We start from the raw sequence: 72,089 nt of genomic DNA on the forward strand, positions 1-72,089 counted from the left end.
AGTGGTGGTGTCTATTGAAACAGCTCTAAGTCTACTAAATTCATTCATTCCTTTACTCATTCATTCACGTGTTCATTCATGGGTGATTTAAAGGGCTGTCATGAAAGGACATTAGCCACACTCCTTTTGTCACCATCATTTCCTACAACAAATACAATTTCAATTCAAGCTCTCTAATCTCCAGTCCCAACCAGATAATCACCCCTAACCCATTTCTATACTAAAATTCTAGAGATACCACTGCATTCATCTTTCATAAACATTTCTTTTTCAGGCTCTGGGCTTGACACTGGGAATATGGCTAAGATCAAGCTCTGGCCATGTCTTTATTTTCAGGATTGTAGAGTTGAGGGAGTATCTACTTTGACCAAAGTGGGGATAAGATGGAGTTAGGAAGAGAATTCTGATTTGTCAAGATTCTTAAACTGTGAAAGATCTAGTAAAGAATCCAGAGTATAGACATCCCTGCATATTCTCTATTTAGCAAAACTAGAACTTATAACTGTACCAGATACAGTGTGCCTTTCAGAAATGATAGTTAACAATTATTGAGCATTTAAAAATATAATGGTTCCTGATTTACATGCATCTAATACTGATTCTGTGAAACACTCTGCAAACAGATGGAAACTTTTGCAGTCAAGACAATTGCAACTTTACAGAGAGGTGGAATAACTTGCTCCAGATCACATTGCTAGTAACTGGGGAAGACAGGGTTCCGACCCTGCCTCTCTCTGGCCCTAGGCCCTATACCCATAACCACCATTTTGCATGAGCTGTTGATGCCACTAGTTTCACTTATCTTCACATTTGGGTACTCTTTACAATGTAATAGTAATTACTCTGGAGGAGTCCTCTGTGATATAAGGAAAATAGTTTTTGACTGAAAATTCTGTTCTTGTCTCAGCACTGCTAATTAGCCCTGTGAACAAAGACAAGTGTCTTCATATCACCACCTCTCAGTTCTCTCATCTAAAGTAATGCTGACATGGAACTTAAGGGTCTCAAAAGTCCCCTTCATTCCTAAAATTTGAAGCTTTAAGAAAAATATATTCTAAATTAAGGATTATATATTTTAAATTAAGGAGTATGTTATAATTTAAATTATAAGTCTTAGTCTACAATGACATGTTCCAACTTGAGTATGCCTTAAGGGAAACCCCATAGAATTTTTGTTTCATAGAAGGCTTTAAAACGTTGATTTTTTAAAAATATAATCTCAACTTTAAAATGATCTCATTTCATTCACCCTTTTCAAGAGAATTAATTCAGCTTTGGCAATGCCTTGGACTCATAAAGCTCCTCTCTTGAGGCTGAGTAGAGATAGGTACTTTCTGAGAGGCATCTGGACACCTCCCTTGACATTTACGACATGTAGGTAGTGATGATGGCCAGTGTTGATAGGAAATAGAGTAGCAGAATGCAGGAAGGTAGGAGCGAGACAGGTGGTGGCAGAAAAGAAGGTGGGACCTGCCTGACAGAATGATACCTCCAGCTGCCCAAGCTCATTATCAGTGTTGACTTTGCATAAGAGAAACAAACTTCACACATATTAGTCAGTAAGTGGCTCCTGATTTATACACAACTGGTACTAACTCACTTAGCCCTTTTTCTGGCCTTAATGTCCCTCTTTCTCCCTCTTCTCTTGCTCCAACTCTTGCCTGCACCTTCTTGAATCCATGCCTAAATAGTAGCTTAGAGTTGGGGGATCCCTACTTGGGCAGGAGTGGAGACTGAACAAAGTTACAAAGAGAGCTCTGATTTCTTGAGTCTCTTAATCTTGGAAAGACCAAGAAAAAGTATCCAAGATGATGATATCTGTAAATATTCTCAGTGTGTAAAGATGGACCCAGAATCTGTATTAGATACTTCTAGTGTTAATAGCTAACATTTATTGAAAGCTTACTAAGTGCCAACCACTATTCTAAAGAACTTATATGTACTAACCCACTGTTTCTCTGAAATTTCTATGAAATATGAACTATTATCCTATATTATAGGTGAAGAATCTAGGCACTAAAAAGTTACATAAGAATTGGATTACAAACTCAGGCAGTCTGGTTCCAAAGTCAGTGCCCCTAACTGCCACCCTACACTGCCTTGGTGTAGAAATTGTTCCCTGGAAACCCAGAATCCATCTTTTAGATAAGGAAACCAAGGCCATCAATGTTCAGAGTCTTGCCCACATCCACACAGATAGTTAAAAAAAAATAGCCAAGAAAACCCTAACATCCAACTTCTAGAACAGTATTTCTCTTATCTTTTGCTCACTCTGACAGGGTTGGGAGTTGGGGACATCAGAGGGTAATGTTTTGAGTATCTTGTTTGTACTTCCTGTAGAACCTGTTTCATGTCCTTGCCAGTTCTGCTGCTCTTCTCTGGGAAGTTCTAGCTTTCCTGAGATATGGCACCCAAAACATACTCTGGCTAAACATCTCCATCAGCAGGGCCCAGGCAGAGGCCCATTGTCCTTTCTAAGACAGTTTGCTCACTTTTTAAAAGAACCCAAAAAACCATTTGTCCTCAAAGATAAGACCAACTGCCACCCTGAGCAGAACTTGCCCCAACTTGACGAGCATTTCTTTTTCAAAATTTCCTTCTCTCCCTCCTTCTCCATCCCCACCCCACTCCACACATACACACACAGACCACAGTGCAGGTGCTTGAACCAGACTGAGAAGGCCCTAATCCCAGCTCTACCACTTACCACCAGGTGGGCTAAGCAAAGTTACTTAATATTTCTGTACCTCAGTTTCTTCCTCTGAAAAATGAAGATGATAAACCTTACAGGGTCATTGTGAGGACCTAATGTGAGTTAATACCTATCAAGCACTTAATGTTAGCTATTGTCATAGGCAACATTAGTTCTCCAAAGTTAATCCACCTTGAGAGGTGATTTACAACCCATGGTCTTGCTGAGAAAACTTTTAAAAATTTTTTCAAGTTCAATAAATACATAACAATTATACATCTGTGATAGTCCAGGAGAGCCCAGCATCAGCTTCAGTATTCCAAGATTTGGGCCTCCCTGGACTTTCTATCCATGTGACCTGAAGATGTGTCTTTCATTTTACTAGCATTCTGAAGGTGAGTATTAAATGAAGTATGCACATACACGCAATACTTGCTAAGGAAAAACAATAATTCTCAAAGGTAGTATATTTATGGTAAGGTATATTAAGAGAACAAATTATTCCTCTCTATATAGGATTATCAGCACAGAGACCCAGATCCACAGTGGAGGTGGCATGGCACATTACTATTTAGCAATGCCTGCTAGCTTCTGTCGGTTGAGCTAGTTCCAAGCTTCTAGACTCACCTAGCTCATTATCCTACATACAAGCCAGGCCCAAACTCTAAAATTATAGCCTTTTTTAAATTTTTCTTTTTAAGCAAGATTAGATTCTTCAGCAAGGCATCTCTCACCCCTATGTTAATTTCTGCAAAGGACCAATTGTAAATAAAGGCTTGCATAACTCCCTATTGCTGTACCCAGTCCCCAGTGAGTCAGTCAATGGAGGTGAAAGATATATTTTCCAAGTTATGTTAATTTTGACATTTCATGTGACATTTTCTTTAGAAAAATTACAGCATGCTTTGTTTTAATCAAATAAAACATTTGTGTACATGTACTTTTTTGTGTGTTTTCTTTAACTTATTAACATATCATAAAATATACCAAACAAAATCATAATAAACTTACTTAGAGGTGTTTAGCCCTCTCAATAAATTCATATCTATTTGTTTCAAACGCTTTATTTTTCTGATTAGACAGCAAAATGTCAAAATCAATAACCACTTGAAATATATAGTGTTGGCCTTTTAAAAATGAAACTATATCTGTTTAAAGCTAAGAACCATATATATTTAAGTCAAATAAGAGACAGGAAGCTGCAACCAAACTTCTTACATTCCATCTTCCTGGGTAGTAATTTAAATTTAAATAAATTTTATTTAAATCAATTCCATCCTAAATTATGTGCATCACTGCACTCATTATGAATAGCAGATGAAACAGATTCAGATAAATAACACTCAAAGATTAGTAGGATGAATAAAAGAATTGTCATCTTGTTCTGATTAGTCAAAGAAAACAGCAGGGAATAAGTAACCATTTGGAGAAGTCTGTGATGTGAAAAGTGACTTTGCGGTCTCAGAGAAAGGACATAACAGGAAGAAACTCTTCAAACTAATTTTTGTTAAATCAATCCAATCAGATTTTCTAGACTTTATATCAATTCATTTTACTTGGTGACAATCAACTTAAAATTTTAAAATGAGGGTATATAAGAAGAAATCCAAATATAAATGTCTAAGAAGTTAAATGAATTATTAATCAGCATTATGAAATTTCAGCTTGTTTCCACCTCATCAGCCTATTCTTCAAATTCATATTTATCTTATAGTATGCTTCAGGTTTTTATTCTAAGATACCATCGCATTAAAATCAATAATAAATCTATATGAAATAGTCATATGAAGTTCTGACTTATAGAAAGCATTCAGAGAGAAATTATTTTGGCATAAGGATGCCACTCATTTGAGGCAATAGAAATTCAGACTTCTATTCTGCCACAGTTACAGACTGAATATGGATATTTATAAAATAAAATTAATATAATGGCATTTTTCTTTATCATCAGCACCAGAATCTTATTTCATTGAATTTACTTCCATTCTTTTGCCTGTCTTTGACCTTATGTGACCTGATGGCAGAGACAGACCATCTTTTATTTGTTCTGGGTGTGGTCTCATCCATGTTGGGTAGAACAGCAGAGCAAAGCAGGATGCACGTGTATGATCTAAACAGAGGAATGTCAGCAATTTTATGGATTTTATACTCAGTCATGCTTCATATTAATTTCCTGCGATTTATGTCTTAATCCTTAATTGTTCTTTTTGCAATCAGCCACCAGTTGCAGATAATGCAGGTCACAGTCAGCTTAGTCTCCCATTCCTAAGCCGTTCTGCACATTTGCCAATGACATTCAGAACAGCAGCCACCAAAGATCACAATAGGCACATAGTTGGGTAAAGAAAGTTGTTTTAGAGCTGTGGTTCTTAAAGTGTGAACCGTGTACTAGAGGCATCAGCATTACTTGGGAATTCGTTAGAAATGCAAAATCTTAAGCCCCACCTTAGACTTAGTGAATCAGAAAGTAGCGTCCAGCAACCTGAGTTTTAACAAGAACCAATTGATTCTGATACACTTAAGTTTGAGAACTATTATTAGCGATTCCCAAACATCGCAATTCTTTTAAAATGTATGATATGTTGATTTTATCACAAAGCTTAAAAGAACCCAAGATAATGTTCATATTACATTGTCTGGTATGCAGCTATGAAACATTAGGAAAAATGAATGTTAGATATTTACGGGTATTTTAAAGAGCATAATATTTTAAGACACAACCAACTTTATATTTATGGGCTTGGAGTTTGGATGGAGAAAGGACATAAATTCCTTTTCCAAGACCTACAACCCACTGAGGCAAAGGCTCCTGGGGAAACAATTTCTCAGAGTCCCCAGAGATAAGGCTACCATCTCCTGGCAAGAGAAGCTTGGGGACAAGGGCAGGAGCTCAGGCCCTGGGACATTTGGATCATCATCATAGTGGGGTACCTATAACACTGACCCATTCTTTCATTCATTCATTCATTCACAAAATATTTAATTGAAAACCTGAACTCATTCATGTCTGGTAAAAATCTCTGGTCTTATAGAGTTTTTACATCATTGCTGAACCAGGCCAGGAAGAATCAGAACTGACCTATCGAGATGGGTTAAATATGCATGCATTTTTAGTGGAGGTAAGACACCCACTACCCTCCTCACTCTTGTCCTTTTCCTCACTCCTATCCTTTCCTACAATCTCTCAAAAAGGGTGTAGACGCCAGCCTCCAACATGGAGTCTGCCTTTCCTAATGTTTACTAGTGCATTTAGAGAATCAAAGAATTTATCTAATATTTAATTGCTATGAATGAATTCAAGAATATGTTGATTTTATCACAAAGCTTCAAAAAACTCAGGATAATGTTCATATTACACTGTCTTGTATACAGCTATGAAAAATTAGGAAAAATGAATGTTGGATATTTATGGGTATTTTAAATGAAAATGGGTATTAATAAATGAAAAAAACAAATAATGAGTACTTTTACTCTTTATCAGATTTTTTTTTTAATTTTTGTTCCTTGCCTGAGTATAGCCTGCGTTGTTGTTAGGGTTTTTTTTGTTGTGCTGTTGTTGTTGTTGTTTTATTTTTTTTTAAACACAGTATTGTTTTTATGGAAGTATTTTATAGTAATATTAATTCATAGCCCTACTTTTTCTAAAAATAAAGTTAGGCCATATAGTAGCTTCCAATAAGAGACACATGTGTAACACATTTACTGGGATAGAAATATATTTCCAAAGTCATAAAAAGGAAGAGGAAGCATATACTCTAGTCTCAAAGGCTAACATGGTAACTGCATGATTATTAATTTGGTTTCTGCCACCAGAAAGATAAGACTAATTCAATGAGTTGCTCTTAGAATGGGAAATAAGGAAACTAGTTATTCAGAAGGGATTTTTCCCCCTAGTACTAAACCCCAAAATAAAATAAACCCATCATATGATGCCTTATGAAGGAAACACTATAGGATATTTAGTCAATAACTTTAACAGTTTTATAACAAATCTGGTCTTTGTGCTCTCTAAAAGATAAACTCAGTAATGAGGATTCTGGAGAGGACTAAATTAATGTTGCATAAATATACAGCTTTTTAGTGATCTAATATGATACAAGGATAGCTCTTAAATGTCACTAAAAAGTAGAAGGATAATATGCCCCTTAAGCAATCCTGACTAAATGTCACTTTTCTCTGCTTAGCTTTTGAAAAGAATGAAATAATTGACAATCTAAGGTTATTCTCCAATTAGAATGCAGTGTTAGGATTTTGTGTTGCTGATAGAAGACACATAAGCCAGTTGAAAACCCTGCCCCAAACTCTCTGCTTTTGAGGGAAGGCAGACTGCAGAATACCTGAGCCAAAGTCAGAATTTTCCCTCAAGAAACATCTTTTCCTCTATTCTAGTAACCAGTTGAGGTCCCTGAAGAAACATACAAATCTGCAGAATTGTATGGGATTCATTTTCCCAGTAGCAGTGCTTGGGCAGAGCCTGGTGTACATAAGCTTGACCTGGAAAATTTTCAGAGCAGGTATCATCAATTTTGCCACTCAGCCATAGAAAAAGTCCAGTAATATTCCTGTGGAACATTTGATTCTGAACAGCATAATTTCCTGACATGCCTGCCAGAGTGAATTAGCTAAGCACTGTACAGCCAAGCACCTGCATAACTTGACCTGCTGCATGGAGCTATCGGAATTCTAATGAATGACCACAGAAGGCAGCAGCTGACATTTGAGCCATTCTTTCTGGCAGAAGATAGTAGGAACAATTGCTTATAGAGAACACCCATAATACATGCTGTTAAAACTATATCATAAGCATATAGAGGCATATCTGTATGATTTGCAATGGTAAAGGGGCTTGTGTTCTAGTAGTGAAAAAGTGATATCCTTGAGATTATTGTTATTATATATAATATAATATAAATTGTTGAAAAGGCAGCAAAAGAAGGGTAGAGTCTTTAATAATTAGGGATATTAAGAAGATCAACTATGAAGATCAACAGTAAGGATTGTCTAATGAGTAAACAGGTTTGAACTGGTTTGTAGGGCAATAAGATTTCCCCCCTTTTTAGCTACCCTCAAACAAAATTTCCCACTAGAGTGGTGACTCCCAACCAAGGTCTCCAGGTTCTGGGTAGCTATCACCTATGTTCAGACTGCTTTGTGCCAAAGCACATTTATCCTGAGACACACAAGACACTCTCATGCTTGCCACATGAAACAAGAGCACGAGGAATGTCATTGTCCTTCTGCTGGGTTCAGCCACATCCCGGCCCAAATGTCCCTTTCTGCAAACACTGAGAGACTGGGATCCTGGTGCATGTGCTATCCTGCCCAGGAGTGGTGCATCCTGGTCTTTACCCCAAACCCACTGTAAGACTAGGACTATGAGCCATCAAATAAAACTTATTAGATCTCAGAGAATGTTGTAACAATTTCTTGGAGAAAACACCAAAAGAATTCCCCCTTCCCCCCATAGCTATAGGCTGGAAGGGGATAAATCTCCATAATTTATCTCTGACACATTTTCCTATAGATTATTGATCCATAAGTTATTTCCCCCCTTCCCCACTCTTTTTTGGGGAACGGGAATTTGTTTTGTTGTTCCTATAGTTGATGTTTATAAAAATTTGGTGTCAGTTATATTTTAAATACTTGCTTGATTTGAGTCCATTTTGTCTATTTATTTATTTACATTAACTTTTGAACAGGCATAAAATTCAAGAGGTATAAAACAATGTGCCTATTCTCCCAAATACCCAGTTCAGATCTCTAGAAATATCCATTGTTATCAGGTTCCTTATGTATTCTTAAGATTTTCTATACATGTATGTTCTTTAAAAAACAATAAAAATAGCAGAGTATAAAAATTTTTGCATTTTGATTCTTTTTATTCAACAATATATCTTGACAATCACTTCATATCAGTACAATCAAATTTGCTTCATTCATTTTAAAAGTTACATAGCACTCATGGTTGGATTATAACTTAATCAGTCCCTATTGGTGGACACTTAGGTTGTTTCCTTTGTGGTTATAAATCAAAGGTGAAGTTAATATCCTTATATATTTGTTTTTCCCTGCATATGTGAGTATATCCGTAAGGTAAATTCTTAGAAGTAGAATCTCTAGTGATAGGGTAAACATGTTTAACTTTAATAACTATTGCCAGATTATCTCCCAGAGAGGGCTGTAGTCATTTAGTGTCCCACTACCAATGTTTCTGAGTGCCTGTTTTTCCACACTATGGCCAACCAAGTGCATATCAAACTTTTTTATCTTTGCTAATTTGATAAGTGAAATTTTTTTTATCTTTATACTTTTAATGAAAATTTTACTCCTCTTTTCTTATTTGTATACCTCAAATTTCTTTACTTGTGTTGCATTAGCTACTACCTCCAGAACAACATTAAATAATCATGGTGAGCATGAATATCCCTGACTTGTCCCAGGGTTTCATGGGAAGGGGCTTGATGCTTCCCATTTAGCATGGTTTTAACTTGTGGGCTGAGATATACATATTTTGCTATGTTAAGGTGTTGCAGAAAAATCAGATGGTGAGAAATCACTACTCAGAGAGTTGGAGAACTCAAGTTTATTATAACAGCAATTCCAGAAGAGCTAGCGCTCTGAAGACCCGGGCCCCAAGCTCAGAGGTAATCTTACTTTTATAGGGCTTATCCGCGAACAAGCAAAGGGGTTACATTTGTTATCTAGACGGAACAAACAAAGGGGATACATATGTTATCTAGACAGAACAAGCAAAGGGGATACATCTGTTATCTAGACAGAACAAGCAAAGGGGAGGTTGAGTCTTCAGTTGATCTTGAGGTCACCCTGCCCTTCAGCCTATGAGGCAAGCACGTTTACAAAAACAGAACAAATTGCTGATTACAAGGTTAGCCATTTGAGTGGAAAATTCCTCTTCAAGGAGGTATCCATCTACTTAAGATGTTTATTATTTATATATTTTATCAAGAATGGTGCTTGAATTGTTTCAAATGCTTTTCGCCATCCAATTTCATTCTTTTTAACCCTTCTTACCAACTCAGCAGCATATCCTATCATTTCCGGATTTAGTATTTCTCTTGTCCTTGGGCATTCAATCAACAATTGCCTCTACCCTCATACACAGTGTGGTGAATATTTCAGAGCTCCACCCAGATCCCTTCACTCACCTTGCGGGTGCTAAAGGCTCACGCCGGCATCACTCCCTGGAAGTTTCTCTAGGTCATAGTTACTGCTTAGCCCTCGACCAAGGTTGTATCCTGACTGGTACATGGGTGCAAAGGGGTCCCATGGCCTCAATTGGGGACAACTCTGAAGGGTCATCCGAATTCCAGAGCTCTTCATAGAATAGGCTGAAGCCTTGGGTTGCAACTGCATTGTGAGTCAGCTCCTCGTGTGTCCTAGTCCTGCCTTTCTCGCTTCCTTACAAGTGTATCTTTTATTAGGAGTATTTCTTAATAAACCCGCATATGACTATCTGTCTCAGAGTCTGTTTCCAAGGACCCCAATCTATAACACATAGAAGCCTGTGAATTCCTTTGCGATAGATATTTTCCACTTGTTCCTCCACATCTTCACTCTTTCCCACCTGGCTTGCTGCTCCATGAGGCACACTTGTTGTGAATTACATTAACAGGGCTCCTGTGCCCTCTGGCTTTCTGTTGGATTTAGTCAGTGGAGTGTCACAAAAGAAGATCCAAGGGAAGGAGGTGACTAAGGTTGAGTATTCTCTCACCCAGTTTTGTTGGGTCATTTGATCGATTGAAGGTCAATAATTAGCTGAACTGTTTTCAGCTTTCAAATTGCTCTATGTGACTCTGTTCTTCTATGTTCTGGCAACATTTGTCTCCTTTTATCCCCTTGAACCCAGAGATGGTGAAAACTCTGTTGCTACTATCACTTGTGGTTCTACACTAGCCACGTTTTTTAAAACCAGTCTCCATTGTAAATAAATCCACAAATTGTACAGGTTTTACTGTACCTTCTATTTCCTTTTAGGACCAAGATTAATATACACCCATAATGTGTAAGGAGCAAGCTGGATTCCCTCATTGCTTCTTGCCTATACCAGCAAAGTTTTAGCACAGAACATAGGAAGAGGGTGAAAGAAAATATTAATAATAGTAGCTACTATTACTGAGTGCTTACTATATGCCAGGCACTGCCAAATAAAAAATAAATCCAGACTTCCTAGGTAAGGAGAAAGTTCATTTGAAAGGATTGTTATAAGAACGGGAGATGGGGGAAGAAGGAACTAAGGGGAGAGGTCTAGTGCAATGGGGAGAATTCTTTGACAATGAGATCTGCAAGTGTCTTATGTGTTATGCAAACAAACAAACAAACAAACAAACAAAACAAAAAAACAAAAAAAAGTTAACAGAGATGGGTAAACAGGCTAGGAAGAATCCAAAGTGGGAAAATAGGATGAAAGGGTGAGAAGGCTGATGTGTAGTAGATCGGAGAATGACCCTGAGGTCAACCTATTTTCCAAGGAGGTTGCTAAGGAGGGGCTGTACTAGCTCAGGCTGAGAATAGGTCAAAGTTTAGGGGTCTAAGAGAAGAGAATCCTAACCAAAGCTTGGTTAACAAGCATTTGATTACTGGGGGCAAAACAGTTCAGCCAATTATTTATGAGGCAAAGAATGTGAATTTGCAGGGTCTGTGGCCTTTATTGTAGGTAAACGAGGGAACACCCATGGATCTTATGCAAGTCCTATAAGATAAGGATGGTTCTTTGCAGTAAACCATCTTTCAGAACACAGTGGGTTGGGGATTTCTTTAACCATTGCTATTTTTCAGGATCATAGGGCTAGGGTAAAATTCAACACTGTCAGCACTAATCTAAGAGTTTTACATGCATTATCGTATTTAATCCTCTCAATATCTCCAGCAACCTGGTTTCAAAGGTACCAATAAGACAAACTTGGGCAGTTACTTAACTTCAGTTTCCTCTCTATAAAAAGGGATTAATACAGCTCCAACCCCATGGGGTTGCTGTGAGGGTTAAACAAATTAATACACACAAAGTGTTTATAAACAGCTCCTAGTGTATAGTGAGTATTCAATAAACGTTAACCATTATTACCATTCTTATTCCCATTTGTGAATAAAGGGAGGGTAAGTAATTTACCCAGGTTGATAAAGATTAAAACCTACCCAGATTGCATGCTTTTATCCTCTCTCTATTGCATCCCCAACTGGGAGAAAAAAGGATAAAGTGGAAGAAATGTTAGACAAAGCCAAGATAGATTTTCCAGAGTTACTGCTTACAATTCAAGAAAAAGAGGAAGGAACTGAATCACTTTATTTTTCTCTAACCTGAGGGCTTTTTGAGGCAGTAGCACAAAGAAAACATTTTTACCTCCTGGAATTATTGTTTTGCTGCCAGCAGTCTGCAGTCACCCTCAGCTGGCACTGGGGCAGCAGCCAAAAGTCCCTACCTCCCTTCCAATTTATCAAGCCCTCCAGAATCTCCCCATTCTGTTCTGGGTAGCCCTTTATTTCTAGATGGAACAAGGCCATAAAATTCTGCAAAACTGTTGTGATTTATTTTCTGACAGACCAATTAGCAAGAGCTCTCTAAATACATTATTATTGTTTTGTTGTTATTGTTATTAACATATTACTAAGCTTTAGTAATCTTGTTTCTTCTGTTGCTCTACTATTTTCTAGGGAGAATAAGATAGTGGAAATATCTAAGACTCTTCTCCCTCCTCCTCAATTTGACCAAGTTCTGCAAAATCTAGAGCCTAAAAAGTGCCACTTGGTTGTCTTAACCTAAAAATAAAAGGCCAAAGTGAGAGGCAACAAGCATCTATTTGAGACAAAAAAGGAATAGCTATTCAAGAACCACCAGTTCAAGAAGAAACCCAAATAGTGTTCCATTAAGAGGCAAAGGCAAGGGGTATTTATGAGAAAGGGAAGGGGAACAATTACATTAATAAAAGAAAGGAATTTCTATAGTGTAGATAAGTAGCATAATGACACTATTTCTAAAGAATGTTTCCAATTTTCAGTTTTTAATATTCAGATCAATAGTCATCAGTCCTGTAGTCATAATATCTGCTTTCTTGTTATCTTTGCAGTTATTTGGGGCACATGTTGCTTTAGGCCCAGTCCAAAGGTTATTTTGCCCTGTTTTAACATTCCAAAGGTTTGAGGCATAAGACGTGCATGGCAGTTTCTCTGGGATGGCATTCTATTTATTCATGCATTCATTCATTCATCCATTCATCATTTATTTATTTATTTATTTATTTATTTATTTATTTATTTTAATTTATTGGGGTAACATTGGTTAATAAAATTATATAGGTTTCAAGTGTACGATTATAACACATATCTGTATATCACATTGTGTGTTCTCCACCCAAAGTTAAGTTTCCTTTTGTCACCATATATTTGACCCCCTTAACCCTTATCTACCTCCCTCCCAACCCCAGTTTCCCTCCGGTAACCACCAAGCTGTTGTCTGTGTCTATGAGCTCTTGTTTATCTTGTTTGTTCGTTTGTTGCTTTCAGTTTTGTATCCCACATATTAGTGAAATCATATTGTTCTCAACTTTATCTTTTCTTATGGCTGAGAAGTATTTCTTGCATATATGTATCATATCTTTCTTTATCCAATCATCAAGGGACACATTGCAGCATGAATAACATCGCAGTGAACAAAGGGGTACATATATGTTTATGAATAAATGTTTTCAAATTTTTCAGCCTACTCCATTTTAAAGTGGTTTCATTTATATTGTTTTTCATGGTTGGATATTAATAAAAATAGGAAATTATTGTTAATATTTTAGGCGTGACCAGTGCTATATCTATTTTGTTACCTGAAGCCAACCATTTTTAAACTCCTAATTCTCTATACAGCAAAATTATTTTCAGTAATAATCATGAAACCAAATTAATAATAATGACTAGAATTTTATTTTATTGAACTTTGTATGTATAAAATGTGCCAGTAAAATAAATAAGAAAAATTACATATAAAAAAGAAAAAATGTAATGAATTTATTCTATTATATTAATTTTAAGGGAAAATATTAGACCTACATCCTGGTCTTTTAATGTTATGAATAATAACATTAGTGTTTAATTGTAATTAAACAAGAAGAATCTCAACTAAAATAAAGATATTCAAGTTAACTGATATATTTCATTTTATTTTATTTTTTTAGGCGAGGCAACCCTTGGTTGACTTCACAGATTCAAGGGCTTTGTCAGTTTACAATCCTTTATTTTTTATGCCTACAGCACCTGGTCTTCCTAGGTGGTCACCCATCCAAGTACAAACCAGGCCCGACCCTGCTTAGCTTCCAAGATAGGACAGCATGAGGCTTGTTCAGGGTAGCATGGCCGTAGACAAGATATTTCATGTATGAACAAAAACTTGTTAGCCTCCTGCTCAGATATTCCATCCTGCTCCAAGTCATGCATTTCAGTGTTTTCCCCAAAACTTTGATGAGATCAAGTCTATATAAAACCAGGCCTGGCCCATATCTGAATTCTCTCCACAAAACTAAAAGCTGTTTAGATATCAGAAAACGTTGAATAACTACTAAACAAACATATTTCACCTTGCAGTTCTAACTCAAATTAACGACTCTGACTGGTCATATATAAATAGAACTGAAGTTACTCAAGTTCTCTTTATCTTTAAAATCACTATGCCATGTTGTTCATTTCAAATCTATTGTTTAAATGCAGGAATGTTAGTACCACAAGGGTTTCAGACACAAACTGTCTTTCCCTTACCCTCAACCCACCCAATCTAACTCAAGGATTCGAAGCCATTAAGAATTTATTTTCAAAATACTTGTAGTTCAGTCCCAACATGCCAGGTGCCAATTGTGTAACTGGGAATTCTTTAACTGCCATTAGAATTGTTAATGTAAGAACGTTCAAAGCTGTAGAGAATTATTACGAGTTTATTTGAACCTGATGACATTGCCAGGAAGCAAGATCTCAAATTCTCCAGCGAATGACAGTTTGCAGTTTCTTCTATATGTTTAGAATTAAGGAGGGAACGTAAGGAAGATTATATGGGAGAAGGCAAGGCAGAGAAATCTCTATGATTGGATTACAGGATAGTAATGATATCATGTGCTCTCTTTAGGGTTGTTATTCCAGGGGTCTGAAAAAGAGGCATTTCAAAGACGTGTTAACTTAGATGCACAAAAACAATGGACAAGACTTGCTTAAGGTGAAAATAAACCTTTTACAGGCCTGAGACGTGACTACCCACCATGATCTGCCCAGTTAGAAATTTACGATCAGATCGCCCTGTGAGGTTACTTTCCGTTAGAGTTATTACAGAGCCTCCTTTTTTGTCCACAGAATCCAATATATATTTAAATATAAGTAGTAAAAAGTGCTAATTTGAATCTTATTTATATTATTCAACAGTATACAGCATTTGTCTACAGCTAAACAAAAAAATTTTTAGGCATAATTATTTTATCACTGACATTATTTAGAATTGCCAGCTCATGGTCAGATTGTATTATGTTTTTTTAATTCTTTACAGGTAATGCGCCTTATTATTGCCTGTGACCAGGGAGGGTCACTTCTGCTGCCTTACTCTTAGCGTTTGTATATGATTAAGTACATATGATTCAGATACTGGAATATGAATGCCCTTACTCTTGGGTACTACATGCTGAACTATTTAAAGATGAAGTTTCACAATGTCTACAATTTAATTTCAAATGGCTAAGATACACACACACACACGCACACAGCACAAATATATAGAGAATGATAATGAAAACATAGTGAAATGTTAACAATTATTAATATAGGTAGTGATCATTGTACTATTCTTTAAATTATTTTGATAATTTTTTACAACAAAAAATTGTAAAAAGTACTACCTTTACCTACTGGTGAACTCAATGAAAGAAAAAAAAATATATATATATATATATATACACACACACACACATAACATTTACACTTTCAGTTATGTTGATGTCAGTTTTTTCTCATTAATTTTCTAACATAAATATTTTAAATCAAATAATAAGAAGTTTGAATTCTTAACAAAGAATTGTCATTTTCTAATTTTCTGAAATTACCCAGTTAATGTAGAGATAATCTATAGTTTTTGATATAATGCTTGATTGTGTTAAATCAACATTGTGTTTAAAATTACAACGATGCAATTTTCTCAATTCGAACAGGGTTCCAGTTTGTTGAGTAGGGTATTGTCTATAGTTTCAAACCTTAAAAAAGACTTTCTTTATATAGCTAATTTGCCTAAGTAACAAATTTTAAAAACTCAGTTCATAAGTTTTCCATTTCATTATAGCCTTTTTATATTGCAGTACAAAATTAGTTTGTTGTATTAATTTGAAAATCAATGAACTTATTTTTTTTTCTAGTTCTAGTTTTGCCTTTCTAGTTCTAGTTTTGCTTTAAAAAAATTAAAACACTTTACTTTTTAGAACAGTTAAAGTTTACAGCAAAATTACACTGAAAGTACAGAGAGATCCCACATACACCTTCCACTGGACAGTCTCCTCCACCATCAATATCCTGCACCAGTATGGTACATTTGTTATAATCCATGAGTCAACATTGCACATCATTATCAACTAAAGTCCATAGGAGACACTAGGGTTCACTCTTGGTGTTGTGTGTTAAATGTATAATGACATATAGTCACCATTTAGTACAAAATTGTTTTGAACTTAATTTTTTAAAAATTAAAATGTTTCCAAGGTATTTTTTAGGAAGAATTAAGTTCTAGAATTTAAAATGTTAGTATATACTTTATACTATTAACAGAACTTCTAATTCTGTCAGTAAATTTTACTATAATGGACTTCCATTACACTACTTATTTTTGGTGTATATTAATATTACCACCATAAGCAAATCTTTGAAACTTCTCACTCTTATATACTTAGAAGTTTTCACTAAAATGTTATCTATTTCCACTTAATTCACTGCTTTTGAATATCAAATAAACAACAAATCCAGGTTTAGGTAAGGAGAGACTTTATTTGAAAGGATTAATGCAAGGAGCTGGGGTTGGGGTAGAGGCAAGGGACTATTGCAATAGGAAGAACAGTAGATCTGCAATTGTCCCAAAGATTAGGCAAAAAGGGTTTTCTTTTCATAGGGAGGAGTAAACAACAAGTGGGATGAAAATGGTGGGATATCATGACTGGATAGTACATCAAAGAGTGTTTTGCCCTGAGGTTAACCTACTTTCGGTGGGGCCCTTATGGTGAGGGTATGCTGCTTCAGACTGAGTGTGGGTAAAATTTAGGAGCCTGGAAGAAAGAGAGAAACTTAACCTAAGTTTGATTAACAAGTACCTTCTTTCCAATTTCATAGGCACATGCAGATCAGCTAGTCATTATGAAACAGAGAATGGAAACTTGGTGGGTCTGTGTCTGGCGTTACAATAGATAAGTAAAGGGGCATCTGTCAGTTTTATTTAAGTCATATGGGAAAGAGTACTTCTTTGCAACAAGTTGATTTCTGGAACATAAAGAATATAAAGAAGATTTCTTAACCTTAACCTGTTTTCCAGAATCATTGGGTTTAGATAATACTAAACATTGTCAGTCCCCCATTTTATTCAAGAAGAATCATACCATTTGCAACTGAACAATTCAAAGGGATCATAAATCTCTTGATCAGGTAAAGCAGAGTTTAAGAAATAGTGTCCTTAAGACTCTTGGCTTTGTTCTTGCAAAATTAGTCGAACCATCTATTAAGAGGTGGTGGCAAAGGTCAGTTGTTTTGGGGTCAGGCATATTAAAGAGACACCTATGATGAAAAAGAGAAGTAGTAATATAAAATGTTGTGTCAAAGTCTAATGGGTCGGTGGATGAAAATCTTTCAATTATGCAGCCCTTCGCTTCCTCAAAGAGAAGATACAGATGCTCCTGGCAATGCTGTCCACAGTCAGTTACCACCCATATAAGGGCATGCAAGACTTGAGCATTTTTTTCAGACTTCCTTAGTGGCCCAGACAGTGGCTTATCTAGAGAGAAATCCAGCTCATGCACAGAATGCTGCAGTGATGAGTCCTTTAAGTACATATCAAGTCATTAATTCTCAGTGCTTCTTGAGATCCTGGGTGAAAGGTTCAGCTATAAGGCAACTTAGAGTTTGAATAAGGATCTGAGCAGTAAGGTTTTAATTCTCATTAACACTAAGTAATAAGGAGGGAGAAAAATTGGAAATGTCAGTTTGGAGGATTGTGGCCAGATGCTGAAGAACAATTGAAGAATTGAAAATTTGATAAGAGTTGGCAATGAATGAAAGATGGCCAGATCCAGTCCACCTTACAGGTGGGCAGCGTGCTTTGGCTATATTTTTTCATTTCCATTAGTTACCTACAATTAACAAAAAGGTACAATATTGCTCAAAGACTAGGATAAGACTAGAACCTGATAACCCACAAAACTCTCAATAGCTACCCACTCCCATCAAAGATAATCCCTAAAAAAGATTCTTTTTTTAAACCACAAAATAGGGCTAGTTTCATTAGATTTGGCTTATTTACAAAGGTATAACAAGAATGAGAATTTACCATAATAGACTTTTTTTTTTTTTTTTAGGTGAGGCAACCCTTGATTCATCTCACAAATTCAAGAACCTTATTTTTTTATTTTTCATGCCTACAGCATCTGGTCTTCCTAGGTGTCTCATCCAAGTTCTAACCAGGCCTGACTCTGCTTAGCTTCTGAAATCAGACGGGATTGGGCTTGTTCAGGGTAACATAGCCATAGACATAACAGACTTTTTAAAGTTTGCTTTGCTGAAAGTTTTCATATGGAATCTCAGAGTAAACTTTTAAAAGCTTCTTAAGGCTAGGGAGCCATGCCAAGAATTCACCATTAGATTTAACCTATAGTATCTCTAGATTTGGGTGAATTCTTCTCTTTTCAAGGTCCCCAAAATATCACAAGATTCTCATGCTTGCCAGACGTGACCTTTCTTATTTCCCTATAAAACTGGAATTCCGTAAGCCAAGTACTAGGCTGAGTTTTCTGAAGAGGGCTTTGTAGGTACTAGCTCCATAAAATTAACCTTAGCTCCTATAAATGTAAGGTCATATCTGATACTATGACCATCATTCTCAAATATGACACTCCAGTTAAGCCTTAGATATACAACCCATATTTCTAATTATGTACTGCTAACAAATGAAACAACTTCTTAATCTATGCGAATAATTATGATGCATGAAAATAAGAATACTTGATAAGAAATTCTAAATTCTGGGGAGATCAGAAAAAGAGAAAAAGATAAATAATTTATCTCTGTTTACAAAAGCTTAATCTACTAAATTGTCATGAGTTGCTGATAGTGTAAAAAAAATGAGAAAGGGGCATCCACAACATTCCAAAATCCCGTAATCATTCTTCCTCAGTTCTGGGTAATTCTTATTTTGCTCTGTCTTAGGTTAGCAGTTTCATGAACCTATCAGCTTCTCTACCAGAAATCTAGAAATCCTAACTTAGTCCAGTGGTATGGTCTCAAAGTTATTTAAGCAATGCCATCAGAAGTCTGTACCCCAAAGTACCTGGAAAGGTCCTTTTATGGGTCTCTGTGACAGTCCCTTTTTGTTGAAGATGAGTGGGTACTCTTGTGAATTTTCTCTTATTTCTCATTTTTAACTTGACCCTTTTCTAGGCTCCAAATAAAAAATTGTTGGCAAATGTTTTTGGTAAAGCCTCAGTTTTCTCTTCTATGATTCTTCCCTGTGTGTCTCCTTTACAACTCACACAGAACACTTCAGTCTGACACCTTTAGTCACCAAATGTGCGTGGGGTTTTCCCCACACTAAGCAATTAATTCTCTGCAGCACCAGCTGGATGTCCCACAATTTAACTCAATTTTGACACTATCTACCTGGAGATAATGTCCCACAAGTTAAAGGCTCAGTCCTACAAGACTGCTCCCCATCCCGCTTCAGATGCCAATCACAGTAGGTTCCTAGGTTACCTACAACTTCTGTCCAATCTGGTTACAAATTGAAAGTTCCCACAACCCCCTCCTCAGGTTCTATCAATTTGCTAGAGTGGCTCACAGAAATCAGAGGAAAACTTCACGATCGCCAGTATATTAAAGGATATGATAAAGGATATAAATGAATACCCAGATGAAGACATACATAGGGCAAGGTCTGGCAGGGTCCCGAGCAAGAAGCTTCAGTCTTTGTGGGGTCAGGGTGTGTCACCCTCCCAGTGGATGTGTTCACCAACCTGGAAGCTCTCTGAACTCTGTACTATTGGGATTTTATGGAGGCTTCCTTAAATAGGCGCATCGAATTATTAACTCCATTTTTAATCCCTGTCCCCTCTCTGGAGGATGACAAATGGGGCTGGAAATTCCAAGCTTCTAATCATGCCTTGGTCTTTCTGATGAACAGCCCCCATCTAACAGACAGCCAGAAGCCCACCTAGAGTAGCCTCAATAGGACAAAGGATGGTCCTAGTGCCCTTATCACTTAGGAATTTATAAGAATTTCAGGAGCTCTGTACCAAGAACAGAGGATAGGGGCTGGGTGGAGGGAGACCAATATATATATACATTTTCTATTATCTCATAGCAAGCAACATCAATGCAGATTCTAAATGGAAGAGGAGAAATCATGAAGATATAAGCATGAAAAGTATTAAAATATAACCTTTCTGTTAAGAATTGAGTCCTTGGTGTTAGGAGAGGTGGGCTTTTCTTTAGTTATATTATAAGTTAACTTTTCTAATATGATAGATTTGGAAACAAAAGTCTATTGTTTTTCCTTCAAAAATTTTAATACTAAAAAATTCCAAACTGTCTACAGCCATGCCACCCTGAACAAGCCCAATCCTGTCTGATCTTAGAAGCTAAGCAGGGTTGGGCCTGCTTAGTACTTGGATGGGAGACCACCTAGGAACACCAGGTGCTGTAGGCGTAAAAAATAAAAAATAAGAGATTGTAAACTGACAAGGTCCTTATAATCTGTGAGGTCAACCAAAGGTTGCCTCGCTTAAAAATAAAATAAAATAAAAAATTCCAAACTGCTAAGATTCAGTTTTGTGCTATTAATGTTTAAATGTCTCAAACTGGAGTTTTCTGATCAACTTTTTAAGATTCAAATACAAGGCAAAAAGTAAGGAGAAAAGAATACATGTAAATAAAGAAGAGTAGTTTTCAGGAAGTTGAGAGCTGTAGTCATTTGGGGATCTTGGTTCAGCATTTATGTTCAATCAAACCACAGAAACAGGCCTATATGAAACCTAAACAAATTGAATCTAACTCAGTGGGAAGCTAAGTGATAAAATCTTGCAACTTTGTTCAGAGTTAAAACAAAGGGAAAGAGAATTTCCTGGCATCATGCCACAAAAACTTAATTCAGTATTTAAAAAATTCATCCCCACATCCCTATTATTTCTATCGACTATAAAGTATGTTTTTTTAAAAGAACATTATTTTTGTTCAAGATATTTTCCTAACAGATTTTAGCGCTCAAAAAAAGTTAGTGTTAGTATGCCATCTGTGTTCATCCCCCAATATCAGAATAGAGGCTGGCTACATATAGAGGTTCCTGGTACCAACAAACAAACATACATCTCAGTTATCATTGTTGAAAGATTTGATTTTAATAAAGCTGAAATTAAATCTTATAACAGGATTTTTTTTTTTTTATTGGTCAGTTAATAAAAGACCAAGCTCGGTTTGGTATACCAAATTTTCAAAACAATACTAATAAAGAAAAACATATCTAAAGTATTGTTCACCAAAGTGAGGACTGGCAAAAATAATTCTACAAAACACTCACCCAAAGAGTCCCAGGATCATTTCTAATCATAGGATTAAAGAATCCTGAATATTCTATATTCTTACTAGAGCTTCACAATGTACTTCACATATTAAAGGCTTTAAGAGGTCCTAAAATATAGAAACATCTTTCATTTTGTTTAGCACACTGTTTTCCAAATGTATTTTTTTCTTTTCTTTTGTCATAACAATAATTATCCTGCTCAACCAAATTTTGAAAAACATTGCTTTGGGAAGCACTAATCCAGAGAGTGACCAGGATGCTGAAATGTCTGGGAAATGAAAGAACTGGGAATGGAGGAAGAGAAGGTGGAGCTTGGACTCACATAGACCTGCTTCGAATCCCAGCTCAGCCACATAGAACCTGCACGACCTTTCTCATCTGTAAAATATTTATGAAAATACTGATCTCATAAAGTTTTTGTAAAGATTAGCAACAGGGTGCACAAAACATTTAGAGCAGTGTGTGGTTCATAGCGGGCAATAAAATGTTAGCATATTTCTTTCTTGTTATTGTTAAGCACTTCACCAGGATAAAAGACAGAAAAAAGAAGAAGGATAATAGTTGGAGAGCTTTCACATAGAAGAGGGAATTGCCTACTACAAGCCCGTCCAGATGGCAGAAAAAAGATCAACAGGCAGAAGCTGTACAAAAGCATATCTCTGCCCCAGGAAAAAGTGCTCTATGACTGAGCATGTGAAATGGAAAAGTTGCTTACTAAAACATTGAGCCCCTTATCACTGGCCACTTTAATCGACTAGAAAGTCATACAGTAAGAATGTTGTAAACTAGATTCGTAGTAGTGGAAGATCCCTTCCAAATACAGCATTTCAAGTTCAGTACTGGGTACTGAACTTTTGCCCATAAAGCCCCTGCCTACCTACCAAATTGGGGAAGAAAAGAACACATATGGAACATGCTTACCAACTACGAAGATTTGGTTCAGTCAATCTAACTATTTTTCTTGTGTTCAAAAACATTCAGAAGTGCACCTGTAACTTTAACCTCTTCTCCTCCTGGTCCATTCTTTCCTTCTGCTCATGTTAGGTCTATATGCTCAAGGACCGTTTACTCCAGGTATTCACTTCCACTTCTGAACCTTCTCTAACATTCTACTGTATAGCTAGGACATTTTCTTCTTCCTCTAAGTTTGCCACCTAATAACAGATACATCTTCTGATAGCCTATTTCCTTGACTACTTTTAATTAAAACCATCAGGAAGACAGGGTCACATATTAAAATAGAATAAATTTTAATGGACTCACTTGCCCTCTGACTTCCTGTTGGGTTTGGCCAATGGAGAGCACTGGCAAGAGATAAGAGGAAGGGAAGAGAGTGTGGTCAGGGTCTTATTTTCCTGCTGCTATATGGGGATCACTAGGGGCTAGATGCCTCCCTCCACCAAAGATCTCAGCTGCTGTTAGGTGGTCCTCTCCACACAGCCCTCACTCTGTTTCCAGTTCTAGGAACTAATCCTCCTCTTGCCATCTGGAATGGCTCAGCTACTAGCCTCTAGGTGCTGCACTATGCCTTGTGATTTCCCTATAGCCGTTTTATACCTTTGTTACTACTATCTTCATTAAACTCTCCTTGAATTATCACAATTTGAATGTGTAGTCTTTTCAAGTCAGAACCCTAACTAGTAAAACAACCATGTCTAACGCTGAGTACCATTAAGAGTTTGGGCTATAGTTCTCAACAAGTTTGATTCTTTACCAGTAGGACACTGAGTCGAGTTGGACATATGATAGGGTGTAGAAGAGAGTGCAAAAATAAGGGTGAGGCCTAACACATGTCTAATGCAAAGTTTGATATACTCTTGCTGGAATATTGACAAATTTGGTCTCTTGAGTATATGAGTGAGCACATACAGAGCAATAAATTGTTCTGCTCAAAATGAACAATTTATTGCTCTGTATGTGCAAGCCTGAAGGTGACCAGGAAAGTAGCACATTTAGTATGGACATTTTTATGGACAAGGCTTACTGTAGCAGTGTTTGGTTACAATCATCACCAGCTTGCTTAGTGTTGTCTTTTAACTACTTCAAACATACCACCAAAGTCATAATATTTGAAATAATGTCTTTAACTAAAAACATCAAGAATCTCTAGGTTTAGAGTTTAAGCCCTGGACAATACTTATCCCTGAAAGTCTTAGAAATTAAGATTTAAATGCAAATTTATTTGGAAGAAGTAATACTAATGGATTAAATGCATAAGGCAGTGGTTCTCAAATTTAAGAATACATAAGAATCACCTCAGAAACTTGTTAGGGGCCAGCAATCTATGTTAAAAATATAGATTGCTGGCCCCTACTCCAAAGACACTCTTTTTTTCATTCAGATATCACCTCAGAATTGCATGTTAAGTAAGCTCTCCAAAGAATTCTGATATAGACTACATGTATTAGGTATCTATTGCTGCATAACAAATCACTCAAACTTAGCAATTTAAAGCAACACACATTTATTATCTCACACAATTTCTGAGAGTTGAGACTTCTGAAGTGACTTAGCTGAATGTTACTGCCCCAAGGTCTCCATGAGGTTGTAGTTAAGCTGTTAGCAGAGGCTGTGGTCATCTCAAGGCTCGGCTAGGCTGGACAATCTGACTCCTAAGTTCTGTCACTTGGTTCTTGGCCAGAGGCTTCAGTTCCCTGCCACCATGGGGACCTCTCCATAGGGCTGCTCACAACCTGACAACTTATTTCCCCCAGAGTGAGTGACCAGAGATAGGGATGTGGGGGGCGGGGGAGGGGGTAGAGAGAAAGAGAGAGAGAGTGTGTGAGCGCATGCATCAGCACAAGATGAAATTTTCAGTTTTTAATAAGTTGATTTTGGAAGGGACATACTGTGACTTCTGCCATATTCTACAGGTCACACAGACCAACATTCATATGGGAGGGGACTAGACAAGGGTGTGAATACCAGGAAGTGGGGATCATTGAGGGCCATCTTAGAGGCTGGCTACCACACTACATTTTTAGTAATTCTGGCAAAATTATTAATGTCAGCTCATACTAAGAGCTGCATCTTTCTGCAAATTCAGATAGAGAGAAAAAATGGTCCAGTAAGAAAACAGAAAAGAGATCCTGACCAACCCAGTGCTAGGCTGGCTGCTGCAGACTTTGACTCCAGACAGGCTACCGCAGACCTAGGCTCCGGGTCCTAGGTGGCACCAGACCAGCCAAGCGGAATGCCCAGGGTCAAGCACCATGCTTGATGCTGATGCCCAGTATTGTCTCCTATTGGCCTGGTCCCCATTTTTGTCTCTCCCATTTTCTTCTTCTGGTGTCTGGTCCCAGGGTCTGAGCTTGCTGATCTGGACTTGCTGCCTTGATCCAGAGAACCTCCATCCCCTCTCACTCCTGCTCTTGCTCCATATTCCCAGAACTGATCTCTCTGGACCTGACCTCTGTTGTGCCTGCCTTAGTCACCTGTTGTAGATACTTTCTCCTGGTTTAGCTGAAACATCCCTGTCCCTCACCTCACATACTTTGGCCTGGCCTCACATAATCTGTCTTGATGTAGAATATCTATTGCTTCCCTTAGCCTCTCTTGTAATACAAAATTGAATGCAGTAGGTCTCTATTGTTAAATATAGTCCTTTTATAGAAAAGATTTAAACATTTTGTCTATGTACTCTCTGTATATTTAAAAATATTTTCTATACTATTTTTTTTTACTATTTTTTAATTATTCTATTTATCTGTCCATTCATTTGTTTCTTCACTCAATGATTCCAACTGACATTATTTGTCTACCACATGCCTAGCATATTTTCCCTGCTTGAAACTTCCCATCCCTGTTCACACATGCTGCTCCTCTACATCCAGAGTGGAGTCTATTTCTTCTCTCCTTGAATCTGGCTGGCCTGTGACTTGCACTGACCAACAGAATGCAGCAGAAGTGGCAGCCTGCCAGTTGCAAGCCTGGGTGGCTTTGGATTTTGTTCTCTTGTGGTCCCCAAGCCACTATGTAAAGAAGTCCAATCTCTCTGTTGGAGCGAATGAAGCAGCTGAGGCACCAGACATGTGAGTCAAGCAACTTGGATCTTCTAGCCGCAGTCAAGCTGTCCAGCCTATACCAAATGGAGCAGAGACCAGTAGTCCCCACTCAGCCCTGCCCACACTTCAGAACTGAAAGAAATGGCTTTTGTTGTTTTAAACCACAAGTTTTGGGGTATGCAATGCAGCATAGATAACATACATTAACAAACATGAAACTTCAAAACAAACAAAAATGAAATTTGTAAAGTAACATGTAAAGTGTACTGGGGGCAGAAAAGCCAATTTCTAGAACTATCACCTATTCTTAAAACTGAATGATATTGAATTTTAAAAAAGGAAGTTATTAGTTTCAGTATAGCAGAAGACTCATAGTTGTTTATAGGGAATTGAGAAGTGATAAGAGATAAAAGCAAAAACATGCAGGTATACAACAATCATTCAGAAATTAGAGTAACAAAGTGGTTTTCAACCCTGCCTTTATCTTAAACACCTAAATTTGCACCTGGGGCACTTTAGAAAATGCAGATTCCTGGGTCCCACCCTTTAAGATCCTGATTTAAATAATCTTCGGTGGGTTGAGGATAGTGTTCTGAGATGCTACTAAGGCTTAGAACCAGAGATTGTGAATAAAAGTAAACCTATAGCCGAAAGGTCCAATGGTGGCAAATAAAGATTTTGAGAGATTGAATTATATTGCAAGTTTCAGGAAAAAGAGTTGTAGATTCGGAGAGAAAGGAAATAATCAAAAGAACAGCAAAGTCAAGAGAGAAAAATACCAGACACACAATTTTCAAATGTTACCTGAAGTCTCAAGAATGAAACTATTGCAGACATATAAAATAACATGAAAGAATGCAAGCCAAATTGGAACTCAGAATCTTTGTGGGATGGAAGTCTAGAAGGGACTTTTACTTACTTGATTTTTTTTTAATAACAGTGAGAGAGTATTACTTTTAGTAATTAGATCCCCCCACCCCCCAAAAAAGATAAAAAACCATCTGGGAGAATTTTTAACTCAGTAACTTTTAATAATCATTATATACCTATTAAAAATTTTAAAATATTAAAATGTATAAACCCAATCTTATTGGGTCTAAATTAAATTGATAGAGTTTTGGAATATGAACTTAAAGTCATAAAACTATTCACACCCTTTGGCCTAATTCCACTTTAGGATTATACCTTGAGGAAATGACCAGAAAGAAAAGAAGTAGTGTGTACAAAGATGGTCATAGAAATGCTATTTATAATACTGGAAAGTTGGAAAAATCTCAAAAGTTCAACAATAGCAGTAAGGCTAAGTAAATTGCGGTACATTATCAACTATGGAACATTGACTAGTATGGGACTAGGTGGATACATGGAAATGTTAACTGAAGTTAAATAAAAAGACAATAACAAAATCCTTATGTAGGGATGGCAACTAAGCAAAACAGAGATATATGAATTAACAAGGATCAAAGAATAATATGGAAGGGTATAAATAGTTATAACTTAATATTCTTCCTAATTAAAGTCTGGATTTTTTTAACAAGGAGAGCAGAATCTATGACTTGCCTAGAGCAGGATTAACTACCTACCATGCTTCTTTTAACTTCTTTTACCTGAGAAAGCCAATGCTCCCCCACTGAAGCAATGAGGTTTAACAACCACAAAAATAACTAGTCATATAAGCCTTGGGGGAGTTCTTAATCAGTGACATCAGTGTTTTTGCAAAAATGGGTGCAGCAGAGGATATACCAGAAAATATGAAAATTGCAGATTAATAGAAGATATTCTTTTCCTTTTCTTTTCATGCCAACCAAGTGATGGCATATACTTGTGTGGTTACTTTCATTATAACCAAAGGGAAAGACTAATCAGAATAGAATGCTTAAGTTCTTTAAAAATATGAACTATCTCAAACATACCAAGAAGCACAGAAAGTAATACAATAAACACCCATGAACCAAACACCCAGATTTAGTCAATGTGAATATCTGGAAATCCTTTTGGTAGTCATCTCTCTCTCTCCTCAAAGATAAAACTATCTGGATTTTAATATGTGTCCTACCCTTACATTTTAAAATATTTTTACCATATAATTATATAAAAAATATAGAATGTCATTTCACTTATTTAAAAAATGAAGTGGCATCATAATGCATATATCCCACTACAACTTTTTTTCACTTAACATCACTTTTGAGATATATTTATGTTGATGTTAGCTGTAATTTTGTTTTAATGATTACATGGTATTTTCAAAATATTAATTTTTTTATGAAGTACTTTTTAAATACAAAACATAATGTAATACTCATGTATTCAAGACCAAATTTCATTACATATTAACATTGTGCTATAATGCATATTAATTCACATTTTTTTTTAAAAAAAAGTTTACAGATACATTTGTAGCCCCTGGAGCCCCTTTCCTTGATATTCCCCACTCTTCTTCCCTAGACATATCATGAATTTAGTGATTATAATTCCTATGAATATTTTAAAACTTTCCCTACATATCTGATCCACAAACAATATTAATGTTTCTAATGTTTTTAAATTTTATGGAAATACTATACATGCCTTTTTCTATATGTGATTTTTTTCACTTAACATGTTTCTGAAATTTAACCATGCTGACAGATGGTAATGCAAATTCTTCATAGATGTAGTGTTCATTCATTTTCATTGCTGTATATTTTTTTCATCATATGACTCTACTACATATGTTTATTGATTACTGTATGATGAAGATTCAGGTTGTTTCCAGTTTTTACTATTTTAAATATTACTACAACTGACCCTTGAACAACATGGGAGTTAGGGGCCCCAACTCCCCGACACAGTCAAAATTCCACATATATCTTTAGACTCCCCAAAAAGTTAACTATAGTCATCTCTCAGCATCCAAGGGCAGTTGGTTCCAGGACCACCCACAGATCCCAAAATCTACGGATGCTCACATTCTTTATACAAAATCATGTAAAACAATGCATAAGGTCAGCCCTCAGCAAACCTGAGGATACAGAGGGCTAACTGTTAACTTATTGAAGAAAATCCACATTTAAGTGGATGTATGCTATTCAAACATGTGTTGTTCAAGGGTCAACTGTGCTATTAACCTTGTGGCAGAGACATGGAGAGGGACGGCCCAAATCTTCCTTCAAGGATGGGAGATGCTCCAGCTGCTGAGAGTGCTGTACAGTGGTGCCCTCCACATCCATGGTTTTACTTTCTGCAGTTTCATTTACCTGCAGTGAACTGTAGTCCAAAAATGTTATGTGGAAAATTCCAGAAATAAAGAATTCATAAGGCCGTTCTGCATAATGTGATGAAATCTTAAGCAGTCCTGCTCCATCCTACCTACATGCGAATCATCCCTTTGTCCAACATCTCCAGGTTGTATATGCTCCCCTCCCGTTAGTCACCTGGTAGCCATCTGGATTATCAGATTGGCTGTTGTGGTATCACAGTACTTGTATTTAAGTAACCTTATTTTTCTTAATAATGACTCCAAAGCTCAAGAGTAGTGATGATGGCAATCCAGATATACCAAAGAGAAGCTGTAAAGTCCTTCTAAGTGAAAAGGTATGTATAGGGAAAAACATAGTATACATAGGGTTTGGTACTAATCGTGATTTCAGGCATCCACTGGGGATCTTGAAATGTATCCCCAGCAGATAAGGGAGGGGGCTACTGTACAACCATAATTCCACCTTCAGCTCCTTTAGGGAATTGCTTCAGCTTTGTCCAAGGTCACACCCTGGATATGGACAACCCATATCCAAATGACTGCATGAATGCATAAACACCTGGCCCATTGCAGGAGGAACTCAGCTACAGAGCTCCCATGGAGCCAGGGATGTCAGGGCTCTCCACCAGCTTGATGCTTCTCTTTCTCCACTCCTGCTTCTTCCTCTTTCTTCCACAGGTCTTGATCCCAAAGCTACATCTTAGAAAACAACCCACATGTTAAACTCTGCCAACCTTAACAGATTAAAGAAGAAAAATGTGATGATCACAATACATGTGATCACAAAAATGTGATGATCACAAACTCCTCTGTAGGAGAGAGAGGCCCCCTAAAGAAGCACAGAAGCCTCCAACGTGTGAGTGAAGTAACCACACTGGACATCCAGCCTGGTCAAGCCCCAAGTGAGAACCACCCAACTAAGCCCAGGCAACTTACAGGAACATGAGAGATAATAACAAATTGTTTTAAATCATTAAGTTTTGGGTGGTTTATTACAGAGTGATATATAAGAGGCCCATTAGACAAGAAGACAACTTTTATAATGTATAGTTACCAAAAGCTATGAAAAATAGCCTAGGAATAATAAGTCTTTAGAATCATTCCCATGAATATCCAGAGGAAGAACAGACACCAGAACTGTTTCTAATCGATATTGTTTTGGAGGCCTTGGCTGTAAGACCTGTGGTAGGTAGAATAATGCCCCTCTCCCCAAAGATGTTCATGTGTTGATCTCTGAAACCTGTGAATATGTGAGGTTACAGGGCATGGGGAATTAAGGTTGCAGATGGCATGATGGCTAATTAGAGGACCTAAAAATAAGATCATCCTGGATTATCCTAGTGAGCCCAATATAATCACATGGGTCCTTAAAAGTGAAAGAAGGCAGAAGTCAAAAGTCAGAGGAGATAACCGAAGATGACAACAGAAGCAGAATCTGTCTCTGATAAGAAATGTGATGTACTGTGAGAAGAGTTCTACCAACTATTGCTGACTCAGAAGATGGAGAAAGAACACTACATGCCTATGAATGTGGCTTTTAAGTCATGAAACTTGTTACTTCAGGCACAGAGTACTAATAGTCACATAAATAAAATAAAGGATATATGGATAGGAAAGACATGTACTCGGGGATGTACACATTGTTCTCTTCTCAAAAACATTTTATACATATGCAGATATCATTTCGCATTCTAGATTTCAATTTATTATGTTAAGCTCACACAGATTTTCTGCATTAGGTAAGATGAATACAGGAATGGGTGCTACCCAAAGAGGAATAACCCAAATCTCATTTACTAATTATCTTAGAATTTACTTTTCAATCTGAAAAATCATTTCAAACAAAATAATGAAGCCATAACCTGAAGATCTGCTTCAGTTGATTCTAGAAATCTATTTCTGTTTCTAATTTCTGAAAATTTATTCCTGACAATTCACTCAGACTGAAGCCAATTACTAGAATGTGAGTAGCACATATTATTCATATGTTTGCCCTCGATGTGTCATGAATCAATGAGTGAATAGTACCAACTTTTTTTAAAGCACAGATGGTGTTTGTGGCAGCCATAAGACTATGCCTCTCAGATCTCTGAGTTTAATACTGACACTCTGGCAGCTACATTATGAATCTACCACACTTCCCCACAGGCTATCCCCAGACAATGACTGGGTATGGCAGAGAGACTCAGGCAAGCCTGTTGCTGTGAATCAGGAAACTCTTGTGACAGATAACTAGCCTGAAGATTTCCCACTGGCCTAGCAAAAACTCTCTTACATTGCACTGCATTCTAAGATGCTTTCTTTAAGACTTCCTTTCTTTCCCATCTCCTTCCAATCTACCAGCACTTCCTTTTAGCTTCCTCCTCATTTTTTCTCACAGGTATTTCCCCCTCAAATCTCTTGCACATCTAATCCTATCTTGATATCTGTTTCTTGGAAAATCTTAAGTAACACAGTGGTGAAATGCATGAGTTTCAAAGGGTTCCCTAGATAGGACATTAAGAATGAAAAGAGAAATAATTAAGTATGTGCACAAAGACTTAGGATATAACAATTCTTTAAAAATGATATTAAAGATGCATACTTATTAACACATTAAGTGAAAAAGGCAGCTTACAAAACGATATTTATAGTGGGATCTTCTTTTTGTACATAAGCATAGAAAAAGGTGTAAAATGATATATACCAAGGTTTTAAAAGTGGTATCTTTAGGTAGCATTTAAAGTTTCTTGTTTCAGTTTATCTGCAATTTCAAATTTGTCTACAGTGAACATATGTTACATTTATGATAACACTTAAAGTTTTTTTAAGCTTTAAAGAAATATTGAAATCCTTAATTAAGCATGCTACTCTTAGGTACCAGAAAATTACATTTTTATCAAACATAAACTTTGTGTACATTGTCAGCTCTCAACTGCTTTATTTCTGAAGGCACTCTGTATCCCAGACCACCCACTGCTGCTGTCTTTGCAGAGCTGCATGACTTGCTCCTATCTGTGGGTGGTTGCTGAACCTCTAGATGCTGAGCCACCCTCCACCTCCAGGCATGGTTGAAATGCTACACTGCAGGGCAAAACTCTAGCTTGCTGAAGGGCTGGATGATGCAGCCTGGAAGTGTGAACTTCCCATGGGATGAAACTTGACTTTTGAGAAATGAAAGATGAGAAGGAGCCAGGCAGACACATTCCCCCTTCTTTCTCCATCCTGTGACTTCGCTGAGCATAGTGTTTTATTGCATGCCTTCTGGAGAATATCCACCACCACCACCCCTCACCCCCGGCGCTGCTTTTTTTTTAATAGAGATTAAAAACTTTTTTGTTTCTTTTTAAAGATTTTTTCAATTACAGTTGACATTCAATATTATATTAGTTTCAGGTGTACAGCATAGTGGTTAGAAATTTATATAACTTACAAAGTGATGCCCCCATAAGTCTAGTACCCACTTGGCACCACAGTTATTACAATATTATTGACTATATTCCCTATGCTATACTTTACATCCCTGTGACTATATTGTAACTGTCAATTTGTACTTCTTAATCCCTTTCACCTTTTTTACCCAGCCCCCCAACCCCTCTTCCATCTGGCAACCATCAGTTTGTTCTTTGTATCTATGATTCTTTTGTTGTGTTCATTTTGATTTTTAGATTCCACAAATAAGTTAAATTATATGGTATTCGTCTTTCTTTCTCTGACTTATTTCTCTTAGCATAATATCCTCTAGGTCCATCCTTGTTATTGCAAATGGTAAGATTTCATTCTTTTTATAGCTGGGTAATATTCTCTTATATATATGTGTGCCACATTATCTTCATCCAGTCATCTACTGATGAACATTTAAGTTACTTCCATATATTGGCTATTGTAAATAATGCTGCAGTGCACATTGGGATGCATATATCTTTTCAAATTAGTGTTCTGGATTCCTTTGAATAAATACCTGAAAGTGTAATTGCTGGGTCTTAAGGTAGTTCTATTTTTAATTTTTTGAGGAACCTTCATACTGTTTTTCCATATGGCTGAACCAATTTGCAATCCCACCAACAGTGCACGAGTGTTCCTTTTCTCCACATCTTTGCCGAAACTAGTTTGTTGATCCGTTGATGACAGTCATTCTGAAAGGTGTGAGGTGATATATCATTGTAGTTTTAATTTGCATTACTCTGATGATTAGTGATGTCGAGCATCTTTTCATATGTCTATTGGCCATCTGCATGTCCTCTTTGAAAAATATCTATTCAGGTCCTCTAACCTTCTTTAATTTGATTTTTGTGTTAAGTTGTATGAATTCTTTATAAATTTTGGATATTAACCCCTTATCAAATTGTATCATTGGCAAATATCTTCTCTCATTCTGCAGGCTGTCTTTTTGTTTCGTTGATGGTTTCCTTTGCTGTGCAAAACCTTTTTAGTTTGATGTAGTCACATTTGTTTATTCTTTTGTTTCTCTTGCCTGAGGAGATAAATTTTTTTTAAAAATTACTAAAAGAGTCAAAGAGTTTGCTGCCTATGTTTTCTTCTAGGAGTTACATAGTTTCAGGTCTTACATTTAAGTCTTTAATCCATTTTGAGTTTATTTTTGTATATAGTGTAAGACAGTGGTCTACTTTCTTTTTTTTTTTTTTTTTGCATATATCTGTCCAGTTTTCTCAACACCATTTATAGAAGAGACTGTCTTTACCCTATTGTATATTGACCACAAAAGGTTTATTTCTGGGCTCTCAATTCTGTTCCATTAATCTATGTGTCTGTTTTTTGTGACATTACCATGCTGCTTTGATTGCTATAGCCTTGTAGTATAGTTATACATCAGGTAGTGTGATACCTCCAACTTTTTCTTTCTCAAGATTGCTGTGGCTTTTGTGGTTCCTTATAAATTTTAGGATTATTTGTTCTAGTTCTGTGAAAAATGCCATTGGTATTTTGATAGGAATTACACTGAATCTATAGATGGCTTTGGGTAGTATGGACATTTTAACGATGTTCACTCTTCTTATCCATGAGCAAAGTATATGCTTCCACTTATTTGTATCTTCTTCAATTTCTTATAATTCTCCGAGTACAGGTCTTTCGCCTTGGTTAAATTCATTCTGAGGTGTTTTATTATTTTTTGGTGAAATTGTAAATGGGATTGTTTTCTTAATTTCTCTTTCTGATAGTTCTGGAGAAGGTCCTCTTGCTGAGGGAGAACATGTGCTGAACGACCTACTGTATCTTATAAAGTGGGGCCAGTGTAGTCAGTCATCACTTTGCAGAGCTTCACATCTTTTCTCACCTGATTTCTTCCTTCCCACTCTCACCACTTGGGAGTTGTAAAGTAAAGATACTTGGCCATAATTGATGTAATGTAAAAGACTAAAAGGAGCAGTCGGGAATATGCCCTAATCAGATTGCTTTTCAAGAAAGTCCTTGCTACCCAGCAATAAAGTGTGGGCTTAGCTGACAGCCTCTAGCTGATAGTACCTTCACGATTCACTGTAGCTTTCGAGCGTAGTTCAGACACTTTTCAAGGTGATCCTCAACCTATAGGTGCTCCTTTCCATAAAGCTTTTACATTCTTCACTCCCTCTCAGTGTCTGCTTCCCAGAGAGCCCACCTGGCATAGTTGGTAACAGAAGTAGTCTGAGAAAGCAGGCTGTAAGATGGGTGTGGAGACTAGATCACTCTCCACCTGATTAGCAATAAGCACCTGTTCTGAGTGATGGGTAGAGCACAGAAAGCCCCTAGCAAAAGGTGAGAGTCCTGTTTTTAAAATTTTCACTGGTGGTGAGTTAAGTGGAAAGGAATGCACTGGCTGGTGCAATTATTTAGCCATTTGAAATGTAAAAGGAATGATAAATACAAGGATAATAGAATTGGCAGGTTGTTATGAAATTTCATTGTCACCCTACAGACTGATCATGAAAACTAACATTGTTTACTGACACTGGGGTCACTCTCTCAGGATAAGAAAATTTAATATTTAAGCTAGGACCCTAGGGGATGTTGTAACTTGCAGCTAGGGTAACTCCTAGAAATGTGAAAAAGCAATGGCCTTCACAAGACTGAATTGAAATACTTGAATTGCCATGGTATACAGAAGAGGAGGGGAGTAAACAACTCAGGGAAGCAGGAATGCTAGAATGGATATGTTACATGAGGATATGTTTCCCAAGAGGCCCAAAGGATACACCATTCGCCAAGGGTGTTAGAAATGTTAGTTGGAGGAGATCCAGCATCCCTATGAACTTCAACATGGCTCTTCTCTGCAGGCCACCGTTAAAGGCAGGAGAAGTGGTCACAGAATTTGGCTCACTGAGAGCAATGGGAATGAGAAGGCCCAAGAGCAAGAGAGGCTGATGGTAGCATTTCACCATCAGAACCCAGAGGGTCACAGTGCTCACCACTGGGGGATGATTAATAGAACACAGCATCCCTAGGGACAACATAGCTGATCAGCCAAAAGGCACTGTTTAATACTATAATCAAAATAGAATAAGAGTGAGTGAGCAAGAGGTTAAGAGAAGCTGCTCCCCAAAATTCTCTTGCCTAGTTTCTAGATCTGAACAGTTTTCAGTTTTCAGACCTGGTGCCCATTGACTGAAGAAATAACTGGGTCCCAATGTGAAGAACCTTGAAATACATAATTATTTCAGCGCTTCCCCATATACTCGAGTGACTGTTCACTTGAAAAAGAGGAATACTTAGATATTTAAAGGGCTATTGAAGACAGGGTCCAAGTTCACAGTGATACCTAACAACTAGAAACTTCATCATGGGCTCTGCATTAGAGGGCATACAGGGGCCAGGTAATAAATGGACTCCTGGTTAAAGTTAGAGTCCACTGGGTCTGTGAGCTCACCTGGTACTCATTTCTCTGGTCCCTAAATATATAATCAAGACTGTCATATGTGGCAGTTGTTGGTGAGAGCTGTCATAGTGGGGAAGGTCCAGTGGAAGCCTGTGAAACTGCACCCCTCCCACCTAGACAGTGAATCAAAACCAGTATAACCCTAGAGATGTATGGCAGAGATTAATGCCACTCTTAAAAATGCAGGCATGGTGGTCCTTGGAATATCTCTATTTAATTTGGTCTGGTTCTTGCAGAAACCAGATGGATTCTGGAGACTATTGCTAGCTCGACCAACAGCCCTGATCACAACTGCCCAGCCAGATGTAGTTTTTTTGCTAGAGCAGATAATACTACATAGTCGCTGCTATGTAGTATGCACCCACTAATTTGGTGAATGTGTACTTTTCTGTCCCAGTCAGGAAAGAAGATCAGAAACACTTTGCTCCAGGGCCATGTTAACTCTTCTGCCATCTGTCATAATTTTGCTTGAAGACATCTGGACCATCTGGACACATTGTAAAACATCATACTGATTCATTACATTGATGATATCATGCTGATCTGGCAGCATGAGTAAGAGGGTGCTAGCATGCTGGAGACCTTGGTATGACACATGCACTCCAGAGGGAGGGCGATAAACTATAAAAATTCAAGTATTTGTCAACTCAGTAAAGTTTCTACACAGCCCACAGTCAGGTACATGCCAGGACATTCCCTCCAAAGTAAAAGACAAATTGCTGCATCATGCATTCATTACCACAATGAAGGAAACAAAATGACTATTAAGTCTCCTTGGGCTTTGGAGACAACACATTCTACACTTAGGAAAACTGCTCCAGCCCGTATGGAAGGTGCCAGCTTTGAGTAGGGCTCGGTGTAGAGAATGGCTCTGCAGTAGGTCCTGGCTGCAGAGCAAGCAGCAAACCCTTCTGCTTGGAATAAAAATCTCAATACACTCTATAGTATTTGAGTATCAGTAGTAGAAACAGTTATGGTATGAAGTTTATGGCAAGTTCCAGTGGAAGAATCAAAATCCAGGCACCAGAGGTTATGGAGCAAGGTCACACTATCTGCAGCAGAGGATTATGCACCTTTTGTAAAAGAGCTCCTACCATGTTAGTGGGCCCTCCTAAGAGTTGGAATGCTTGACCTTGGGATACCAAGAGCCCATGAGTCTGGAACTGCCCATCATGAGTTGGGAGCAAGTCATAAATTAAGATGGGCATCATAAGATGGTACGTCTGGGACTGAACATGAGCAGGAAGCAATAACACAGCTAGGGGCATGAGCAGTGGGTCTGGAACCCTATGGCATCCACCATGCCCCATTGTGGTATCCACTATGTAGCAGTGTTTCTCCTCAGCTCACACAAATGACCATATGGGTCTCCCACTCAACCAGCTGAAAGAGGAGGAAGAACTCACAGCTTGGTTTATTGATAGGTTGATCTGGTATGTGGGTGAAAACCAAAAGTGGATGCTGTCTGCATTATAGCCTTATTTAGGGGTGGCTGTGAAAAACGGCCACCCCTAAATAAGAGACACTGTGTGAAAGACAAATCTTCCCAATAAGCAGAGCTTCATGAGGTGCACCTGGTTATCAACTTTGTGCAAAAGGAGAAGTGGCCTAAAGTCAAAATATACATGGACTCATGGACAACGGTGCATGATCAGGGATCTGGAGGGCGAAAAACTGAAATGTCAGAGATAAGGAGGTCTGGGGAGGAGACATGTAGATGGACATATGAGAGTGGGAACAAGGTGTGAAGATTTCTTTATTGTGTATTAGTGCCCAGTGAAAGCATCTATATGGCATGGGTGCCAAATAACCAAGTGGACGAAATAACTTGACCAGTTGGCATTCACTGGCATGATAGACAAACAGATGACATGGCTACATTTGCAGAGATGGAGGCTTTGTATGGGTCAAAAAACCTGGACTCCCACTTAGGAAGGTCAATATAGTGATTGCCTGCTTTGAATGTTCGATCTGCCAGCAACAGACAGCAACACTGAGCCCTCAGTGTGGTACTCTTTCTTAAAGATAACCAGTCATTTGGTAGCAAACGGTCTACATAAAAATAGTCCTTTCATCCTGGAAGAGCCGATGAGTTTTTTCACGGGAACAGATTCTGGGTAGGGGTTTGCTTTTTCTGCCTACAGGGCCTTAGCCAGTACCACTATCAGGGCACTTACAGAATGCCTAACCTATATACATGAAACAATTTAGTATCCAACCAGAGAACCCATTTTATAGATCCAGTGGTCATGTCATATACTGTATCATCTGGAAGCTGCTGGCTAAACAGAGTGTTGGTGTGGTGTGCTGAAGGTACAGCTAAAGCACCAGCTCAGAGGCAACACCCTGAAAAGATGGGGGGGTACCATCCTCCAGGACATGTATAAATGTTGAATTGCAGACCTTTACATGGTACTAAGTCACCAAGAGGAAGAATACCTGGGTCCAGTAACCAAGGGGTAGAAGCAGGAGTGGCCTCCCTTACCATCACTTTCAGCGACCCACCAGGGGACCACACAGCTCTGGATTCTGTGAGGTTAGAGGTCCTAGTCTCTAATATGGGTGTATTCTAGTCACGGGATAGCAAAGATCCTACTGAACTACAAGCTGCAGCTGTCGCCTGGAAACTTTGGGCTCTGTGTGGCTAGGAACCAGCAGGCAAGAAGAGGAATCACCATCTTTTCAGGGGTAATTGATCCTGATCAGCAAGAGGAGGCATGGCTGCTGTTATATAATGTGAACAGGGAGGAATATGTATGGAACTCAGATGATCCACCGGGTGCCTCTTGGTAGCTCTTGCCTAACTACATTAGGGATGTAGTAATGAAGGCTATACACAGATAAGGTTACTAGGAGTGGTGGTTTGGGAACCACCACCAGATGAGCCACTGAGGTCAGCAGAGAGTGAGGGACGTTAGAACAATGATGAAGAGGAGGGTGGACAATGAGTATCAGTTGTGGGCATGAGACCAACTATAGCCATGGAAATGGTAGTTCATCCCTCTAACCTCCCTCTTCTAAGCTTCCCCTCAGGAAGAGATGCCCACCAGAGCCCTGGAGGAGCTGCTCTCCTAATATGTTGTGAGTGAGTCCACACGGCATACAAGGTAAACTGTGGCAGATGTAAAGATGCATCGATCAGATCCTCTTTCAAGAAAGGACTCATTCCTCCACTTCAAGGAGTGTAGTTAGGTGACAGTCCCCAGCTGTTTGTGTCTTCAAAGTCAGCTTCAGGTTTGCATCCTATGTTTTTCTCAGGGTGGTTCCCAGTCAATGACTGAGCAAGGCCTAACCACTTCCACTCAATTGAGGGAACCTCTATAAAAACAATCTTTGCTCTGGAGCTTTAGTCCTGCTTCTGTCCTTTTTCTTTCACAGGTGTTCTCCCCCTCCCCCCGCACTCCACTCCACCAATCCCTAGCAATAAATTTTTGCATTCCTAACTTCTTTTCAGTGTCTGCTTCTGGGAGAATCTAACCACAACATATGTCTACCAGGGCCCTGAACTCAAGTTGTTCCCTGCTCCAAAATCTGGGATGTGTGACCTAACTAAACAGAACTATTTTCTCACATACAAAATTAAAGACATTCCTTTTATACCTAAATTATATGATTATTATGAGGATAAAATAAATATGTGCAGGAAAATGCTATGTAATTTGAAAATCGCTATGTAAACTTACAGTTTTTATTAAAAAATCTAAAGAGTTAAAGCATTTCCCAGATTACCTAACAATCCACAAAAGTTAAAAAAATTCAGATAATCGTTTTCAAGCCCTTTCAAAGCTAGTATGTGTATTTGTTTTTTCTGTAGCTTTATTTATTCCCAGGGAGTAATTTATACTCAGAGATCTTGCCAGACAATCAGATAGAAAACTGAATAAAGAATTGTAGAGTACTATAGTAGCCTGTCATGGGAGTTTTGGTTTGTTTCTTTTCATTTCTAAGATAACAATTACTAAGATGGAGGAAAAAAGAAACATTGAAACAACCCTTTTGACAAAACACAGTAACCAGAGTAGGGGGGGGCGAGGGATATTTAACATATGTGTAACCACCACCCATTTTCTTTAACACTATTGCGATAGGACATCATTTTATAACTATGGATAAATATTGCAATTTCAATGTACATGTAAAAAAAATTTCCTATAAAATTCTTTTAGTGTTAACTTTTAGTATTCATACTTATCTGTAATGTATTAAAAGAGATCTAGTGATCATGTCATCACTTTTTATCAAAAAACTTTTAGAAGTAAATTTTTGAGAAAATATGAGAAATTTGTCTATAATGTGCTATTGCTTGCTTAGATGGTGATATAGATTTGCAACAGGTTTTCTTTTTCTTTCTTCCTGCCTTTCCAAAGGTATATATCTGACTTGCACTTGAGAGCTGACAGAAGTTGTTACCAGCTTTGAAAATTTGTGGTTCCACATCCTGCCCAAAGTCCTTTTTTTTTTTGGTCAAAGCAGATCTATAAGTCTAAAATGTCCTGCTGAGTGACAGGGTTAAAACTTTGGCTGTTTATTCAGATGTCAGGACAACACTGAGGTAAAAGTAAGTGTGCTGACAATGCACAGTTAACCTAAATGATTTTGCATATATTTTAGAAATATGGATAAAAGTAAAAGAATGAATTACTGTTGTACTTTGCTGTGGATACAGAACACATGCAATATGTATTGGACACTAATAGGAAATAAAATGCCAATTATATATACTGTATTATAAGATCCACTAGGCAATTTTAAGAATGTGTTTCATCATAATTCAATATGAACAGCAGAATTTTTCAGATTTATGTGATTATTTTTGGCATGTGCATTCTGGGAACTCTGATAACTAAATACAACTTCAAAAGGGCTCAAGCCAGTGACCTCAAAATGAGGTTCACCGAACAGTACACAATGATGAAACCTGAAGCAATAAAACACCGATGAACTTAAATTTAAACATCACTATTTGGACATGATTGAACTTTCATTTAATTTTATTTTGTTTTGGAGTTCTGGATTGTCTCCAGACGTTATCCTTTCATATCTTAAATTGTGTCTCAAACGTGTTGGGGTAGAATCCAACAGTTAAGTTTAGCACATGGTTCGCGTAATGTTATGGAGTACTGTACTTCTTTCTGAATAGAGGACTTCTCAATCCCGACCCCCAGGGGGAACTGAGGCAAACTTACTTTTGAGAGCCTCTTTGAATGACTGGAGAAAATCGCAGTTCCTCCGCCTTTGTTTCTTTTTTCCCAAGTTTCGGAAACCACCTGTCCCGCAAGGCACACCTGTCATTCTCACCGCTTCAGACCAGGCAGCAGGCTGGTCGCCGGCTCCTTCCCGCGGGCGGAGGAGACAGCGCGGACGGAAGAGTCTGGCGCGCGGCCGCTCGCGGGAGCGGCGGAGGAAGGCTGAGGGGCGGTGACGGCGCGCGGGTGCGCGCGCCGCCGCCGCGTCACCAGCGTGCGGCACGTGCCCGTGTTTACGTCCCTCGTGGAGCCGCCGACGTCAGCAGCCGAATGGTAACATTGTGGCGATACAGAAGCGCAGAGTTTAGGAGACGCATCCATCCGTCAGGCAGCTCCGGACGGTTGAGAAGAGGAGGAGAGGCGGGGAGATCAGCCCGGACAAACGACGGAGACGTACACACCGCGGGCCCCGACCTCTTACCGACCTGCCTGGCCCCGCGGGATCCGCGCCTCACCTCCAGAGCGCTACAGTCGCAGCACCGCGGCCTCGCACTGGAGGCGGCCGGGGCGGGCGTGAGGCGCTGCTGCAGCACCGGGATTGTAAACAGATCCGGCCGCACGTGACCATGTGAACTACCTGCTCCAGCAACGCGTATTGTCTTTCCCGCGAGCCGCGCCACAAAGGAGCGTGGCGGGTCTGAGTGCGGAGGGACGGGAGAGCGAGCTAGGAGAGCCGGCTAGGGCGCTAAGATGGCTGAAGGCGCCCAGCGAAGTTGAGCCGGGGGCGCGGCGCAGCCAGCCGGCGAGTCCTCGGGCGGGTAGGGCCAGCATCGCCTCCTCCGCGGCCTGGCTCCGGAGCCACCATGTCGTTCGCGCTGGAGGAGACGCTCGAGTCGGACTGGGTGGCCGTGCGGCCCCATGTGTTCGATGAGCGCGAGAAACACAAATTCGTCTTTATTGTGGCCTGGAACGAGATTGAAGGCAAGTTTGCCATAACCTGCCACAACCGGACGGCCCAGAGACAGAGAAGCAGCTCCCGGGAGCAGGCGGGGGCGCGAGGGGGCGCCGAATCTGGCGCAGCCGCGTCCGACGAGACCCGCGGGCCGGGCAGCCCGGCGGGCAAGGGGAGGCCCGAGGCCACTGCCTCTGCGACTCTGGGAAGGAGCCCCGGACCCCGTAGGAGCCCGGCCTGGGCGGAAGGCGGCTCTCCCCGGAGCGCGCGCAACCTTCGCGGAGACTCATTGTTGCGGAGTCCGGCCGGCAAAGGGGCAGAGAGCCCTCTCAGGAGCCCAGTGCGAGCCAAGGCCAGCCCGGTCCGGAGGGGATCTGAAGGCAGAGATGTGGGGGCCGCCGCTGTGGCATTCCCGCCGGCGCCCAGGGAGGCCCCAGTGACCTCGGTGCGGGTAGTGAGCGCTGGCGGGTCGGTCTCCGAGGAAATCGAAGTGCTGGAAATGGTGAGGGAAGACGAGGCGGCCCCGGCGTCCCTGGAGCTCTCGGACGCGGAGCAGCAGCCACCCGCGGCTGAGCTGGAGTCCGCGGCGGAGGAGTGCAGCTGGGCCGGGCTCTTCTCCTTCCAGGATCTGCGCTCTGTGCACCAGCAATTGTGCTCGGTGAACTCGCAGCTGGAGCCGTGCCTGCCGGTGTTCCCCGAGGAGCCTTCGGGCATGTGGACCGTGCTGTTCGGAGGCGCCCCGGAGATGACTGAGCAGGAGATAGACACTCTGTGTTACCAGCTTCAGGTCTACCTGGGCCACGGCCTAGACACCTGCGGCTGGAAGATCCTCTCCCAGGTACTCTTCACTGAGACCGATGATCCTGAGGAGTATTACGAAAGCCTTAGCGAGCTGCGGCAGAAAGGCTACGAAGAAGTGCTTCAGCGGGCCAGGAAGCGCATCCAAGAGGTAAGATCCTAGTGTGGGCTCCGGTCATCGCTTTGGGTTACTTATTACCAAAGGCTGGAGCCTCGGTCTGGGTTGTGCACAGTTGAGACACTTGTTTTTCTAGATAAGGGAAAAGGAAGACGATTGGGTTCTTATGACTCTGTCTTCCCCTTCATTCCTTTCAGTGGTAGGAAAACCGTGGGTTTCCTTAATTGGCCTTCTGAAGGACCTTTGATGTCTTTAGATTTCCTCTCCCCATTTATCAGATAGATTCTATATAGTAAGATCTCTGTTTACGTCTCAGTACTGCCAATAATATTAGAGCCACTCTGAAAAAAGATAGCCTGTAAAAGAAAAAAAAAAAAGCTGCATGTCCCTGAAGCTCTTTCCAGCAATAACTGCCCAAGTATTAACCCTGGTGTCATTTCTTTGTGTCATGCTTATTTAGCCAAAGTAGTTTGTCTTATAGAGCAAAGCTGGTCTGTTTTTACCTCCATATGTAGTTTAGCAACTTAGGCAACCTTTAAATTCATTTTTCTCCAAATGAGTGGTCTGTCCAAATGAAAAAGCACCAAGTGACAATTGGATGCATTTCACTCTTGTTTCAGGGAGAAAAAAAGGTCCTGGGCAGGAATGTTTAGTACACTTTTGTATCTGAGAGTAAAAGGAGTGCAAAAGCTCCTTCAAAGTAATCCTTAAAAGGAAATATGGGGGAAAGGTTTGAGTGGGTATACATAGGGAGCTCTACAGTGCCTAAGATATGTATAATTTGAGGTCATGCCTAGTTAACAACTTCTGAAGGAACTTTATTAAAAAGTATTTTAAGATATACTTAGTTTCCCTTAGTGGACACTAACATATAATTTCTCAAAGCAATTTATTATTTTTAATATCAGTACCAGTTGAGATTGGACTTGGAGTGGGGAATGCCTCTTTTTATGGTGTTTATGTTCCTAACATTGCGTTGTCATCTGTTAACCTTACCTATATAATACTTGAATCTTGCTATTAAGGCTAGAAAGCTGGAGCCTTCTGGTTTCCTAGTAGACTATTATTTTTCTTTAGTAGACTCGAAGACTTAGGAAATAATTTTCTCACTTATCTCATAGTACTCTCACAACTTCCTTGAATCCAGGTTTTCACTCCTTCCTATTAGTTTACTTAATGCTAAGCATCACCCACCCATAATATGATCCTAGAGTTCTAGGGAGCTGTTTTATTTTCTTTTTTTATCATCTCATTTCTGAGTCTGTGTTATACCTAAAATTGTTTTTGGAAGTGACAGAAATCTTAAATGTCATATATGTATTTTCTTTAGAATTTTGCTAATATTAACCTGGTTTTTTTTTTTTAAAACTGCAAGGACAAAGTGTTTCTTATTTTATTTACAGATACATATTGCATTTTTAAAAAATTATGTTTTTTAATTTCTAAGTGATATAGGCATGTGGTTTTAATTTTATTGATAACACAAAAAAACTTATTTTGTCAGGTTTTTAAATTCAAATTGGGTAAAAATGAGGGCTGTCAAAAATATAGTTAATTGCAGTTTTTTAGAGCTCTTTCATGGGGTAATTACGTTTTTTAAAAAGAAAGCTTTTCTAATTAAGATTATACTGACCATAATATTTTATTCTCTTTAACAGAGAAAAATTTTAACTTTTAAAGAGGATTTTGTATTTTGGGGAACACTTCAAAATAAATGAAATTCATTATAAATTCATTGAACATTAATACATAAATTTTGGTGCTTCATTTGACTCTAACAGTATTTAAAAAACAACTATCAAGGACAACAAATAGGTTCAGTTATAATGCCCACCCTGATTTCTACTGGAAAGTTATGTTTAAATTATGAGGCTCAGTAGGGGGAAAGGGTGGTATGATTAATTAGTGATGTCTGCCATGGGCATGATAATGGGTGTTTAGCACACCAGCCATGTACTCTTTTATCCATACCAAGCTGCTTACATTCCTTGCTATCATAATAGTTTTCAGTAACCTTTTTTTTAGGTAAAATTTTTATGGAACTTGTGTCATTTTATGTTATTCTATTGAGTGTAGTAATTACATCTAATTCAGTGTTTTTATATTCCCAATTCTCAAGTTGACTGAACTTGAGAAATTGACTATAGTTTTAATGCTAGGTATGTGTGGTAAATCAAACACATTCTTAGGACTATGTTGCTTAGAAAATTTAGCTCATGTCTTTCCTTTAATTTCTCTGAATCCATTTCTGGTCTTTTTTCCTGCAGAATTCCTTTTCCTATCTATTTAAAGGTTTCAGCTTAAAGACACCTGTTTTTGTTCAAAATGGTCAGTAAATGGTTGAAAGAATTTTTTTTTTTTAATAGAACAGACTGTACAAATAGATTGCAGATTTCTCAAGGTCACTGGCCTTGACAATATCTTAGAATTTTCTTCTTTGCCACCCCTAGTTCAGGGCCACACATCTTGTGAGCATTCTTAATATTTGTGGACAAAAGACACTAGACTTTCTTTTTAATGTTGCAAGAATTTAAAGGATTTGGAAGAAGTGTCCTTTTAATGTAAAGTTGTGGGTAAATAAATTTTTATAAAATGATAAATGTAAATTATTCAAGGGACCATACATATAAAAAGTAGGAGAAAAATTCTCTTAAAACTGTAAATAGCTTCCTAAATAAGGGGTCTTTATCTGGGGTTGGTGAATTCCCTGTAAATAGAGGGGAGTTATAGATGGACTTTAATGGGCATGTAAAGTTTTACATGTATAGGCATACTTGCATTTTTGGAGAGAGGCTTTGAATTCTTAAAGGTGTTTTTCAAAAACCTTTGAAACTGCAGTTTTAAGTTATGTGCTTTGTAAATTAGCACACAGGGCTGGTGCGCCTTGCAAACTCTATTCGAGTTTAATTTTTGGAGTACATTTATGATTAATTATGGGATTATAAGTACTCTGATATCCTTGTCTTGCGAAATATTGAAGAATTAAACCTTAAGTTTTCGGCTAAAAGTTTTTATTAATGATTCACAAATTTGGTCATCTAATTGGAAATAATAGCTTGTGAGGAGCCACAATTTATACAGTACTAATGGGAAATTATTTTTAGATGACATAAGAATTGTATACCAGTTAGGACCTCAATCTTGAAACAAATGTAATGTGAAATTTATTATATGGTAGATTTGTCGTGGACTTTTACAAGGATTTACTGCAAGAAGTCCTATTTATACAGCAGGCACTCAATCCCTGAATGAATCAGGTGCCACCAAGGCCTCATGAAATGGTTTCAGCAGTAGCCCTAGTTGTTGGTCAGAGCTGAGGATCGTATTATAGTGTGTTTGCATGAGTGATCCATACTGTGGCTTACCTTTGAGGGCCTGGGGTTTTGTAAATAATGGTTTCTATATAAGGACAGCTATTCTTGAAATGATTATTTGTGATCCTTTAGATAATAAACCTTAACTATGATGGTAGGCTTGATTAATATCTATAAATGTGTTCTCTTTGGAATTTACTATGTTTGTAAAACTGTCCTCAATATTAACTTCTTTCCAGTTGATTTTAATTCCTTTCCAATTGAAACCACTGTACGAGAGCAGCATGTGCTTTCAAAAGTAGTCATGTAAGGCACACAGTAGCCAGAGCCTACCTAGGGTTTGGAGTCAGAAAGATCTGGATTCGAATACAGACTTACCACTTCAGTGAATTGCTTAGTTATTTAAACTCTTTAAAACAGGGAAGTGGGGAAAATACTTAAAGGATATCTTAAGATTTAATTAAGACAATATGAAAAAGTGCCTGACAAAGTGGCACTTATAAAAGGAGACTTAGAGGAAGTGTTAATGTTGACTTCCTTCATATAATAAGAATTCTCTACAGTTTTCAACTCAACACTTCTTTCAGGGAATATAACTAATATTAGCTATATAGTTATTGGGAGCTTCAAATTACCTATCTCCTTTCATCCTCCCCACTGTCTTTTGAGCTAAGTGGTATTTTTATCTATTTTGCGGAAGAAGTTGAGATTTAAAGATGTTACGCAGATTTGGCCAACGTTAAAGCAGCTAAGGAGTGACCAAACTCAGATTCAAACCTAGATTTGTCTTACTCCAAATGTGTTCCTTTTCTGCCATGCCTAGTTTCCCTGAAGACATTAGAAGGGATGTTCTCTACTCCTGAGAAGGGAAGAGTGACAATGTTTACAAAGTCTAGTCCAGTGATGACTTTTAAATTAAGATAACTCATTTGTTTCATTTCAGATTATGATAGGCATGGTATGGGGGCAGAGTCTTCATCTTGTGTTTTAGAAGAAAAGAAGTTGCCTAGGAGTGCAAGGATGGATTTATATATATTAAGACAGGAGTGCCCAATCACTTTTTCCTTTGCACCTTAAAATGGCTCAGCTGTAAACAACTCCTGACTTCTGAGGTTATTTAACAGAAGGGGCAAGTAGCTATAGAAAGACTGCTTATGTATATGTGCTTATTTGCGGGGTGGGGGAGTTCACATGTCTCTTTTCACTTTTTAATAGTCCACAGTCTGCTGCCTCTGAATCTGACCTGTTTCCTCAGTTGTTGATAGGAGAAAAATTAAGTCGCAAGGTTAAGAGAATAAACAGTGAAGGCTAAATAATAGTTCTTGATGCTATTTGTTTTTTGGTAGAAGTGGTGAAGTTCATTTGGCTTTTCAAGTTTTTTGTGGGAGACTGTTAATACCAATTAGCCTTAACATAGTGTCTAAGTTGAAACTGACCTGGAGCAGAGAAGGATTCATTCAGCAAAAAGCTAGCAAACTTTGTTTTCTTAAATGTGTGGAATTGCCTTTTTATGCTTGTCTTTGAATTTAAAAGTTTCTATGGTCATAATATAGACAGTAATATAATATATGGGCATTATATAGCATGTAATAGACTCTTTTCAGACTGTTTTATAGAATAGGCTCTGAAACAAAAAGAAGCCTGATGGGCTAGATGTTTTATAGAGAAGAACAGTCTTAACAATAAATGTATGAAGTTCCTTTAGTGATTTGGAATTTTATTTGTAACTTTAAGGTTTAAGGGCATGATGGCTTGGGACTTAGTTTATTCAACAAATATTGGTGCAGTATTTCAGCCTGCTTTCTTAACCCTTGGACTATCTTCATCCCTGTAGAAAGGCTGATGAACTTAATCATTGTCAAATTGAAATGCATGATTAATGTCTCATCACTTGATAAAAACATTAACAGTGGCTGACTGTTGACTGTTTTTGGAAAACCTTGATTATGTCCATACACTGTAATCAACAATGTTGTCTGTGATTAGAGAACCTTGTAATCTCAAAGGAGGCTAATTTAAATTTGTGCCTACATGTAAATACATAAAGCTCTAATGTGAGATGGAATGCATCTGTCTTTTTTATACAGACTCATTTATAAAAATATAATTTTCCTATAACCATAGGAAGAATAAATGTTATACCAATGCTTAAATATTCTATTGTAAATTCTATTTTATATTAAGCTTGCTAAAGGTGAGTCGATTTGGACTGTGTGATAATTTTCCTTAAAAGTCTTCACAAACATATGTTATATTAAAGAAAATTAATTTTCTTCCCCAAATATTTCTTAATACATTTCCCCCTACAGTAAAACTAGGGAATTTGGTATATTCTAAGCTAAGATCTAAAATCTACTTCCTCCCTCTCACTGTTTATTCCTATTTTAAGCAATTAATCCATATCTCAAATAGTTAATGTTATCCTCCTCTTCCCCTCATAACTTTACTAAATAATTATCTTACTGGATAATTATCTTACTGGATAAATTTTTTTGTGGGAGAGGGGGGCAGTTAAGGATGTTAACTTGTTTTATTTTTATTTGGAAATTTTGCCTCCTTTTTTTCTTTTATATTAGGTAATGTGAATTTCGGCATTGAGATTGCTAAATGAAAATAAAAGGTTTATGACAAGTGGAGTTAAAGAAATGAAGCGTTAAGAGACACGGGCCTAGAGTTAACTTTAGAGTAGCAATATTTAAACTTGAAAAATTCATGGGAATGAGTAACATTCATTATTTTAGTAAAAGGAAATTATATGCCAGCTTATAGTGAAGCTGTGTAAATAGTGTGTTATAAAGTCTCTAGCTGCCTGGAGGACCTTGGAGTTGGCTCTTAAGCAAGTTTTACTCTATACATTGAGCTTGTGAGACCTGAAACTTGCAATAAATGTATTTTATTTATCATGGTGGAAATGATCTTCAATGAATTGGATAGGGGAACAGATATTTCTTATATGAAGTATTCAGCATGTTTGTGAGTTTGCTAAATAAAAACTGGAAGGAATTCCAAAATCGAATTGTAATTTTTTTCTCTTTTCATCTCGTCTGACTACACCACTCCTCGCTTACTCTTTTTGATTTTCCCTTTTTCAGTGAAATACTTATCATATTTTCAGTTATCCTAGAATTAAAAGAGTAGTATCGTTCCTTTAAGCAAAAAACAATAGCCCTGGCTATGAGTAGGGACATATAGGGCAGTGAGTGGTTAAAAGCTTAAGTTAGGCTGCCTAGGATTCACACCTTTTATCTACCTTATACCAGCTACCTAACTTTAGGCAAGTTACTTAGCCTCTATCTCTGGTTCTTTTTCTGTAAAGTGGCATAATAGTTGTATTATGGCGGTCCTTTTCAAAATCAATTTTTTTTCGATAACTCATATTTTCTATATTCCCCTTTTGCTTGTAAGCATCTCGGGCAATCTCGATCACAGTTGATTTGGAAATATTCCAACTGAAATAACTATTAAAGAAAATAGTAAGCATTAACTAACCTCTGGAAACCCTTATAAATGCCTTTAAGTCTTATCCTCATCAATCATTTATTCAATAAATCGTTTTTATGCCGGGTGCTAAGCATACCATAGGAAACAAAACAGCTCCCTTCTTTAAGCTTCCCTAAAAATTCTGTCATGCTTTCTAAATCAGCTTACTTTTTTTAAGTGCTGGCGTTTCCGACCAGTATTTTTTATTTTCTGACCAGTATTTTAATATTTGCAAAATGTTGTATTCTAATATTTTTCATTGCACATTTTAAATTTACCTTTGGGTAGTCATTTTTGTGGGCTGTGTGGTTAAGAAGTCCAACCACCACTTAAAATATCATCTTTATGGAAAAAATAAGACAGACTTAAATGTGCCTTTAGGGTACAACATGTTTAATAATAGACTTTTCTCCCCCTCTTTATTATTAGTATATTTTTCAGATAATCCAGAATTTTATTTTTTATGAAGAGAAGTTAGATATTTGCATATGCTAATTTTTTACATGTCAATTTACTTGAAAATTACTATTCATGTTTGGTTGGGAAGGAGTGGAAAATTAATCTGGTTGAAGACAATTGGACATACCTTTGGTGTTTTCTTTGTTATTATAAATAGTATAATTATTTCTTATTCTGTATAATTATTGGGTTTTGTAAGTGTTCTTATTTCAGGGAAAGTCAAACACTTTGGGGTACAGGGTCTAGATGGTTAATGTAGATTTTGCTTTAGCTGACCTTTGAACTGTATGTATAAATATAGGTAAGCTGTCTAACTGAAACAGTCTTGTAATGTTCATTTTTTGAAATGTGAAGCAATTATAGAAAATATGTGCCAGGCCTACCCCAGTCTTTACTGAAGAACAGCACTGTTATTGCAAATGATTTTTTCTGGAGATAATCTTAAACCCTTTTTGCAGCTTAATGGCTTGAAAAGTATACTAGGGCTGGGTATACCAAAATACCTTTATGGTCAAGTTAGCCATCTTGGAAAGTGCAATGGAATAATTGGTAGAGGAAAGGTTACAGCATATCACTGTTATGCCATAGGTCATGGTTTTTGGAGATACAGTTTTTGAGTTTTTATAAATTGTTGATTTTTATCAGTTTCCTATGTAATATATGAGTAGGTTGTTTTTAAAACTCGTGCTTGATTCTGTGTATGTTTGTTAAGATATTAAGTGAAGTTTTACTCCTGCCCTGTGGTCATCTGGTCATCCCCCATCCCAAAGCTCTAGTCCTGCATTTCCAATTTTCCTTTGCACCTGAAAGTCCTGCTGTTTTCCTGTCTGTTCTGTTTATGCAGAGCACATCCTCTACCTGCCATCCCATATTTGGTCTGTAGCCCTATTTGGAGCAGCCGCTTTTCATCTGAGTCTTTGCTATTTCTTTGGAAATGCTTTGCTCTCATCAATTCCCAGAACTATTTAGTTCTTCCAAATCTGGTGTGTGTTGGTTCTTAGAAGCCATTGATTATGACACATGATCAATTTTGAGACAGTTTTTTTCATTATGGGCAAAGTCAAAGCTATGTTTTATATACATGTTCATTTGTAAATGCACACCAATTCAGAAACGTTAAATATGAATTTTAGAACTGAAGAACTGTGCATTAGTTACTGCTTTCCCATGTTGCTCCTGTTTAATCTCTCACTGTTTCATCACTAGACTGCTTTTAGCTTTCTTTCCCCCATGTCTTCCTTGCAATGTAGACTTTCTATACCTTGTTCCTGAACTGTTTTAAAGCATTACTTTTATTTTTCACACTTTAATACTCACCTCTCCAGCTCTAACACACACACACACATGTACACACAACACACACACACACTTTTGCACGCACACCACACACCTGCACACACACACACACACACAGCTCTCCCTCACCTTCAGCCCCTCAATGAACTCTTCCATTCTTGTAGACAGAGTACTGATTCCTGGCTTTCAGGGTCATCCCCATTTTGGTTAGCCTGTCAGTCTTAACTCTTTCTCTTCTCTACATGGACCTTTCTTATTCTTGCCAATCTCTTTTACCCATCATTCACTGAATTCACTGTACAAGACCCTCTCACCACATCCCTCTGACCCCCCATGTCTTGCTTTCTTGCTTGTCTAAGTTCTACCTTTCTTTCCAGGGCCAGATCAGATGCCCCTCCCATGGAAAGTCATTTTTGACCACTGTGAGAATTCATAGGAATTTCTGTCAAAAATTCAGAGATAAGAGAGATCTTAACGTTATATACAGCTCATATCATTATCCATAACTGCTGCTCTGTGTTTTTTTCTTTTTGGACACTACCTGCCCTTTAAAATATATTGTAAATCTCTAAGAGACAAAGATGGATTTTGTTATTGTTTTCTAATGCTCAAATTCCCTAGTGCTTCTTTACACAGTAGGTGCTCAGTAAATGTTCTTTGAACTGCTTTAAAGTTGGCTTTTGTAAGGACATGTTTGGGTATAGCTAACATTTTAACTAAAGGCATATATTTCTCCAAGAGTAAAATGAAGTCAAATTTACCACTTAGCTGTGCAGTGAAGAATCTGAAAATCAATTTTTAAAGTATCAGAATGAGTTATTACTGTCAATAACCTTTATACTTTCTAAAATTGGATTTCAGAATTAACAGTTATTAACAAATAATCAATGATTAACATAAACATATAATAAAAATGATTTAACAGTTTTACGAAACAGTAAGAGAGTTGAGCAGTGTGCTTTGTGGAAAATTCGTGTAGCATTGGTCCTTACTAGTCAGTTGAGGAAACAGACCAGATAGATCTAAGGGGAGTTCCCAGAGTCACAGATCCAGTTTCATTGCCAGGATAGGCCTCTACCATTTAAGCTGCCCCAGTGCTAGTCCTGAGTCACCCCTTTTCATAAGCAGATAATTATTTGTATGTCTTAATAACAATTTAATGGTGGAGATATAACTTGCAGATTTTATTGTTTTGTTACACATATTTCTAATTAAGAAAAAAATAAGCATTCAATTTTGGGTTTGACACATTAGAGAAGAAAGTTATGAAACTATGCACAAGAGAATTAAAATTTTATATCTAGGACTTCAAAAATTAATCCAAGATCTTCAAGGATAGTAGCAGTCCTATAATCCAGAAGTCAGAGAGATGACCCTTGAACTAACTCTAATTGACAAAGTACAGGATGGGAACTCCATAATTAAACATAGTAGGTGTCTTCTTCCTCTCCTCCTGTATTTGTAATTGGTTCCTGGGCTGGAAACCAAATTTGAATACACTGGGAAAAGAAGTGGCACAGGGTGGTTTTGCAGTTTTTTGTTGCAGTGATTATAGGGTCATAAAAAAAACTTTTTGTTTTTAGCTGTTTTACTCCTTTAAGAACCTGATAAAAGTGGTGGGTCCTTGCCCTAGAGATATTTCGCAATAAACAGAGCTTTGTTTCAAATGTTGATAATTGAGACCTTATGAGTTAAGAGCCTTGTTCTTGTCAGGATTAGATAGGAGAGGCATAGGAAAAAAAAAAGGTCTCTTAGGGAAGCTAGAAAGAAAGGAAAGGGAGAAGTGTTTTACTTATTAGACAAATATATTTAATTCATGTTTTATACAATGCTGCTTCATTTCTTTTAAGTGAGTCAGTAGAGCAAACTAACTTTCTAAAATTGCATGAGAGATATGTCAGCTTTCGAAGCAGAAATAATTCCACTCTACTTTCTAGGCCCCTGTTCCTCTGCATCTCTGTTTTCCTTTGCATCTCTGTATTGTGTTGGTTTTACTTGAGCCCTTGTGAAATCATCCTTTGCAAGCATGTAGTATTCTCATTCAGATCCTACATTCTCATTCTTTGTCCATCAGTGAGTCTTCTCAAATTTAGCAAACCTGCATTTTCCACATTTTAAATTCAGGTTCTCCCTATAATCCTAAATAATCCTACTCTTTCTAGTTTCTTTCTACTCATTTTTTTGTGTGTGCATTGTTTATAGCACCTTGCACATTGCACAGTTTATATGACCTGCAAATGTCAGTAGTTCAGTTTATTCCCTGGATTTCATCAGTTTGATTAGCAAAGTAGAAAATTAAATTATGTTATTATAATAGGTTAGTGGTTATGTTCTTTTACTAGTTGAATTCTTTTATGTGGATTATAGGAAATGGTTTAGATTTAAAAGTCTAATGCTTCATAACTATCTTTGGAAATTTTAAAATGCATTTTCTTTAAGATTATTTGCAGATACTTGGATTAAAATAATTGCTAATTGAAGCTATAATTGGTTTAAAGAAATCTAATATTGGGAAAACGTGAAACTTTATAGCAAAGAAGACAAATTAATAAATTAGTGTTAGCTGAGATGCCTTGGGCTTCTCTGCAAGAGTATTAAGTTGCTGCATAATAGCTTTGTAAAGTACTATTCCGTTTGAGGATAAAGGACATGTGGAAAATAATATATATGTTAATATTTGAATAAAATAACTGATTTTCTTGTTGATTGCACATAGCTGTGTAGAGTAGTATTGTGAATTAATAAACATATAATGATTTAATGTTTTTGTGTTCGGGGAAAACAGTATCTAAACTGTTTAGTGCGTTACACTTTAGTATCTCTGTAAGAAGAGCTCAAAGAAGCCTAGTGTCTGAAGATTGTCTTACTGTTGAATTGCGGCATTTGATCACTTGTAAATGACTTGGGGGAATTTTGTTATTGAGAGATGTTGCTACTGTTTGGGCTTTTTCTCATTCTTTTAACAGTTTTGCTATTCCTAAAATTGGTAGAAAATCCTTGTCTCAAAGAAAGTGTTCCATTTTCAAGTGGAATAAAAGATACAGGGTTTCTGTGAATGTACATTTTCTTGTAAGAAGAGAATTATTTTCTTAAACTATAAAAGCATAGTTTATAATTTATTGTAAAGACTGTCATTGTGGCCTTTTTTTGTTTGTTTGTTTTACACATTTTCTTGTTCTATTATTTCTTAATCTGGTTATTATGTTTTTGATATGCTGCAGTTTTGAGGTGGTAAAGCTGTGGTGGAAGTGAGTACCTACCTTTGCCACCAGTTAGAATTGATTTCTGGGACTTGAGAAGAGTGCTGTCATTAGAAATTTATCATTGACACAGCTGCTATTACTTTCATAATCCTTTTCAATTGTAGCTTAAAATAGATGATTCAACACATGATTTATCTACTTATGAATAATAAGTAGGTGGGCACAGAAAGAGAAGCATGTATTATTTTCTTATTTTTCATACCTCATCTTTTGGAAAAGTATGTATGGTTTTGGATATTGTGGCAAAGGGGATAATTTAAATTTCCTTTTTCATGTGTAAGTCAGTACCTTTGAGGTGGAGGAATAGAGTATAAAACCTTCTTTAAGACATGCAGATGACCAACAGGCACATAAAAAGATGTTTAACATCACTAATTATTAGGCATATGCAAATCAAAACCACAGTGAGATATTACCTGACACCTGTTAGAATGGCTGTTATCAAAAAGAAGAAATAACAAATGTTGGAGAGGAGGTGGAGAAAAGAGAACTCTCACACTCTGTTAGTGGCATTGTAAATTGGTACAGCCACTGTGAAAAACAGTATGGCGGTTCCTCAGAATATTAATAGAACTATCATATGATTCAGCAATTTCTCTTCTGAGTATTTATTTGAAGAATATGAAAACACTAATTCAGAAAGGCATATGTACCCCTTTATTCATTGCAGCATTATTTATATAGTTAAGATATGAAACAGCCTAAGTATCCATTTGATAGAATGGATAAAGAATGGACAGAATGGATGGATGTGGTACATACAGTTGACCCTCAACAATACAGGATTGAATTGTGTGTGTCCACTTATACAAAGATTTTTTTCAATAAATGTACAGTTGGCCCTCTGTATCCCTGGGTTGCCAATTTGTGGATTCAACCAAACACAGATCGAAGTCAGCATATTTGATCTGAGGATGGGAATCTCCGTATGCAGAGAGCCGACTGAAGTTACACAGATTTTCACCTGCACAGGAGGTTAGCCCTCCTAACTCCCCCGGCTCCTGCCATTGTTCAAGGATCCACTGTGTATACAATAGAATACTACTTAGCCACAAAAAGGTGAACTGTTGCCATTTGCAACAACATAGATGGATTTTTTTTTTTTTATGGTGACATTGGTTAACGAAATCCAGTAAGTTTCAGCTGTATATTTTAACAATAAGGCATATGTATATATGTATATATATACACATATATATGTATATATGTATATATATTTATATGTATATATGTATATACATATATGTGTATATATATATTTATGTATATATACATATATGTGTATATATATATTTATTTACATTGTATGTTCGCTTCCCGTAGTTAGATTTCTTTCTGTCACCACATATTTGATCCCTCTTACCCCATCTGCCTCCTCCTGCCTAACCCTTCCTCTGGTAACCACTAGTCTGTTGTCCATGTCCATGAATCTCTGTTTGTCACTTTTACTTTTGTATCCCACATAAGTGATATCATGTGATTTTCAACTTTTTCTGACTGGCTTCTTTCACTTAGCATGATTAACTCGAGGGCCTGGATGGATCTTGATATTTTGCTAAGTGAAATAAATCAGATTGAAAAGGACAAAAATCACATGATTTCACTCATATGTAGATTATAAAACAAAAAGAAAGAACAAAAACAAAAGCCAACTCAGATACAGATAACAGATTGGTGGTTACCAGAGGGAAGAGAGGGTGAGGGGAGAGCGAAATGGTTAAAGGGGATCACATACATGGTGACAGATGGAAACTGGACTTTTAGTGGTGAACACACTATAGTGTATACAGATATCAAATTATAATATTGTATACCTGAAACTTGTATAAGTTTATTAACAAGTGTTACCTCAATTAAAAAAAAACAAAAAAAAAACCTTCCTTTAAAAAATGTATGCATTTACTTTGATAAATCATGATTGAAAAAAGTATAAGTGATATGTAAATCTTCTCTCCCCCAGCCTCATTTCCCAGTCTGTGGTTCCCCTTCTCAGAAGTAACCACCTGTAAGAGTTTCTTGTGTATCTTCTAGATTCAGTCACGTATACAAAGATATGTAGGACATATATACTCCCTACTTTTTAAACAGCTCAAGCGGTAACATACTATATACTCTGATATATATCTTAGGTTTTTTTCCTCTTAACAGGATGTATTTTTTTAAGGGTTAAATAATATTCCATTAATGGATTTGTTTTGATACACAGGGTTTTTTTTCCTGACCTTTTGCTCTTCCTGTTAAAATAAATTATCTTTTCCACACGTGAAAGTATATCTATAGGATATATTTCTATAAGAGGAATTGCTGGGTCAAAGAAAATGTGCATTTTGTTTAAATTGCTTTCTCTTTTATCTCCTTTTCAACATAAGATTGTATTTTCAAAACCTTTTTGACTTACCCATGAAAAGTTTTAGTTTATAATTTATTTTACAGTTCTCTTATGAGTGAGTTTTCGTTTGTTCAGGGGACATTTCTGTGAACCATTCCATTCTTCACTGGTTTTTAATTGTGTTATTTGACTAAGGAAATTGTCTATGTGTTGCAGGTATTTTTCCCTTTATTATTTCTCTGCTTTATTTTTTTATGCCTGCGTAGCCAGTTTAAAGATTTTACAGCAAAGTTTAGTAGTCTTTTTTTCTTATAATTTTGAGTCATGCTTTAAAAGTCCCTGTGATGAGATTATTTAAAGCAAAAACAAAAACCCTCATTTCTTCTACTTTTATTATTTTGTTATTTCAGTTACTCTTCACAGTTACCCTTCTTTATAAAAATTTTTTTTGCTCTTTTGTCCTCTTATTCTTCCATATGAACTTAAATTGGGCTTTTCTTATGCCATAAAATGTCATGAGGCTATTTTTTAATGTGTGAAATTTATGTTAATTTAGTAAGAACTGATATTTTTATTAGTCTTTCATTTACTTACATTGTTTTTGTCCCTTTTAACATTTCTTTACATGGCTCTTAATAGATTTAAGTTTGTTCCTAGGTGTTTTTCTCTCTCCCTTTTTTTTTTCTTTTGTAAATGGAATCTTTACTGGTTATTGTTTATATTTACTATAAAAGGACAGTTGGTTTCTGCATAGAAATTATAACAGCTTATTGAATTCTATTTCTATTGCAGTTTTTCAGTTTATTCTACATTGGATGCGTAATTGCCAGTTTTCAAATTAATAGGCAGAATTCTGTCAAAAGAACCAGAATATCTTCATGATCATTTTATTGTTTCTTCGTAGGAGTAAAAGACCAGCTTATAATTAAATAAACAACAACAAGTAAGCATGTCATCATAATGAAGAGAGTTAATTTGATGGTTTTAATGGCAGTTGCCTTTAAACATCCAACTTCATCGAATGGCCCATGTACTAGAGATAAGAACCTAGCCCATGCTGGAGATAAGACTAGGCTGACTTTGTCAGTCAGTACCTATCTCAGTACCTATCTTCACATGAAGGTCATTCTGTGATTGGCTTCAGTAGTAAAGGTTTTTGTTGTTATTCCTTAGAATAGATACAAATGCTTCTATAGAGAACTAAACCATGAGAAATGGGATTTTGGCTTTATTTTAGTTTAGTGCTAATTGATCTAATAATATTAAATGTAGTGAGTCAGTGAGAAAATTATATCCAAGATAAAAGTTATGTACCATAATTGTATGTATTTGAAAATTGAACACATAATTTATGTAACTTTACAGAGACTTTTCCCTCACATTATAGTTAATATGGGAATATTAAGGTATTGAAGCACTGAAGCAGTGCTTCTCAAACTTTGACATGCATACTTATCACATGACGATCTTATTAAAATTCAGATTCTGATTCTTTGGGTCTGGAGTCGGCACTGAGGCACTGAGGTTCTGTATTTTTAACAAGTTCCCAGATGATGCTGGTCTTGCTGGTCCCAGGCCATACTTTGAGAAAGCAGGTACTAAATGACCATCACTTTTATATGGTTACTTAGTAGTTGAATTCTGTGAACTAAAAATTAAACAGGATTGACCACATGCATCAGTCTTTTTTCCTACTCTATAGATGGTTTCGCTGCTTATTACAATGCACTGCATTTATAGACTCAGTGTGCTGTACTGCCTCCCTAGTGTGTATTCTCTACTTCAAGAGACATAACAACACCCTGCCACCCACTTCCTTCCATATTTCTCATTCGTGATGCTTTTATTCATGTGATTTCTCAAGTCTTGGTTTCTCTTCTTCACCTAGTTAGTACTTCCCATACTTCAAGACTAGTTCAAATCCTAGCTTTATTTTTTATTATTTATTTTTCTATTATTATTTTTAATGGTAGCAGTATGATTTATTAAGCAGTGCCTTAGTACAGGCACTAGGGCCTGCCCATGGTGCTCTTGATGTATAAAGCCCAGATGTTCTGCCAGTTCCTTTTGAGCAATGACACCAAGAAATTGACAGCTAAGTGGATGTTGTACACAAGCTCATCATCTGTCATCTTCATGTGGCCAACAAACACTGTCAGACACAGCACCTTTTTTATCTGGAACTTAATGGTGGATGTCACTTCATCAACTTCGGCCACCATGTTCTCATTGTGGGTCAGCAAGGAAGGGAACTTGCTTGCCTTATTCACTCCTGGGCCCAGGATTCGTGGGATCTGCTTGATCAGAGACTCTGAAGCCAAAAAGGCATCATACTTCTTGGCCAGCTTCTTGACCAGTTTCTTATTCTTGTTGAGTTTTTTCAGTGTCTCAATATCCATGTGGGGGGAATATCCACAACTTTGGCCTCGTCACAGTGCTGCTGGTGCCCCAGAACACATATGGAGAATTTTGGGTGGGGAGTAGACTTAAGCCTGACAGTGCCAGAGAAGCGTTTGTCCTTCTGAGGATCATAGTTCTTCAAGGTGATCTGCAGCTCTACTCTTTCCAAAAACTTTCAGCGCTTGCGCTGGTTCCAGTGTAGGACTTCCTGCACCGCCTCGTGGAGGGTGTCGCAAGAGACTTTGCTGCTCCTGGTGCCTCCCACCGGCAAAAACCGGAAAAGAGCAAATCCTGGCTTTAGAACACCTTTTTCAACTACATTAGCCCACTCTGATACATCTTTTCTCTAAACTTTTACTGTCTTTTACAATCATCATTTTACTTTTATGTCTATTGGTTGATTTCCCTAGTTAGATTGTAGACTTCTTAAAGATAAGGTCTATCTTGGACTTTTTGCCTTCTCTACATGACCCCTCCTCTTGGATCTCTAAAGAGCAATGTGGACAGTTTCTCTGAATCTATTATCTTTGCCTCTGAAAACCTGTTTCTATTCCTGTGTTCTGTCTCAATGATTGCCAGAAACCTAATAGTCATCCTTAATTTCCTTTACCTTAAATCTGGTCTTTCACTAAATTCTGTTCTTTTACTTGGGAAAGTATTCCCTGATGTTTTCCTGGAACTAGAGAGGTCTTTGAAGGAAAAATAAAACAAAACAAAAAAGCAAAATCCCACTTGGCCTGGCCTCTGTCCACATCTGTAAATCATTTATGTATTATTAGTTGTGAAAATCACTAATGTTTGAATTGATTCTTTTTTTTGCACTAGTTGACCTCTGTTAAAAACAAGCCAATAAACAAAACCAACAGCCAAAAACCACTTGTTAATAAAGCAGAAAGACATTGGTCTGATCACCTTATAAAACAATAGGGCTTAGCAGTGATGAAAATGAGTTTTAATTGGTTATTATGGATTTATTTTTTAAACATTTTTGGTTTTATTTTAAAAATTAAGCACATACTCAGTGAAATATAAAATTATGTCTTTAAATAGGTTTGTATCATTATTTTAAAATTTCTAGACTTTGTTTTAGCTTCAGGTTTATAGAATTCTCATTTACTCCTTTCCTCCTGCCCGCAGTTTCCCCTGTTAATTATATCTTGTTGTATGGGTATAGTACATTTGGTACAGTTGATGAACCAATATTGATACCTTATGATTAATTAAAGTCCATAGTTTATATTAGGGCTCAATCTTTGTGCTATACAGTTCTCTGGGTTTTGACAAAATGATAATGCTGTGTATCCACCATTACAGTTTCATACAAAATAGTTTCACTGCTCTAAAAATTCCATGTTCAGTCTATTCATTGGTGTGTACCAGTGCTCTCCAACTGCTGGCAACTAGTGATTTTTTTTTTTACTTTCGCCATATTTTGCCTTTTGCTAAATGTCATATAGTTGGAATCATGCAGTATGTAGCTTATTCAAATTGGCTTCCTTTCACTTAGTAATATGCATCTAAGTTTTCTCTATATCCTTTCATCTTGATAGCTCATTTCTTTTTATTGCCAAAATTTTGCTGAGAATTTTTGCTTCTGTGTTCATGAGAGATGTCTACATATAGTTTTCCTTTCTTGTAATATCTTTGGTTTTGGTATTAGGCCAGTGCTGTCCTCATAGAATGAGTTAGAAAATATTCCCTCTGTTTCTGTTTTCTTGAGGGGATTGTAGAAAATTGGTATAATTTCTTCCTTAAATGTTTGGTAGAATTCACCAGTGAACCACCTGGACCTGGTGCTTTCTATTTTGGAAGGTTGTTAATTATTGATTCAATTTCTTGAATAGATTTAGGCCTATTCAGATTAACTATTCTTGTTAGAGTTTTGTTATATGGTACATTTTAGGAAATTGGTCAAATTTGTCCTAAGTTGTCAAATTTATGGGCAGAATTGCTCATAATATTTTTTTTTATTCTTTTAATGTCTATGGGATTAGTAGTGATGTCCTCTTTTTCATTTCAGCACTGCTTTCACTGCATCCCAAAATTTTTGAAAAGTTATTTTCATTTTCATTTAGTTGAAAATATTTTAAAATTTCTCTTTTTCTTTGACCCACGTATTATATAAAAGTGTATTATTTAATCTCCAAGTATCTGGGGCTTTCCAGCAACCTTTGTTAGTCATTTCTAGTGTAATTCCATTGTAGTCTTGAGAACATATTTTGTATGTTTTTGTTATTTAAAAATTTTTTAAGTGTGTTATGGCCCATAATGTGATCTGTTTTGGTGAGCTTCAGAAGAATGTGTATTCTGATGTTGTTGGGTAAAGTAATTAATAGATGTCAATTATATCCAGTTGACTGATGGTGCTCTTCAATTCAACTGTGTCCTTACTGATTTTCTGCCTGTTAAATGTGTCCATTACTGATAGAAAGGTCTTGAAGTCTCCAGCTATAATAATGGATTCATCCCTTTCTTCTTGTAGTTATGTCAATTTTCACCTCAGGCATTATTCCTCATAGTTATGTCAGTTCTCAGGTATTAGGCATGTACACATTAAGAATTATTATGTCTTCTTGGAGAATCAGCCCTTTTGTTATTACATAATGCTCCTTTTTATCCTAATTTTCCTTGCTCTGAAGTTGGCTTTATGTGAAATTAATATAGCTACTCCAGCTTTCTTTTGATTAGTGTTAGCATGGCATCTTTCTCCATCTCTTTACTTTTAATTTATGTGTCTTTATATTTAAAGTGAGTTTCTTCTAGATTGTGTATATTTGGATCTTGTTTTTATATTCACCCTGATAGTCTCTGACTTTTAATTGTTATAGTTAGACCATTGATGTTTAAAGTGATTATTGATACATTTAGATTAATATCTACTATATTATTATTTTCTGTTCTTTGCCCTTTGTTTTGTCTTTGTTTTTCGTCTTCTGATATTTTTTTGCCTTTGGTTTTAATTGGGCATTTTATTTTTGTCAATTAGCATATCAGTTATACTTTTAAAACTTTCTAAGTGGTTGCTCTAGAGTTGCAGTATATATTTGCTACTAATCCAAGCTTTCTTTCAAATATGTAGTGCTAAGTTCCTTATAACAGGGTATTTCCAATTCTTCTCTCCTGTCCCTTATAACATTGCTGTCATTCATGTCCCTTATCAATAAGCTATAATCATTCAGTAAATTATGGCTGCTATTTTGAACAAACTATTATGTTACATCAGTTAAGAATAATAAGGAAAGATGTTATTTTACCTTCATTTATTTCTTCTCTAACGCTCTTTTTTATCTAAAGCCGAGCTTCTAACTTATGTCATCTTCCTTTTTAACAAATTTCTTTTAACATTTCTTGCAAGACAGGTCTACTGACAACAAATTCTCTTGATTTCTGTTTATCTAAGGAAGTCTTTATTTCTTTTTCAATCTGAAGGTAATTTTGCTGGATACAGAATTGTAGGTTGGTGGGTTTTTTTCTTTTCAACTCTTACTTGAATGGTTTCTAAAGAGAAGTTTAATGTAATTTTCATCCTTTTATAGGTAATTATTCCCCACTTCTTGAATATTCTGTTCTGTTTTTTGTATTCTTTTTCTCTTTGCATGTAAGTTTTGGAAGTTTCTGTTGACATTTCTTCAAGTTCACTGACTTTTTTTCCTTTGGTTTTCAGTCTAATGGTAAGGTAAGCAGAGGCTTTTAAAACTTTTTGTTATAGTGTTTTTGATTTCTAGCATATCCTTTTGATTATTTCTTAGTATTTCCAACTCTGCTTACAATACCCATCTGTTCTTGCATGTTGTCTATGTATCCCATTAGATCCCTTAGCATATTAATCATAGCTATTTTACATTCCCAGTCTGATAATACCCACATCACTGCTGTATCTGATTCTGATGCTTGCTCTGTCTCTTCAAACTGTGTTTTCAATATGCCATGTAATATTTCATTGAAAACAGGACATTATGTACTATGTAAAAGGAGCTGAGGTAAGTATGCCTTTAGTGTAAGATTTTGTTTATCTGGCTAGAAGTTAGACTGTGAGTTACTCTGGGCAATAGCTATAGGTATCAGAGGCTAAAATTTCCTTTGGTGTCTTTGTTTTTGTCTCTCCTTTGTTTTGAGTTTCCCTAATTAGTTCTTTAATAAGTTCTATGGCATGCAGTTTTTCATTTGTATTCCCCTGTCGTTGTAGTGGTAAGGTATTAGGGGGTGAGGAAGTGCTAATTATAGATCTATGATTAGGTTTCAGTCTTTTAGTGCACCTGTACCCTTGGGCTCTCACCTTCACAAGTGTTTCTCGGTTCCCTCCCCAGCTCCCTCCTTAGGTGAGAGGTCTAGAGTTGGGCATTCCTCTTCCCCTAGGTCAGTTCGGCTCTGGTAAAATAGTTTTTCTTGAGAGCAGGCCTTTTTAAGAACAGATTATCTCGTGCATATTCCAAAATGGCTACTTTATCCCTTACCTTGCCAGAAATACAAGAAGGTTTTCTCTGATTTCGCTGTGAGAATCTGGTAGAGTTCATTGAGGTAAAACTCAAAAAAAATGTCATGGCTCCCCTGGAGACTTTAACTCTTAAACTAATCCACACTGAAACTCTAACAATCTATCAATTATAGTTTAGATTTTCCTACCCCAGTATTAGTTCCCACAAAGGTTTCTGTTCTTGTGCTTCTGCCCCCATGAGTGGTGATTCTGTTTCTGCCTGTCTTGCCAATTATAGGGGAAGCAGTTTGCTCTATGACCTCAATTCTATGAAGGATTTAAGAAGAGTTGTTGATTTTCATTTTGATTTAACTTTGTTCTTAATGTGGATGGGAGTGATGACTTCCAAGGTTCTTACATGGCTGGACTAGAAAATGTCCTGTGAGTTTTGATAGGTTGTATTTTCATTAACCAGTTCAGAATATTTTCTTAATAGCTCTTGTGATTCATTCCTTTGACATACAGGTTTTTTAATAAGCATGTTTAATTTCCAAATGTTTGAGGATTTTTCAGATGTTTTAATTCACTGTGATTCGAAAAACATAAATCCCATTTAGTCCTTTTAAATTTTTGAAATTTGTTTTATGGCCTAGCATGGTCTGTCTTGGTACTGAATAACATATTAAAAAGAATATATTTTGCAATTGCTGAATGTATTTTTCATAGATGTCAATTAAGTTAAGATAGTGTTATTCAGATCTTCATTTTTACTAAAATTTTTCTAGTTCTGTCAGTTGTTAAGAGAGGCGTGCTAATATTCCAACTCTTTGAATTTGCTTCCTCCTTTATTTAATTTTGTCTATTTTGCTTCATGTACTTTGAAGCTCTGTTATTAGGCATATACAAATTTATGATTTTTGTCTTCCTCATGAATTGACCCTTTGTCATTATGGAATATTCTGCATTATCTGTGGTAATACTCTATACATTGAAATCTACTGTATTTGAAATTAATGTAGTCCCTCCAGCCTTATTATGCTTTACTGTTTGCTTTATACTTACCTTTATATTTAAAATTCATCTCTTGTGGTCTTGCTTTTTTTATTCTGACATTCTCTACCTTTAAATTAGATTGTTTTAGTCAATTTACATTTAATGTAATTCTTGACAAGGTTATGTTTAAGAATGTTTTCTGTTTGTAGCCTCTTTTTCCTCTCTTTCTTGCCTTCTTTTGGGTTCCTTTAATATTTTTTACAATTCAGTTTTAATCTATTGAATTCAAAGCTATACTTCTTTGCATTATTATTCTTTTAGTAGTTGCCATAGATATTATACCGTATTTATTAAAATTAATATTGTACCACATTATGTTGAATATAAGAACCTATGTGTCCATATAAGTTCCTTTCTGTCCAGTCATTTATGCTATAGATGTCATATGTATTTTTTATAGTCACATACATTATTAACCCCACAGTATAGTATTAAAATTTTTGCTTTAAATACATGTATTTTATAGAAATTAAGAGAAAAATAGTCTTTTATATTTCCTCATTTATTTACCATTTCCAGTATTATTTATTTTCTGAAAATCTAAGTTTCCATCTGTATAATTTTCTTTCAACCTGAGGAAAATAAATTTTTCATAGTGTCAGTCTACTGATAAGTTCTCTTAGTTTTCATTTATCTGGAAATATGTCTATTTTGTCTTTGTTCTTCAAGAGTAATTTTTTGGAGGTATGGAATTCTGGATTGACTGGTGTTTTTTTTCTTCTTCCTTCTTACGCAGCGTTTTAAAGATGTCACGTCACTGCAGTCTGTTGTCCCATCATTTTTTATTTGAATTCAGCATTCAAATATATGTGTTCCTCTTTATGTGATGATGTTTTCTTTGACTATTTTAAAGATTTTTCTCTTTTCTCTTTGATTTTCAGTAATTTGACTACGATCCTAGTTCTGGATATCTGCTTGGGACTCTCAGAGCTTCTTGAATATGTAAATTGATATCTTTCACCAAACTTGTCTTTTTTGGCCATTATTTCATGAAATATTTTTTATCTCATTTTCTGCTCTTCTGGAACTCTAACTAAATGTATCTTAGACCTTTTAGCATTGTCCCATGGATTCCCAAGGCTTTGTTCATTTTTTGCTCTTTTTCAGATTAGATATTTTCTTTTAGTCTGTCTTTAAGTTCATTGACTCTTTTTGTCTTTACTGCTATACTATATATCCATCCAGCAAATTTTTTACTTCAGGTATTTTTCGGTTCTGGGATGCCCTTTTCTTAAAAAAAGTTTCTTTTTTCTCTTTTTAGATTTTTCTATGTTTATTCTTTCTGAGCAGATTTCCTTTGTGTCCATTAGTATCATTGTAATAACTACTTTAAAAATTTTTGCTAAATACACATGTGTTTCATCTTGCAGTTGGTCTCCATTGATTGCCTTTTGAGTATTGAATTTTGCTTTCCTATTTCTTTAGAGATCTCCTAAATTTGGATTGTATTCTGGATATTATAAATGATAGAGCCTCTGGATTGTTTTATATTCCTCTAGAGAGTATTGGCTTTTACTATTTTGTTTTAGCACAGTTAATTTGATTAGTTCATACTGCAAATTATGGCAGTATGAAGGCAGCAGCTAAAATAAATAAGTTTAGCTGTAGGGCTTAGAGACTGTCCTGTTCATCCTAGTTTTGGTAATCAGCCTGAAATTTGAGTTTGTTCGTTTATCTACAAATTTGGAGTTTCCTCCTTTGCTTTCTTCTTTTAAGCATTTTCCCATTATTTGTAGCTGCTGTGATCTGAACTCTGTTCTCTGATTCTTCAAGCATCCAAGACTGTGGATTTCTATCTGTGTTTTAGCCACACTTTCTTCCTTTGGAAGGCACTGGGGCCTGCCCTAAGGCTCAAAGCCATAAATAAAAACTCTCTTCTTCCAAATGTTGATGCCTCCCCCAGTTTTTACTTACTTTCGGCCACTCTACAGTGCCTGCAGGTATTTTTAATAATATTTTGCCCAGGTTTTATAGTTACTATCAGCGGGAGAGTTAATCTAGTAGGAACTACTCAGCTGGTACTATAAGTGGAAATTCTCCATGTTAGCCATGAAAGTTGGAATTACAATAGCCTTAAAACAATAGAATGATAACTAATATTTGTATAGTACTTTTTGTTATAAAAGCACTTTAGATTATCAAATTTATGATGATTTTTACTGATATAGTAGGCAAAATACTAAATGCCTAGGTGCTATACACTTTAGGCCAAGAACCTGGGCGGAAAGTGAATCTGAAGTCAAATGCAACACAATAATGTGTATAATAAAATGTGATAACTAAAGCAAGAAGTTGGAGAAGGAATATAGTAAATGGAAACTTTAGGTATGAGATAGAATAACAGAATTTTATGCCTTTGGCCAGATGAGACTATCACCAGGTAAATGGACACTAAGAATAAGTATGTAAAATATTTTCTTGCTACATGGTTCTTTTAATTTCAGCTTAAGCTTCCTTGGATAACCTTTTCTCTCTACCTAACTCTAAAATAGGTCACAGTTTACATAACACTGTCTCCCCACCTCCTGTTCTTTTTCATAGGACCCATCGTTTCATTGTGTTACTTTTACACTTTTAAAACTTAAAATATTCTTCATAACTTTTATTACTGTTTGTAATTTCTTAAAATGGAGCTACACTGTAAGCTTCGTAAGGCAAGGGACCATGTTTTGTATGCCCACATGTGTTAGATGCTCAGTTCATATTTATTGAGGAATGAATGAATTTATATATATATATATATATACATGCACACATACATACATGAGTACTAAAGATTGCAAAGTAAGTTTTAAATATCTATTATATATATAGTCAGTCTTACACTCTTCAGTAGAGTTAAGGTTTTTTTCACCTAGATTTTGAAGGAAGGTGTGAGTTTGAAGAGTTACTGAGGGATTATTCCAAACAAGAAGGAGGAAAAGAGTGGCAAGAAGATTTGGGGAAATTAGTAAAATAATATTGGCAAGATTTGATAACTACTTTGTAGATAAGCAATAAAAATTTTTTTTATAAGAACAGAAAGGTACTAGATCATGGCAAAAAAAATTTTTAGAGTTAAAGCTAGGCAGATAGTAAGGAATCCTAGAAAATACAGAGAACAAAGAATATGAAAGTGGTTCGAAGATAATTTGAGCAGTGATCTCGAATAATAAGACAACTGAGGCATAATTATGTGTGATAAAAAACAGTCAGTGCTTTTCTTTCCCTCTTCCTTCTGTGCTTCAGGTTTCTCAGGTCCTGAAATGATAGGGAGTTAAAAGCAAGTATTTTAGGCTAATTTTATCAGATTTCTTTGTAGTGAAACTTTCTTATTCCACAGCTCTTGGATAAGCACAAGAATACAGAGAGCATGGTGGAGCTTCTGGACTTGTATCAGATGGAGGATGAAGCCTACAGCAGCCTTGCAGAAGCCACGACTGAACTCTATCAGTATTTACTACAGCCATTCCGAGACATGAGAGAACTTGCCATGCTAAGAAGACAGCAGATCAAGGTATTTTCTTAAAACCTAAATAACATCCTGCCTGCTTTGTAATTCTCAACCTGGCTGGCTAGAGGAGCTTTTTAAAAATGCAAATATCTGGTTCTCTCTCTCCAAAGATTCTAGTTTGGTAGATTTAGGTTAGTTACAGCCCGTACACATAATTTTAAAGCATCTCAAAAGATGATTTGGCAGAGTAGCTAGGGTTGAGAACAGCTTAAAAAGTACAGGTATAAATACACTGAAAGAGCCCCATCTCCCCCCCTTTCCTGTACTTCTCTCCCTCTACTCCTGTCTTCCTTTTAATATTTTGAGTACCATGTAATTCTATACTTCAAGAGTTTTGGGACATTTGTCTTGGGAAGATCTTGTCTTGAAAGTTACAAGGATTTAATGGTAGAGCTTTAAAATTTATGACATTTAATTTTTATATATAAAGTGTGTATTAACATTTGTTGAGGCAAGTGTTTAGGAGTTTGGTTGTATAGCTGATCTCAAATGTCACTGTTTAACTCACATGGAAATATTGCTGAACTAAAACATAAAAATTATGTTTCTGCATAATGGGTTAAGTTGGAATGATATATAAGATATATGTATTTAAGAAATTAACAATAGACACAGAAAGCCGGGCCAGTCAGGCAGCGACTGGGCATGCGCTGCAGCCAGTGAGACGCAGTGGCAAGTCGGAAGCGTTCGCACTGGGGAGGCGGCGGCGGCGGCGGCTGCGGCTGCGGCGGCAGCGGATGGCGGTGGGGGCTGCTGCCGCCGCTGCGATGGACAGGACAGGAGCCGGAACGGCTGGCCAAGAAAGGCTGTTTCTTTCTTGCACCCCGCGAGCCGGCTGGAGAGTGCAATCTGGTGCGGAGCTTGGATGCTGCGCTGTCGCGGATTTCATTACGTCGCAGCAGGGCTCGGCGGCCGGAATTCTGGCTGCCAGGATTCAGATGCAAGTTGAGAGCGGTGTGAATGATCCCTAAATGGGCCTTTGGGCAGATTTAGCAATTTCTTTTTGATTAGAAGAAAGAAGATGGCCAGGAAGCTGGTATGAAGTCAGATTTTAAGAAACATTTTTAAGAGATATTTTGGAAACATGGCGGAGTGAGAGACTTCCCCAGATCTCTCCCCTTGGAACAACAATAAGCTGAACATCTAAAACTCAACAAAAAACACCCAACTGCACACCAGCACGTCTGAGGTTGGATCTGCGCATAAGAACTACTACAGGTCAGAACCCCGGGTGTTGGGAGGTGGAATGGGAGAAATAAAGAAGCTGCCTCTGGCAGCCTCAGGAGCTATCTGTAGGAGGAGGGGGAAGGGAAAAGGTGCAGCAACTTCCCTGAACAGCCCCGCCTAGGAGAGTCATGAGTTCCACGCAGCCAGCATAGGGCCCAGTCATCAGGGCAGAAAGCAGAGTAGTTGGACTGCAGCAAAACAACAGGTGATTTTACCAGCCCGGTTGCAAAACCCAGGCTGAGCCACAGTCCCCATCCCCCAACCCAGAGGGCCCCTTGCCCCATACCATCTGAGACTGAACACTGCGAGCTGCAGGGAAATCTGACCAAATGCTACCAAAACTGTTGCTAGCACTGACAGGGACTGAAACTGAGCGTAGTGAGCGTGATTAAATATCTATCAGAAAATAAAAAGGCATTTTTAAGGCTTTATATAAAGCAAGGATCCAAGAGGCTTAGACGCCACCTACTGGAAACCAAAAGAAAAGCACCTTCTTCGCAGCAGGCTAAAGAGAGACCTTTATATAATAAATCTTATTTCTGGGAAAAAAGCAGAATACATTTCCATTAATGCCCAGGTGGAGAAATAGTCCATTAAACACCATGAACAACCAAGGTGACAAGGCATCTCAGAAAGAAATAGACATAGAAATATGCAACTTAAATGACAGAGAATTCAGGATGGTACTTCTGAAAAAACTCAGTGAGTTCCAAAATGAGTCATATCAACAATTTCAGGAAGTGAAGAAACGCCTAGATGAGCAGAGCAAGGAGATTGAAACCCTCAAAAAGAACAGAATGGATCTTCTGGAGATAAAAAACACACTACAAGAGTTGAAAAATGAAATAGCAAGCTTGGGAAACAGAGTTGACCAAATGGAGGAAAAGATCAGTGATATCAAAGACAGAAATCTAGAAATAAATAAGAAGAGAGAAACCAAAGACTGAAAAATAAAGAGAAATTCAAAACCCTAGTTGATACCATCAGGAGAGGAAACATAAGAATAATGGGCATTATCGAAGGCGAGGAAAAGGAACAAGGACTAGAAAGCATTTTCAGACAAATAGTGGACGAGAATTTCCCAAATCTAAGGAATGAGTTGGAGCTTGGAATTCAATGAGTCAACTGAATACCCAATTATCTCAACCCAAAAAGGCCTTCACCAAGACACATTGTATTAAAATTATCAAAAATCAATGACAAAGACAGAATTCTCAGGGCAGCCAAGGAGAAGAAAACAGTAACTTATAAAGGAAAACCCATTAGATTATTGTCAGACTTCTGAGTGCAAACCTTACAAGCCAGAAAGAAATGGAATCAAATATTTAAACTATTAAGTGAAAGGAACTACCGCCCTAGAATAATGTATCCAGCTAAGTTCTCCTTTAGATATGAAGGAGAAATAAAGAGTCCTTTCTAGACATACAAAAGTTGAGGGAATTCTCCTCTACGAGGCCTGCACTACAGGAAGTACTGAAAGGGGTCAGCTCACCTAAAACAAAATGACAAAAAAAAACACAAAAAAAACCAAAACCATCATTAGGAGGAAAGTGACTTTCAGGCAGATAGAAGCAGAGAAGTACAACCCTTACTAAGAACAGGGCATTATAAGCTTATAAGCTTAAATAATAAGAGAATTGCTATAGCAAGATAGTAATGAATGTTCAGCATACATGGGGACAAATTGAGATAACAATGACTGGAAAGAGGAGGATTCAAAGATCCAAATTCACGAAGGGGAATGGAGATAAGGTACGTTCAGAAGAAAATGGATGACTCTGTGTGTGTGTGTGTGTGTGTGTAACAATCCTTTACTTATTTGTAATGGTAACCACGCACCAAAGATTCAGAACTAAAGTATATAACAAACACAAGAACCAGAAGGAAATCCCACAAAGGCAACCAAAATAAAACAGAAACACAAAGACAAGGAAGCAGTGGAAACACCGAGCTACTAGAAAGCAACATAAAATGGCTATGAGAAGACCTCATATTTCAATAATCCCCCTAAATGTAAATGGACGGAACTCACCAATAAAAAACTAGAAAAAGAACAGCTGAAGCCTAAAGTCAGCAGAAGGAAGGAAATATCAAAATTAGACCGGAAATAAATGAAATTGAAAAAAAAACCAATAGAAAAAATAAATGCAATGAAGAGCTGGTTCTTTGAGAAGGTTAATACAATTGACAAACCCCTGGCTAGTCTCACTATGGAACAGAAAGGACACAAACAATCAGGGATGAAAGGGGAAATTACGACTGACACTGCAGAAATACAAAGGATCATACAAGAATACTATGAAAAAGTACATAACATCAAGTTTAATAACCTAGAAGAAATGGATCAGTGCTTAGAAAACAAGTCTTCTTAGACTAAATCAGGAAGACTGGAAAATCAAAAATAAATCAAAGAGCAGTATGGAAATTGAAACAATCATCAAAAACCTACCAAAAAGTAAAAGTCCAGGACCAGATGGCTTCACCAGTGAATTCTACCAAACATTCAAAGAAGATTTAATACCTATTCTCCTCAAACTCTTCCAAAATATCGAAGAGGCAATACTTCCCAACTCATTTTAAGAGGCCAGTATTACTCTGATACCAAAACCCGGTAAAGATAGCACAGAAAAAGAAAACTACAGACCAATATCTCTCATGAACACAGATGCAAAAATCCTAAATAAGACACTAGCAAACCTAATACAGTAACATATTAAAAAGATTATACAC

The 72,089-nt window shown here is 37.1% G+C and overlaps 1 protein-coding gene and 2 pseudogenes across 1 annotated transcript in view; 2 read left to right on the top strand and 1 right to left on the bottom strand.

The window, feature by feature from the left end:
- Nucleotides 1–13,936: 13,936 nt before the first annotated feature.
- LOC120612613 (uncharacterized) lies at nucleotides 13,937–14,055 on the bottom strand (annotated as a pseudogene).
- A 6,438-nt stretch (nucleotides 14,056–20,493) lies between these two features.
- Nucleotides 20,494–20,612, top strand: LOC120612707 (uncharacterized; annotated as a pseudogene).
- A 20,467-nt stretch (nucleotides 20,613–41,079) lies between these two features.
- Nucleotides 41,080–72,089, top strand: part of JMY (junction mediating and regulatory protein, p53 cofactor) — an 80,440-nt gene continuing 49,430 nt past the window's right edge. Inside the window, 2 exon segments of the mRNA XM_039874899.1 lie at nucleotides 41,080–42,664; nucleotides 67,962–68,135. Of these exon segments, the coding sequence (XP_039730833.1) occupies nucleotides 41,627–42,664; nucleotides 67,962–68,135 (1,212 nt within the window). The 5' untranslated portion in view covers nucleotides 41,080–41,626.

The sequence above is a fragment of the Pteropus medius genome, unplaced genomic scaffold, assembly GCF_902729225.1.
Source record: "Pteropus medius unplaced genomic scaffold, Ma_sr-lr_union100, whole genome shotgun sequence".
NCBI lineage: Eukaryota > Metazoa > Chordata > Mammalia > Chiroptera > Pteropodidae > Pteropus > Pteropus medius.